We start from the raw sequence: 72,089 nt of genomic DNA, 5'->3' as shown, positions 1-72,089 counted from the left end.
TCTTCATTATGACAAAAGTATGGCACACCTGAAGCCATCTTGATTGAAATAAACTGGTAACACTTAAAACATTTAATTTAAAAAGGAACACAATGAGGGGGTTCATTTTGCCATAGGAATTATGATTAATGCTGAAGAAAGAAAATGAGGGCACATTTTGAGTGACTTCTCAAATCCTCTTTTATTTCATTAAAAAATTCTGACATGCAGACTGAAACATGCACTTTTAATACCAGGAGCAGACTTCCATGGTGAACAGTAGTTTTACTACAGTGATCTAATGAGCAACTATAGTGCTAACATTCAGAATTTATGGCAAATGTGTGACATATCTGAATACCTTCATGATGGAATCAAAGTAAAAAACTGAAAGCATTTCCTACTGAGGAGACTGCAGTACATGAGGAAATTAGGAAACTTCATAACAAATAAATCTCCCAAGATGGCCACCGGAGACAAAAGAGCCCAAATGTAGCCCAAAATCACCCAGATGTAGCCCAAATATAGCCCAATGACAGAAGTGTGCAAAACACTTATTATTTTGTGTTTTTGCAGTGTTATATTGTGCAGACTTGTCAGGTATTGGAGTGCTTTACATGAGCATTGGTTACATCTCACAAGAACAAATTCATTTTGGTTGTAGACATGGGGAGACTAAGTGATTTGACCAGAATCACAGAATGTCGAGCTGAAGCAGAAAGTTCAACCTGGTTCCCCAGTTGCAAAGTCTGCAGTTCTGGAAGTAACACCACATCCGCTCCCCTAAGTGCAACATTTAATCAAGTGGTCAACTGGATAAAAAAACATAAAGATAACAAATAATTTAAAAGTGCTTTGTCGCTCTTTGAAAACTCAGAAAATATGTCCTTATTTTAGTCTTTTAGAGCACTAACCATAATTTTGATGCCAATAAGACCCTCTCATATATGTAATTTCTAAAGGAAATGCTCTAGGTATTACAGTTTTGATTACATCAAGATGATGTTAGGCGTTCCACACTTTTGTAATAAATATTGAATGTTAGCAATCTAGTTGTTCATTAGGATACTGTTGATAGGCAGAGGCCAGGGGCACGGACTCTGAAAATTGAAGGCAGGTAGGAGGGTGCAAAGGCAACAATTTAACCACACTGAGCAGGCAGGAAGGGCCGTGGAAGCACAACATACTATGGAGGGCAGTGGAAAGGGGGGCAGGGGAACAAGCCAACAATACAGGACTTGCAAGAGAGGCTGTGGCAATGTAATAGACCATTGTGGGCAGAAGGAAGAGGCAATGGTAGTGCAACCATACATGCCAACAGACCCGATTCAGCCAGGAAACGTCCAATGTTTTTAAGCTCAAATGGGCTTTATTTGATCTGTCTCCTGTCTACAATCTCCTCTTTTTCGATGTAACTCAAAGGGGAAAATCAATACCCCAGTTTTTTTTCAAAATCTCCCTCTTACCAAGTTCAAAATGTTCGCAAGTATGGTACATTGGATCATGGAAGGAAATGGGATAGGGACATGGACTTGGATAACAGAGGACAGGAGGGACATGGAGAGGTGCACCAAACTGACCCTGCAGGGCAGGCATCAGGGTTTGCAGCAGCACAATACACCACACAGGGCATGCAGGACGGGAGTGCAGCACAACAATCCATAGAAAGCAAGAGGGAGGGGACAGGACCATGCACATGGACAACAGAGAACAGAGGGGCAAGAGGCAATGGTAGCTAGCTGACCATAATGGACAGACAGGAGAGAAAGCTGCAGCATAACAGACCATAAAGGGCAGGAGGGATGGATCAGGGGCATTACAATGGAACAGACAAGCCAGGAGGGAGGGAGTAGGGGTCTGCACATGTAAACAGAGGGCTGGGGGCAAGGGGGCAGGGCAGGAGCAGCAAGATAGCCATGGAGGTCAGGCAGGATGGGCACTAGAAGCGGACACACCATGAAGAGCAACAGTGAGACTGTGATGGCATACACACAGACCATGGAGGGAAGGTGGGAGGGGGTCAGGGGCAGCTAACTGACCACACAGGGAAGGTGGGAGGGGCCATGGCAGCACAGAAGACCATGCATGGCAAGTGGGAGGGTTAGTGGTAGCACAATGGCTATGATGGGCAAGAAGGAGGGTGCAGGCGCATGCACAAAGGACGATGGAGGATAGAAGGGAGGGTCAGAACCTGTGCACAGACAAGAAAGTTCAGGGGAAGGGGCCTCACAACAGACCACACGGGGCAGGCAGGAGGAGCAGTTGCAGCACAACAGACAAGGGAGGGCAGAAGGGTGTGGCAGTACAATGGACCATGTAGGACAGGAGGAAGAGGATAGGGGCATGGCATGTGGACAGGCAGGGTGGAGGTGGCAGGGACAGGTTACAGTCATCTGACAATGCTAGGCAGGTGGGAGGGGAGTGGCAGCTCAACAGAACACTCAGAGTAGATAGGAGTGGCAGGTCCATGTGACATGGTGGGCTAAAAGGATGGAGCAGGGGCATGCACAAAGACATCGGAGGGCAGGGGGAAGGAGAATAGGGGCAGCAAGCTAAGCACAGAGTTTAAGCAGGAGGTTAATGATGGGGCATAGAAGTGGGCAATGGAGGGCAGGAGGAGTGGACTGGTAAATTGAGGCCAGTGGCAGCACATCAGACCATGCATGGCAGGAGGGAGGAGGCTAGTCCATGGATTCACACAACAGAGGATAGGGAGGAGGGGGATGGGGAAGCTAACTGTTCAGAGAAGGCGGGTATTAGGAACTTTATTGTTTTTAAAACATTGTGTCTGTGCGAACTACTTAAAATATGAACAAGTATGCAGCATAATCTCACTTTTATTCAGGAAGAAGAGGACGTTTGTGACTGTGACTCCGGGCTCACTTGGCAGAAACACCCCCTGACCCTCCACCCCCTATCGCAAAATGTAATGCCCGTGAAAAGGGTAGGTGAACACAGTGTTATATAGAACATAGTCCTGAGAGCACAATTGAAAATGTAAACTAGATATAGTGTATGGTATAAACTATGCACCAAAAAGTGTGATATAAGATGAACCGGGCGTGAAATATAATATGCAATACATTGTGCGCAATGACAGATTCATTGGAGAGCGCGAGATAGCACAGGCACTAGCGCGTTCTATGCGATATGCGCCTTGGAGTGTAATATGCACAGGGCAGTGTTGTGTGACCTAACTAGTCTCTAAAGTTGTAATATAAAATATGTGCTGGGGAGTGTAACGTTGCATATGCACTGTGACAAAGATATGGATCCCAGATTGTAATATGTATGGCATAGCACTGTGCGTTATAACATAGGCATCGAGGAAGGCACGTTAGATGGGGCAATATAACCCGTGCGAAGACAAGTGTGGCATGACATATTCACGGGGTGGTGTTACAGTGCACATGGGCTAGAGAGTGTCATAGCATATGCACTAGCTAGTGGAATACAACACAGAGGTGTGTGGCACTCGGCAGGGAATGGTGGGTGTAACACAGCATTGGGCTCTGTCAGGAGCACGCTGTGACTCTCAAGTGATGTTCGTCCCCTTTCCAGAGAGTAAAATAAAAAGTATTACACATCCGGCAGTGGATGTGTGTCTTATTAACCGTGAGGGGGGTTTCTTGCATAGTTTTGGTCGAATTTTTGTTGAATCCTCTTTGAATAGCTTGGTGTGCATGTGTATTAAATGTGCCCGTCAATAGCTACCCATGTTTGTATGACTAAACGACAAGGGTGTCTACCGGGATTAGGCACGGTAGGGCATCAGACATGTCAGAGCTTCACTAGTGGTGTAAATACATTCCACGTGGATTCATTGCATGCATAGTCGCCTTTTAATGAATATCACGCAAATCGTCATGGTGATAGGTACGTACGGTTTGTCCAGCATGTCCTAGGTGTGTCTATAAATATATATTTTTTAAAAATAATAAAAAACAGTAGCCGGCCCTAGGGATTGGGGTCAAAAAAATATAATTAGGAGACAGGCCCTGGGGGATGGGGTCATCAGGGCCAATAAATTAGAATAAGAAGGGGAACCACACAGCCCCCCTTCTTAAAAAATTAAAATAAATAAAAGACTGGCATCGTGCCGGAGGCCATGCCCCCTCCATGCAGCACTCTGCAAACGCGCCCCCAACAGGCATCTCCAGTATGCGCCAGGGAGCTGCGCTGCAGACAGGTGTTCTGAGGCCAAGCCCCTTTTTACACCTCTCTGCAACGCAGCTCTGTGGCGCTTGCTGGAGGTACCTAGTGGTCTAGTTTGACCCTAGGGACCCTTAGGATTCAAGGGGACTTAATCTCTCAACTTAGAACAGCCACAGGGCGCGTTTACACAGTGGTGAAGGGAGGGGACGGGGCCTGAGGTGACGTGTGCAAACACGCACTCTGGCACTTTTTAAATTGGAGATATAATTTCCCTTCAATACTGAGGGCCCCTGGGGGCTAACTAGCCCACCAAGTGCTTCCAGTAAGCGCCACTGAGCTGCATTGCAGAGAGGTGGTCCAGGCCGTGCCACTTTTTACACCTCTCTGCAACGCAGCTCTGTGGCACTTACTGGAGGTACCTAGTGGGCTAGTTGGACCCTAGGGACCCTCAGGATTCAAATGAACTTAATCTCCCAACTAAAAACGGACACAGGGCGTGTTTACACAGTGGTGAAGGGAGAGGACGGGGCCTGAGTTAACATGTGTAAAAACGCCCTGTGGCCTGTTTTAAGAGGTAGTTTTAATCCCCATGCCCTATTATATACTAGGGGCTTAAAGAGGAGGTCATGCTAATCACAGGGGGACCCCAATGCATAATGTTCCCTAGTGTATGTAGGTGTTTTCACTGTATTCTAAGTGTCTTTTAACATAGCACTGGCTCTAGGACTGGTTAGTCGGACTCAGTTACCACCAGTATCCGTCTGAAAAAGTTGAGGGTACAGGATGATTTTGCAACAAGGCTTCTTTCTGCTCTTCTTTTTGTTCTTTCTGCACGTTACCCTTCTTCCTGCACTTATCTTCGTATTTGAGGACTTCTGTTGCTTCTTTCTGCACTTCTTTTGTTTCTTTCTGTGCATTTTTTCTTCTTTCTTCACATGTCCTATCTCTGTAGGTATAGTTAGAAATTAGCATTTAAAAAACCTTTGAAATTCACAGAAAAAGCCATAGGTTTCAGGCACGTTATAGTTAGGAATTAGCATTTAAAAAACCTCAGAAATTCACTGAAAAAAACATAGGTTTCAGGGGTGTTATAGTTAGCTGGACTTTTCACTTGTACAAAACCATTGAAATTCCCCCGTTATAGTTAGTTCAGCTAACTATAACTCGCGCGCCCGCAAAGATTGCGGTCGCGTGAGTTATAGTTGCCTGCACTAACTATAACGGGGGAATTTCATTGGTTTTTTATCAGTAAAATTTCCGCTAACTATAACATGTCTGAAACCTATGGTTTTTTCAGTGAATATATATATATATATATATATATATATATATATATATATATATATATAATCTTTCCACCTCCTCAGATTACCGGGACACAGAAGCGGCGGTGAAATGCAGGGTCCGAGGCCATCCTGTCATATATATATATATATATTCACTTAAAAAACCATAGGTTTCACACATGTTATAGTTAGGTGGATATTTCACTCGTAAAAAACCAATGAAATTCCCCCGTTATAGTTAGTTGAGATAACTATAACTCGCGCGCCCGCAATCCTCTGCTCATGACGTCACATATTACATCATTCATGACATGGTCAGTGGCATCACTCATGACATCACTGATGACATCATCCTTGTGATAGAGTGGCGGTCGCGCGAGTTATAGTTATCTCAACTAACTATAACGGGGGAATTTCATTGTTTTTTTACGAGTGAAATATCCACCTAACTATAACATGTGTGAAACCTATGGTTTTTTAAGTGAATTTGCAAGGTTTTTTAAATGCTAATTCCTAACTATAACGTGTGTGAAACCTATGGTTTTTTCAGTGAATTTGTATGTTTTTTTAAATGCTAAGTTATGTATGTATTATTATTTTTTTATATATTTATTTTTCAATAAACTACGTATTAAATTTTTTTTTTTTTGTTTTATGGTTTTTCACCGTGCGCGCACGGTGTGCGCACCCCCGTGATTTAAAAAAAAAAAAATGTTAATGTTTTTTTCTGCCTTCGGGGTCCTTCAGGGACCCCCTGACCAAGGCTAGGGGATCAGGAACTCTCTACCCTGCCCCCTTTTCACGTTCGCCGCCTTACTTTTCCACTCTCGCACTGAAAACAAACAAAATGGCGGCCGACACTTCCTGATTTCGACCGATTCGAACGTTGACTGACATGTAACAACCAATCAGAATTACGCTCGCGCACGTTAGGGTGCGCGCACGGTGCGCGCACGGTGCGTGGCTATAGATATGTATGTGCTTTTTAATGCAATTTTCTCTGGAACTACTGAACAGATTGACTCCATATTATGCAAAAGGCACATCCCTGACCTGAGGACTACCTCTCTGCCAAATTTCAAGTAATTCTGTTCAGCTGTTCGGGCTGTACCTTCGACTAAAGGTCCTATGGGAAAATGCATGGGGAAAACGCGTTTTGGGACACCCGTTTTTTCTCGGCCCCCGCTTGACGAATCCCCCCGAGACTTTCAGGGTAGGAGCTGAGCGGAGCGCCCCATTAGTTTTGAAAAATTCGCGAAGATTCGTCAACCGACGCCAAAGTTATTCAAAATAGAATTTTCAGATTTCCTATGGAAACACGGTCCTAACTATAACTATCTACTGGCGACCGCCAGTAGATAATATATATACATATATATATATTCACTGAAAAAACCATAGGTTTCACACACGTTATAGTTAGGAATTAGCATTTAAAAAACCTTGCAAATTCACTGAAAAAACCATAGGTTTCACACATCTTATAGTTAGCTGGGCATTTCCCTCGTAAAAAACCAATGAAATTCCCCCGTTATAGTTAGTGCAGGCAACTATAACTCACGCGACCGCAATCCTCTGCTGATGACGTCAGATATTACATCACTGTATTTAGACACTTATTTACCCATGTCTTCTTCCATTCATCTTTAGCTATACATATATTACATATTTTTTTTTTTCAGAAAGACACATATGTCATCATTGATGTAATATCTGACGTCATCAGCAGAGGATTGCGGTCGCGTGAGTTATAGTTGCCTGCACTAACTATAACGGAGGAATTTCATTGGTTTTTTACGAGGGAAATGCCCAGCTAACTATAACATGTGTGAAACCTATGGTTTTTTCAGTGAATATATATATATATATATTTATCGCTACCAAGTTGCACCAAAAGCCAAGGCACTCGTAGGCGGGTGCTGTAACGCGGTGGTGCCCCGCGTTCAAAATCAGCGCTACCAACAAAGTCCACACTTTCGGACAAAGTACAGCACTCAGGGAGTATTCCGTAGGTTTGTTTATTCAGCAACAAACAAAAGACAGACGCGTTTCAGGTTATCCTTCTTCAGTGTCTAGTTGCGCTAGCCGCGCGAGAGCATTTTGAAATCAAAAGGCCATTGACGTCACTTCCCCCACCGGTATAGCTAATGCAATATTCATCTATCACATGGCGTCCATCTTAACAGGGTGAAGTTAACGTACAAAGTTATATGGATAAACACTCCTTCCTGTTTATCGCTCGACATTCAAGAGTAAAATCATCAACATCAAGACTACACAATTGTTACAAATCCAGCTATAAAAGCATGAATGCAATCAAGATGTAATTAACTAAACATATTATAAATGTCGCTTCACAGTTGTGTGTCATAAAAAGCTACATATGTTCATAAAATTAAGCCGTGGATCGGCGTACATATTGTAGCAAAAAACCTCATATCATTCAATTGATCTAAAATGGATATATTTATGGATTAAATAATTCATTAAACAATCAAAGCCGTGTATCGGCCTAAGCATATTATGCATGATTGAAAATATCCAATAGAATCTATAAGACTAAACACTCACTACTGTTAGAAAGAGTCATAACATGCTCAGTAGAAACACATATTGATGACAAGAATTGTTCTTACATCTTTTGATCCCTGAGCTTCCTGAATAACAAAGAAGGAAAACGAGAAAAGAAGAAGAAGAAAAAGAAGAAATTATGTATCGGAATCTCCCTGATTACCTCCCCAAATGCACAGCTAATTCCTCTCCGCTGTTCAGCCCAAAGGGTGTTTTAGTGTGTAAGTCAATTATGTAGCGGGATTCAAGTCTCCGCAAGCGTTGCACTCTATCCCCACCCCTTGGATTAGTAAATACACAGTCCAATCCAAAGTACTGTAACAGTTCCCTGTTGCTGTTATGTTTGAGGGCGAAATGTCTGGCTACTGGGTAGTTGCTGTCATTATTCATAATCGCACGCTGGTGTTCCAAGATGCGCATTTTTACACTATGAATAGTGCTGCCAATGTACTTAAGTCCACAGGGACACAAGAGGCAGTAAACTACATGAGTGGTGGTACAAGTGATAAATTTATCTATGGGTTTGGTCTTTTTATCCCATCAATAGTGTAGCTCAGGGTTCTTTTGCTGTTACAACAAGCTTTACATTTCCCGCATGGGAAAAAACCTTTCATGTCTTTCAGAACACCTTTAGAGTGACTTACAGGTGGTAGGTAGCTCTGAACCAGTTTATCCCTCAAAGACCGTGATTTACGGAAATTAATCAATGGCACTGCCGGGATATCTTTACCCATTACGGAATCAGTTTGCAAAATGTGCCAATTCCTTTTCATTATTCTCCTCAAAGTATTGGCATCATCTGAGAAGGTTGTTATCATCCGAAGTTTGCTACCTTCTAAGTTTGTACTTTTTTTACTTTTTTTACTGTGAGTCTGGGTGTCATTCCGGATCAACAGATCCTTCCTCTGGATATTGTTAACTTTCACCAATGCTGCGTTAAGAACTTTCTGACTATAGCCCCTAGTTAAAAATCTTGTCATACAATTTCAGGCAGCAGACACAAAATCAGCCTCTCTGGAACAATTTCGTTTCAGCCGGAGAAGTTCCCCATAGGGTATACTGTTTATCAGCTTGGGGGGGTGATTGCTACTGCCATGTAGGATTGAATTACCGGCAGTTGGTTTCCGATATAATTCGGTTCCAAGGTTGCCATCCCTCACCTGTACCTTCAGGTCTAGATAGTTGACTTCCGTGGTGCTAATTTCATATGTGAACCCAAGATTAAGGTTATTATTATTGAGTTCAGAAATGAAATCCTTTGCCTGTTTAATTGAACCTCTCCAAACTATAAAAAGATCGTCGATGTAACGGTGCCACACAACTATGTGTTCGGCCCATTTTTGTCTTTCGTCACTAAGGGCCACCTGCTCCTCCCACCAGCCTACAAAAAGATTCGCATAGCTGGGGGCGAAGCAGGTGCCCATAGCTGTTCCAGAGATTTGTTTAAACAATTGACCCTGAAATAGGAAAATGTTGTTGTGGAGACAGAATTCAATGAATTCAAGCAGCATGATACTGTGTTCTGCGAATTTTAGGGGCCTTTTATTTAGGAAGTATCGCATTGCCATTATACCCTGGTGGTGATCAATACAGGTGTATAGGCTAGTAATATCCATGGCAATTAGTTTAAAGGTAGGTTCCCAGCGAATGTCCATCAGATGAAAAATAAAATCTTTAGTGTCCTTGACATATGACTTGAGTTGTATGACAAATGGATGAAGAAAACTGTCTATATAAATGGACATTTTCTCTGCCAAACTGCCCTTTGAAGAGACTATCGGTCTCCCAGGTGGATCAACTTTGTCTTTGTGGATTTTCGGTAATTGGTAGAACGTAGGTGTGACTGGTTCATTGTTGCGTAGAAAGAGAAATTCATTAATATCAAGCAACCCTAGATTATGCCATTTAGAAATCAAGGCATGATACTGGGTGATGCTAGTTTGGTACAGTTCTTTGTTAGTTTTTTCATAGAACCTGATGTCATTCAGCTGTCGGTAAGATTCTCGACAATATTGTTCTCTTGTAAGTAACACTACGTTGCCACCTTTGTCCGAAGGTTTACAGATTATATTTTCATCCATAGCCAAATTCTTAAGGATCATTTCTTGTTCATGGGTTAAGTTCCTCTGTTGTTTCGGTGTGCAGGAAGAAGTCTTGATTCTGAATTTCTGAAGATCATGAAGTACTGCATCGGAAAACGATGTGTCTGCTGCCTCAAATTGTATGACAAGATTTTTAACTAGGGGCTATAGTCAGGAAGTTCTTAACGCAGCATTGGTGAAAGTTAACAATATCCAGAGGAAGGATCTGTTGATCCGGAATGACACCCAGACTCACAGTAAAAAAAGTAAAAAAAAGTACAAACTTAGAAGGTAGCAAACTTCGGATGATAACAACCTTCTCAGATGATGCCAATACTTTGAGGAGAATAATGAAAAGGAATTGGCACATTTTGCAAACTGATTCCGTAATGGGTAAAGATATCCCGGCAGTGCCATTGATTACTTTGCGTAAATCACGGTCTTTGAGGGATAAACTGGTTCAGAGCTACCTACCACCTGTAAGTCACTCTAAAGGTGTTCCGAAAGACATGAAAGGTTTTTTCCCATTCGGGAAATGTGAAGCTTGTTGTAACAGCAAAAGAACCCTGAGCTACACTATTGATGGGATAAAAAGACCCAAACCCATAGATAAATTTATCACTTGTACCACCACTCATGTAGTTTACTGCCTCTTGTGTCCCTGTGGACTTAAGTACATTGGCAGCACTATTCATAGTGTAAAAATGTGCATCTTGGAACACCAGCGTGCGATTATGAATAATGACAGCAACTACCCAGTAGGCAGACATTTCGCCCTCAAACATAACAGCAATAGGGAACTGTTACAGTACTTTGGATTGGACTGTGTATTTACTAATCCAAGGGGTGGGGATAGAGTGCAACGCTTGAGGAGACTTGAATCCCGCTACATAATTGACTTACACACTAAAACACCCTTTGGGCTGAACAGCGGAGAGGAATTAGCTGTGCATTTGGGGAGGTAATCAGGGAGATTCCGATACATAATTTCTTCTTTTTCTTCTTCTTCTTCTTTTCTCGTTTTCCTTCTTTGTTATTCAGGAAGCTCAGGGATCAAAAGATGTAAGAACAATTCTTGTCATCAATATGTGTTTCTACTGAGCATGTTATGACTCTTTCTAACAGTAGTGAGTGTTTAGTCTTATAGATTCTATTGGATATTTTCAATCATGCATAATATGCTTAGGCCGATACACGGCTTTGATTGTTTAATGAATTATTTAATCCATAAATATATCCATTTTAGATCAATTGAATGATATGAGGTTTTTTGCTACAATATGTACGCCGATCCACGGCTTAATTTTATGAACATATGTAGCTTTTTATGACACACAACTGTGAAGCGACATTTATAATATGTTTAGTTAATTACATCTTGATTGCATTCATGCTTTTATAGCTGGATTTGTAACAATTGTGTAGTCTTGATGTTGATGATTTTACTCTTGAATGTCGAGCGATAAACAGGAAGGAGTGTTTATCCATATAACTTTGTACGTTAACTTCACCCTGTTAAGATGGCCGCCATGTGATAGATGAATATTGCATTAGCTATACCGGTGGGGGAAGTGACGTCAATGGCCTTTTGATTTCAAAATGCTCTCGCACGGCTAGCGCAACTAGACACTGAAGAAGGATAACCTGAAACGCGTCTGTCTTTTGTTTGTTGCTGAATAAACAAACCTACGGAATACTCCCTGAGTGCTGTACTTTGTCCGAAAGTGTGGACTTTGTTGGTAGCGCTGATATATATATATATATATATATATATTCACTGAAAAAACCATAGGTTTCACACGTGTTATAGTTAACTGGACATTTCACTCGTAAAAAATCATTGAAATTCCCCCGTTATAGTTAGTTCAGCTAACTATAACTCGCGCGCCCGCAATCCACTGCTGATGACGTCACATATTACATCACTCATGACATGGTCAGTGACATCACTCATGACATCACTGATGACATCTCAAATGACATCACTGATGACATCATTGATGACATCATCCATTGAGTATGTCTTTCTGATCAATTTTAATATGTTTAAAATATAATAGAGGGAAAGGCCTGTTGAAGAATAAGTGGGTGTACAAGTGTGTAAATGGATGATTTTCTGTGGTGCGTAACTGACTCTATAAGTGAGTCATTAAATGTATCTTACTGCAGACTAGTGACTAAACTGTGTAAATGTTTGTATGTGTCTGTATGTTGGGGTATAAGTGGCGGCATGGTTTTGTGAATACCTATATAAGTGTCTATATAAGTTATTGATTATATGGGTTCCTGATTGTTTGTGCGGGTAGGGTCTGTGTGACTCTATGCATAGATGTGTGAGTGGGTGATTCTATGGGTGCATGGTTTTAAGAGTGCATCTGTGATGGATTGTATGGTTGAGTGAGTGTATGTATGGGTGTGTTAGGGATTGAATGTATATCTCAGTGGTACATTTGTGACTCACTACATATGTGAAAGGCAGTATATATGTGTGTAAGAGTATATAAGTGGGTAGATGTGAGAGTGTGTGATTGTGAGAGTGACTGTATGGATGAGTGTGTGCTTGTATCAATGATTCTATAAGAGCGTAAGAATGTGGTACTATTTTTATGAGTAAGTGAACTTGAGTGTGTATAACCGCATAGGTGAGTAAATGGGAGTGTGATTATTTGCATGACTGACTAGGTGTGAGAGTACCTCTATGAATGATTGGTAGTGTGTGAGTGTCTATATAGGTATATAAGTGCATATGATAGTTTTGTATGTTGTGACTGTAAGTATGAGTGACTGTACAGGTGAATGAGTGGAGGTGTATGTAGACTTAAGAGTTAATAAGTGGGTATGTAGTCATTGGTATTGCATTATGTTTTGAGAATGTAACTCTTAAATTTTGTTTCAGTGTATCAAAGGTCATATTAGGGTGTGAGAAGATGCAGTAATTTATCACATGGATGACGTCATCAGTGATGTCATTTGAGATGTCATCAGTGATGTCATGAGTGATGTCACTGACCATGTCATGAGTGATGTAATATGTGACGTCATCAGCAGTGGATTGCGGGTGCGCGAGTTATAGTTAGCTGAACTAACTATAACGGGGGAATTTCAATGATTTTGTACGAGTGAAATGTCCAGCTAACTATAACATGTGTGAAACCTATGGTTGTTTCAGTGAATTTGCAAGGTCTTTTAAATGCTAATTCCTAACTATAACGTGTGTGAAACCTATGGTTTTTTCAGTGACTTTCAAAGGTTTTTTAAATGCTAATTTTTGAATTTTTTATTATAATATTTAATATATTTCTTTTACAACAAGTTACCTATGTATATATTTATAGATTATCTGTATCCTTTAATTTGGAATGGCTCAGCTTTTTTTTTCTATTTGCATAAAGTTAAACAGCAAAGTTAATATCTTCTATTAACTTATATACATTTTAATTCATTCTTTTTTTATTTTTTTTATTTTACCGTGCGCGCTCGGTGCGCGCACCCAGCACGCATGCATACGTTTTTCGTGTACGCATGCGTACGTTATCTATGTACGCATGCGTACATCATAGTGCGCGCTCGGTGCGTGCACTAAGTACGCATGCGTACGTTTTTCGTGTACACATGCGTACGTTATCTACTTACGCATTCGTACGTCATAGTGCGCGCTCGGTGCCTGCACTAAGTACGCATGCGTACGTAGATAACGTACGTATGCGTACATTGTCCATGTACGCATGCGTACGTCGTGTGTGCTCTGCGCGGTATGTACACGCATGCGCGCGTACTACGCGCGCTGAGTTCGTGCATGCGTGCGTAGTACGTTCGCGCATGCGCGCGTGCTATGTATACATGCTACGTTCATGCGCACGCGCTTTGTATGTGCGCTACGTACGCGCGTAATACGTTCGCGCATGCGTACTTGCTCCACCGTGAGCGCACCGAGCGCGCACCTCAAGTCATGTGATTAAAAAACAACACTTTTCATTGGTTCATACTAGTTTCAGTTTTATATTCTTCCAATACCACACCCACTCCCCTCATGGCAAGTCATGTGATCAAGAAACAACACTTTTCATTGGTTCAAAGTAGTTTCAGTTCCAGATTCTTCCAACACCACACCCACTCCCCTCATTATTACTTCTGATTCACTTGGAGAAGGAGCTAATCTGTTTTTGGGATACAATGGCAGAGCAGCAGCCATCTTCTGAGACTGAACAGGATACTCTTGTGAGACAGAGTCAGAGGAAGCAGAAAGACTCCTTCATATGGCAGTTTTTCACTTTTCCAGAAGGCCAAAAGAAGGTGAATGCACCAAAAGTCACCTGCATTCTTTGTCAACGAACCTTACCACGTGGAAATGCTAATAAGAAATACTCTTTTAGTATTCACACAATGTTAAGGAACGTTGAAAAAGTGCATCCAGCGACTTTTACTCGAGCTGTTAGTGAAAACCCACCAGCAGCTCATCCGAATACATCCGCAACAGCTCAGCCGAGCACACCATTGGCAGCTCAGCCGAGCACTTCTTTTGCGGTGGTGCCTTCTCCTACTTCTACACCTCTGGATATACGCCCTTCTTTTGCAAGGCTGTATACACGGTGCTTGGACTGTCATGCTGTCATTTCTATTGGTGAGACCAGTATTGATCTCATTGAGAGGAAATTAGAGCAGCACTCATGCACCAGGCTATAGTTTTTTTCATTTTTTCGTTTTTCACTTCCTCTGTCCCTACATTAACACAAGGGCTCTTTTTATAGCCACCTAAAATCTAAACACAAAAACTTGTTTTTTAAATCTATTTGTCAATTTTTTTTTTAGGGTGCGCGCACCCTATGATTTTTTTAAAAAAAATATTCGTTTTTTTCACCCTTTGTGATCCTTCAGGGACTCCCTGACAAAGACTAGGGGCTCAGGAAGTCTCTACCATGCCCCCTTTCCATGTTCTCCACCTTAGTTTTAAATTTAAACACATTTTTAAATGTTTTTTTTATTGCAAGTAAAATGGATTACATTTCCTAAATTTTCTTTCAAGATCTGAAAAAAAGTATTAATATTCAACAATACATTTTCTTAAGCAGTAGATATTTTTTCAGATTTATCAAAGCAATTTTTTGCCCTTTTTTTGCTGTTATCAGAATGTATTGAATTTCACTGAAAATAGTGAAATCAATTGTTTTCATCATTTAACAGCGGGCAAAAAAAAAACAATCTGAAAGATTGTTTAAAAAAAGCCCTGAATCTCTTCTCAATAAAACAGACCTTGATAGAAATGTCACAAATATATTAAAAATACCTTCTAAGAACAATAACTATTTGCAATAAATAACGTCTGTAAATCTTGCTGCTTAAGCACGTACACCAAAATAATATCTGTCAAACAAGTCCGCAATTGTTACCTTTACCTTTCCTTGAGGCCAAATGGTAATTTTAAAATCCTTTGTAAGTGAAATATCCAATGTTAATCCTATAAAATTGAAATAATGGCTTCTTCAGATGCTGGAATTTGTATCTAAAATTTTGGTTTTAGAAAAATTAAGTAACAATTTGGTAAATCATAAGGCAAACGTTGCTTGAAAATCAATTGAGAATCATTACACAGTGTCCATCCTTTTTCACATTTAAGATAAACTGTGTAATGACCAGAAGTTATAGAAGGTCCATCATGAAAAATAATTGCAACTGCAACAAAAGTTTTACCTGATATTGATAATTGATTTCCTACAAACTTCTTTAGTAAAGTTTCCATTTTAGTTCCATCTGCTCTACAACGTTGCATCATTAAAATTACAGACTGTCCATATTTATGTAAAAATAATGTTGATAACATGTCTGATTTACATTGAGAACATTCCATGTTGTGATTTGCATCTTTAACTAATTTGCTAAAAGTCACTGTTTTACACTCTGGTAATGTTACATAGATGACCCTTTCAGAATCAACATTACTGCTGCATGTGTTCATACAGTTTTCACAACAATGTACCCATTTATAAGAGACACCTAATATATTTTCGATTTCTACCCCTTCATCTTCCAGTACCATAAGCACATACATCAAGAATTCCTGTGCATCTTGCTGGACATCTTGTGTAAACTGTGTACATCCAGAACATTCATCTAAAAGATTTCTAACATCAGAAGCACTTTATATATTAGTTTTATCATTACTCAGCTTCTCATAAAGGAGACTCAGCAGAGAACAGAATCTTTTTTCATGATTTACTATTATCTGCTCTTGCAAAATTTGAAGATAAAATAGAACATTGAGCATTACATTTGCGTAGCAGTTGACACCAGAGCTATTTTCAAAATGACAACCAACAACCTCTTCAACACTGTCATTTTTCTTTTTGCTTGCAGTCACATCACTCTCTTTTTGTTTTCTCTTCTGTACATCCTCATTACAGATATTCTCAAATCTCCTTTTCCAACAAACAACACGTTTTTCAAACACAGGATACTGACCTAAATGAGGAGCATAGCTTCTTCTTAATCTATTATACTCCTTTACACAGTTTGCATCAGCACTTACTTTTGAGTCATCAAAGTCTATCATGAATAAACCAGATATTTTTTTCACGCGTGACAAAGCAACATATGCCATACCTTCTTTAAACACAGTAGATCCAATGTTTACAAATGCACTATCTACAGTTAATCCTTGAGATTTGTGAATAGTTACTGCATATGCTTGAGAAAACGGAAACTGCTTCCTACGTACATATAAGTCTTTCACAAGCAAGAAACGAACTGAGCAACGACAAATGTCTTTAACCTCTTCAATCTGATCAAATTTTATTTTTAAAAATTCAATTCCAACTTTTTTCTGGTAATTAACAAAACCCACAACTTTACCCATAGCTCCGTTCACTAAACCTTTCTCTACATCCAAATTACATCTTAAAATTACTCGACAGTTCATACATACATAAAGATTCTTTTCTAAACCGGCTGTTTTCAAAATGTTTTTCTCTAGAGAATCCAATTTACTTGTCAATTTGTTTGTCAATATAATAGTTATTCCTTCATGTTGTATTTTATCCACAGCTTCCAGTTTGACAATCTCTTCATTTTCCAATTTCAGAAGTTCTTGATTGAATATAGAGCATTCATGTAGTGTTGGCATTAAGCAGATTACAGTATTTTTTCCAGCAATGTTCTTGTATATTTTCTCTGGAACTATTTGTTCTGTTGGAAACACATTACATAGCAATCGACTCTGTAAAGCTTTTCTGCCATGTTCTGTGAGTAGTCCAATTCTGATATCTTTGAGAATACTTGCATAATCCTCATCATTCGCTTGCCGCATATTGGTAATGAGTTCTTTATACTCAAAGTACGTCCAACTATTCACATTACCTATACTTCCTAATGACTTTTTCGTGTCTTCATGTGTAAGGGTTTGAAATACTGGTTGTCCTTTAACTGGAGTAAGCTGCAGAAGATCTCCAAAAACTATAACATGTTTTCCTCCAAATAGCACGTCATAGTTTGTCTTTAGAATTTGCTGCATTCTTAAATGCACAAAGGCAAGCATTAAGTTTGATACCATGCTTACCTCATCAATGATGAGAACTTTCATTTTTTTCAATACTCTTGCAACTTCAAAACATGCTTCTCCTGTTAGCTTGTGGTATTGTATTTTGTTCTCGTGCTCTACTGGTAACATTAGCAAACGATGGAGGGTAATTCCTTTTATGTTATATGCTGCTAACCCAGTTGGAGCAGTAACAAAACAAGACAAAGTTGAATCTGTTTTTTGCTGTAGGTAGCTTCTAATTACTTTAATCAAGAAACTTTTTCCAGTTCCGGCTTGTCCACTCACATACATTCTGATTGGTTGAAATGATGTGCATGAGCACTCTTTATTTTCATGTAGTAATCCGTGATCAATTTTTTTTCTGACTTCCTCATAAATTTGTTGTTGTTCATCATTCAGTTGTTGTTCCATATTTGGTAAGTTTATTAAATCTTCCTGAGCTTAATTCATAGCTGTTTCGACTTCAGGCATGGCTATTGCAGCTTCATTTTCTATGATTGGTTGTCCTAGAGGATCTTGACTGAACGTCCCAGAACTTTTACTGTCTTGAGAACTGTCTCTAGCTACTATAGCTTTAATTGTTGCTTCTTGTTCAATTTCTTCATTTAACATTTGAACATAAGTTGAGAAAGTACTGCATTCTATGCTATCTTTGCAAGTATTAAAGGAATCTTCATAGCTCTGAAAATCTCCAAGTAGTTCGTCCTCTGAACGCCATGGTTTAAACAGCTGTAAAAGTGCCAAGTAGTAAAATTCCTTTTTGTCAGTAGTGTCACAACTCAGCTTCCGGTGATTAATCAAACTTCCTTTTGTTTGTTTTACCAAACATCCTTCCTCACCTGTGACTTTATATTTTCCATTGTTGATGTCTTCTGTGGTATTCCGTTTATAAATGTAGTTCTGCAGCACTTCATATAGACACATGTTCTCAAGATGATGACTTCTTTGTGGGTAATATGTGTCCAACATGTTTGTTCTTAAAATGTCTGTACTGTCAGGTTCGTTCTCTGCTAAATATTCAATTTCTCGAACAGATTTCAGTACCCAATTTCTCATTCCTGCAAGGCCTGAACTTACCCAAATTATTCTTCTGGATTTGGAGTACAGACTTGCAGATGATAACCTATCTGAGCATTCGTAGGATCCAATTTCTCGATGCGATAACATCTTTAAACTGAAACTGTATAGCTTTTTACTGACAGTCTTCTCGTGAGAAATCTCTTCCCACATTTCTTTCAATTCTGTTTTCTCAGATTTAGTGATGTAAGATGTGACATATCGAGCAACAGCAATAGAATTGTCAGCTACATACTGTATATCCCTATTAGCATTCCACATGGATAAAATGACTGGGTTGTAGTCATTTATATATTTTGACTCTTCTTTTCTTCTTAGGTTGTAGGTATTCTTAGGCGATTTTCTTGTAATAGTATGTCGCACAGCTGACATAAAACTGTTTACTCTTCCTTTTGAAAGAACAGGTCGTGGAAATCCAAATTGACATTTTGTGTAGAATTTATCTTTACTCTTGTACTTTCGTCGACAGTATTTTCCACACCGATGTCTTTGGAAACGTAAAACTTGCTCTTTTAAGTTTTTTTCTTCTGTGCTTTTAGGTATAGCACATGTTGCATATTCTTCAATGAATGATAAAACTGCATCATCAGAATCTGTTCCAAATTTTGGGGCATCCTTGATCCACAACAACATATGAATATGAGGAGCACCTCTTGCTTGGTACACTTTTCTCCAAAAGAAATCCACAACTTCTCCAAGAGGTGGATTTTTTTTATTGCAGATGAAGGACATCATAGCCTCAAATCTATGATTGAAATATCTGCAAACATTAACCGGATCCAATGAGCACAATTCTCCTGCTGTCTTGTATTGGATGTTTTCAATATTTGAATTTGCCTCTCTAAGAAAATCTAGTAAATCATCCCAAGCGTACTCAGCACAGCTTAGGGTAAGGAACCATGTAGGAGTTCCTAAATTCCGTAACATACATTTCAATTCTCCATGGCGTCGGTACCAATATTCATTAGTTCCTCACTGACAAGCCATCAAATTTATCAATTGAGATTCCAAATGATCATCTCGCTGTTGCACTTTGTTCATAAAATCCTTTGCAGACACATTATGTAGATGTACTCCAGTTTTTAAAATGTGATTTACTGCATAAGATAGTGCAGACAAGTCACTTTCAAATAAAAGATGGAACAAATATGGAATACTTTGACGAAATCTTGGATCTTCTGCATATAATCTTGTAGTCCGATACTCAGAAGCAGGAATCTGTACTGGACGTTCATCATATCGTCCACCTTTTCCTGTAGGAAACAGCTGGGGAAAACAACAAGCTTCCAAGCTCTCCTCCCATACACTCACGGGACTCCCTTGTGCTTTTTTCATCTGAAACAGATCAACAGTATTTCCCATAACTTCTTTAGAATGAAGAGGGTGTATGCTGAAATGTTCATACATTTCTTCTTCTTTTGACTTATCCACTTTTTCAATTTGCCAAGCTGGTATTCCTGAGTCTGCTAGTAAAACTTCTTCATCTTCATCCATATAAATTGTTTCATACCATTTATTATTTCTTTTCAAATATAAATTTGCTCTTTGTACTTTTCGTACATCTGCCAGCTGCTGCCAAATTTTCTTATTCTTTGTTGGTACTCCATTAACCAGAATAACTAATGGTTCAGTTTCCAATCTATCTGCATCAATTGTTTCCATATTTTTTTTCAAATCCAATGGCAAATAGACAACTCTTCCTTTTAAACCTCTTTGTAAATCCGAAGGAGGTAATTTACCTGTTTTTGGCTCCATACGCACTATGGTCTGAAACGGATGGACACATTGAATGAGTGTAGACTCATAAGTATTTAAATCAGAAAGTTCTGCAGGAATATCAACCAATTCTAAATTATTATGTACAGCTCTGGCTGGCATTCTATTTTCTTCTAACTTGTTATAACAGTATTTACAAATACGCTGATCTTCACCCAAATCAAATTTATTTTGCAGAAATATATATGTTGCAAAATCCTTTCACTTATAATTATCTTCATTTTCACTTTTTTTATACAGATCAACATTCCTTGTTTGAATTTTGTAATGGCTTCTCCGGCAACAAATACAAGTAATATTTGGTCTTTCATTAGAGATGATAGCAAATTTTGTCATTTTATCTTCAAAATTTTTACTAACAGTGAGTTCTACATTCTCTTCCACTTTTTCCTCAATAACTGTGTCATTTCCTGCACTTTCTTCCTCCGGACCAAAGTAACAAAACTGAATATCATCAGTAAACTTCACTACATCTGATACAGATCCACGGAACAGAGCACTATTCACCTCATTTAACTTTAGTGCTGGACTTTTAGCAAAATACAATGTTCTCACAAACTTTCTCATTTCAGTATGATGAACAGCCAGCATCCTAAAATGGTGAAAAACACTTTGGCAAACTTTCCTAGATAGACAAGCAAGAGACTGTCCTTGCAAACCAGTATTCTCTCTCACTCTGCATGGGTCTAGTCTTTGAAGCACCTTAATCTTCTGTTTAACACTCTTTTTACTATATTCTCTTAGGAAGTCACGTAATTTATCAATAGATTCCTGTCGCACAGTGCAAATACTACTACAATTCCAAGTGTACACTGGGGCTTTAGGACGTCTCCCCATAACCTCATCAGCTAACACTTCTTCCTCATTTCTTGGAACCATTTTCTCCTTTTCCATTACACAACCATCTTTAACTTCATAAGCTCGACCATTGGTGTCAACTGCATGCAACAAACTATTACTTTGAAGATAACTCTCTTCATTGAAAAATGGCTCAGTACTTGAACTATGCTTCCATTCTCCTAAGAACACTTTAAAAAAGTTATTATTTTTCACTACTCTTTTCCTTTTGCTTTGTGACTTCATTGCTTTTACTAATTTTTCTAATCTACGCATCCTGTTCAAAATTAAAATGAATAGTTTTCGTTTTATTTCCAAAGCCTTAGCAACAATTTTTTCAATATAATTTCTTTTTTTAATAAAATTTGGTTTTCTTCTTATATTTTTTCACATCCTTTAGCAAATTTAACATCACTCTTCTCTGAAACATTTTTCTACGAATGTTTTTAAAATCTATTTTTCGTGTTAAGTCACTCTTTCTTACTTCTGATTCAACATTGTCCTTTTGTATTTTCTGTCGACTCTGTTGTTGTTTTGTACTTGAAACACTATTTGCAGTGTATATATTCTTAACATTTTTTCTTTGTTTGAAGATATTTTTAAAAAAATCCTTAGTCTGCTTACCAGAAGACTTTTTCTTTTTTCCAACATGAGGTTTTTCAACTATTTTTTTTGGTCCAGTTTTCTTCAAATATAGATGTTGTTGCTGTTCTTTTCTCTTTCTTGACTTTATAGGCATCTTTAATTAATTTCACTGTTGTTCAGCAATACCTGAAAGAAACTAAAAAAAAAATACCTTTATGTAATTTTAATACATTACGATTTTTTTTCAGAGCTTTTCAAATCCTATGACATGACCTGTCCCTTTCCTACAACTGCAAGTCTGACAGAACAAGAGCAACACATATTAAATCTGTAACATCAATTCCTTTGTGCACACAGACTCATGGTGTGATTCTAGGCAAAAAACGATTTTATTTTGGCAATTTCAAAGCACATTTACTACTGTGGAAGAGTAAGTGATAATTACTATGGCAGCCTGACACATTTTCCTTATATTTTAGAGAGGCAGAAAAGAGTACATGTCCTAACTGCTACTTGAGACCATCAGCATGTCTTACAGGGTGAGTGATTAGAGTAGAGCAAATGAAATGAGCCTTGGTGACGTTGAATGTGTTAGCATTACACACTGCTATCTGAAATACCACACAGTGCTGAATAGTAAGCATGAGAGTGCAGGAGAAGCACCTGTCTGTGTGCTAAGAGCGTGCTTCTAGAGACCATGTATTGTCAGGTGCAACACAGATCTGCATGGACGCTTGCACAACTGCATGAAGACTGCAGAGATGTATGTAAGAGTACATGTGTGGTAAAGGTTAATTGGAGTTTTGAACATGTAGGATCTATCTCACCCATTGCGGGAGTGGAAGGAAAATGTACCATGCTAATTTCGAATGTGTTAGCATTTGCCTCTCATTTGTTAGAAAGTGATTTCTAGTAAATGCTAACCATCACAGTTCTAGAAAACAAGCTCCCCCTTTCCTGCGAGTGCAAGTCTAACAGAGCTAGAGCAACACAAATTAAATCTCTGAGAAGAATTCCTGTGTGCACACAGACTAATGGTGTGATTCTAGGCACAAAACAGTATTCCTGGGTGATACCAGTACGCCTTAACTTATGGTGAAGACATACTCCATAATATCTGACATGTTCAAGGCAGTTAAATATCTTCCTTAACATAAAATGTAAAACTCAACTTTTAAAGTGGTAGGAAAATGTACCATGCTATTTTCAAATGTGTTTGCATTTGCCTCTCATTTCTGAGAAAGTGATTTCTGCTGAATGCTAACCATCACAGTTCTTGAAAGCAAGCTGCCCCTTTCCTGCGAGTGCAAGTCTAACAGAGCAAGAGCATCACAAATTAAATCTCTGAGAAGAATTCCTGTGTACACACAGACTCATGGTGTGATTCTAGGCACAAAATAGTATTCCTGGGTGATACCAGTACACCTTGACTTATGGTGAAGACATACTCCATAATATCTGACATGTCCAAGGCAGTTAAATATCTTCCTTAACATAAAATGTAAAACACAACTTTTAAAGTGATAGGAAAATGTACCATGCTATTTTCAAATGTGTTTGCATTTGCCTCTCATTTCTGAGAAAGTGATTTCTGCTGAATGCTAACCATCACAGTTCTTGAAAACAAGCTACCCCTTTCCTGCGACTGCAAGTCTAACAGAGCAAGAGCAACACAAATTAAATCTCTGTGAAAAATTCCTCTGTACAGACAGACTCATGGTGTGATTCTAGGCACAAAACAGTATTCCTGGGTGATACCAGTACACCTTAACTTATGGTGAAGACATACTCCATAATATCTGACATGTCCAAGGCAGTTAAATATCTTCCTTAACATAAAATGTAAAACACAACTTTTAAAGAGGTAGGAAAATGTACCATGCTCTTTTCAAATGTGTTTGCATTTGCCTCTCATTTGTGAGAAAGTGATTTCTGCTGAATGCTAACCATCACAGTTCTTGAAAACAAGCTGCCCCTTTCCTGCTAGTGCAAGTCAAACAGAGCAACAGCAACACAAATTAAATCTCTGTGAAAAATTCCTGTGGACAGACAGACTCATGGTGTGAGTCTAGGCGCAAAACTGTTTTTTTGGTTGATACCAGTACACCTTAACTTATGGTGAAGACATACTCCATAATATCTGACATGTTCAAGGCAGTTAAATATCTTCCCTAACATAAAATGTAGAACACAACTTTATAAGAAGAATCACATTTCTATTATTTATATCCAACTACACCACATACATCCCCTCTCAAATTCATAACTCACCTTTAAAAGTAGTTAGTTGAGAAAGAAATGTGCCACTCACACAGCAGATTATCAGAGCCAGAATCTCTGAACTGTACACCTCTCTGCAGAACCAGTAAAGGGCAATGTTTCCCTCTCTTTTTTCACACATATACATGTTAACTTCAAATTACAGTGTTTCCCACATTTTTTCAAATGGAATCACACATTTCTATTGGTTGCAAATTTCAACCCTTTTCCAAATGATCTCTTCCCCCAACATGACTTCTGCCTGCTACCATAGCAACAGGTCATGGAACACTGGTGTGAGCAGAGAGGTCAGAAGTTCAGCACACAATGTTTCAAATCCAAAGAGCAAGAGTGCTTGACTTTTCAAACCTAACAGCAAATCCAAACTAATGTTCTGTGGGAACACATTTTTCTGAACCAATACAAAACATGTTTTTAAAAATTTAAACATACAGCCTAGTTTTTAGTGTTGAATGGTCTGAAACAGCCAATGATTTCTTTTTATTTTGAAAAAAGTATGTAAGCCTCCATTTTACATCTATCTTTCTTTTCATATTGCCATTCTACTGAAAGACACCTTCTGAGTGCATCCATATCTCCTTGGAAGATGTTAACAGTGTGGATTATAGGTCACAGCTATGTCTTCTGGAGTGAAAAGTTTGCAGAAAAAAGAGGTATTGTGAAAGATCTTGCTTTGCCAAATGTAGACATTAAATGGATTGGTCAGAGAGGGTTAAAATGGCACCAATTAATGCCTTTGGTGAAAACCTTTCTACATCTCCCACAGTCTAACCTTATTATTGTGCACTGTGGTGGAAATGACCTAGGCACTTTAACCGGGGTAGGTCTGGAAATGCTTATTAAGGACACCTTTGTGCAATTGATGTCACTTTTTCCACAAACTGCCTTTGTATATTCTAATATATGCCAAAGGCAAAAGTGGAACTGGTCCAACCAACATTGTCCGCAGATTGACAAAGCAAGAAAGCACGTCAAGAAGTCTGTTTCTGCTTTCCTCAGAGACTATGGTATGGGTTCTATATACCACAACAACTTGCGTTACAACATGTAAGGCATTTATAGAGGAGACGGTGTACATTTCAATGATGAAGGGAATAGAGTCTTCCTCTTGAACTGTAGACTCTGCATCGGTACTTACTTGTAGGTACCAAAAAACACTCAATAAACACAACGGCTCTTTTTAGAGCCACCTAATATCTAAACACATAGGTGCCGATTACGATCCTGGAAAATAATTCCCCGTACGACTCGTATCCGGTCTTTTTACCGTACGAATCGTACAAGTGCCGTACAAACTGCCAAGTACGATTTGCATGGGAAAAAGTCCATACGAATCGCATTGGGAATTATTCCCCACATGTCCTCGGGTCAATCAATCAATCAATCAAAGACATTTATAGAGCGCACTACTCACCCGTAGGGTCTCAAGGCGCTGGGGGGAGGGGGGTACCGCTACTGCTCGAACAGCCAGGTCTTCAGCTTCTTCCTGAAGGAGAAGTGGTCTTGGGTCAGGCGCAGGTCGGTCGGGAGGGAGTTCCAGGTCTTGGCGGCCAGGTAGGAGAAGGACCTTCCTCCTGTAGTCGCTCTTCGGATGCGGGGGACGGCGGCGAGGGCATGGTTGACTGATCGGAGGTGGCGTTTGGGAGCGTAGAAGTTGATTCGGTTGTTGAGGTAGCTCGGGCCTTGGTCGTGTAGGGCTTTGTGTGCGTGGGTGAGGAGGCGGAAGGTGATTCTTTTGTTGACGGGGAGCCAGTGTAGGTCTCTCAGATGTCCGGAGATGTGGCTGGTTTGTGGGATGTCGAGGATGAGTCTGGCTGAGGCGTTCTGGATCCGCTGGAGTCTCTTCTGGAGCTTGGCGGTGGTACCGGCGTAGAGGGCGTTGCCGTAGTCCAGTCGGCTAGTGACGAGGGCCTGGGTGACGGTCTTCCTGGTCTCGGTGGGGATCCACCAGAAGATCTTCCGTAGCATGCGTAGGATGTTGAAGCACGCCGAGGAGACGTTGTTGACTTGCCTGGTCATGGAGAGGGAGGAGTCCAGGATGAAGCCCTGGTTGCGTGCGTGGTCTGTCGGTTTGGGTGCGGTGCCCAGGGCGGGAGGCCACCAGGAGTCTTCCCAGGCGGAGGGTGAAGAGCCCAGGATGAGGACCTCCGTCTTGTCTGAGTTCAGTTTCAGGCGGCTGGTCGTCATCCACTCGGCTACCTCTTTCATCCCTTCGTGCAGGTTTGCTCTGGCAGCGGCGGGGTCGTCGGTCAGGGACAGGATCAGCTGGGTGTCATCGGCGTAGGAGATTATGCTGAGGTTGTGTTGGCGTGCGATGGCCGCGAGGGGGCTCATGTAGACGTTGAAGAGGGTGGGGCTCAGCGAGGATCCTTGAGGGACGCCGCAGATGACTTTGGTGGCCTCTGACTTGTACGGTGGTAGGCGGACTCTCTGTGTTCTTCCGTCGAGGAAGGAGATGATCCATTCCAGAGCCTTCTCCTGGATTCCGACGTTGCTGAGGCGCTGTACTAGGGTGCGGTGGCAGACAGTGTCGAATGCCGCGGAGAGGTCTAGGAGGATGAGGGCCGCTGTTTCTCCATTGTCCATCAGGGCTCGGATGTCATCGGTGGCGGTGATGAGGGCGGTCTCGGTGCTGTGGTTGGCTCGGAAGCCAGACTGTGAGGGGTCGAGGGATCCATTCGTCTCAAGGAAGGCGGCCAGCTGCTTGTTGACGGTCTTCTCGATGACTTTGGCTGGAAACGGGAGGAGCGAGATGGGGCGGTAATTCTTGAGTTCGGTGGGGTCCGCTGTGGGTTTCTTGAGTAGAGCGCTGAGTTCGGCGTGCTTCCAGCTCTCAGGGAAGGTGGCGGTGTCGAAGGATGTGTTGATGATGTCTCGCAGGTGGGGTGCGATGACAGCGTCGGCCTTGTTGAAGACGTGGTGAGGGCAGGGGTCGGTCGGCGATCCGGAGTGGATGGAGTTCATCGTGCGGATGGTGTCTTCGGTGCTGATCGGAGTCCAGGCGTGGAGGGTGGTGGTGGGGGGTGGTTGTTCGGTCGTGGTGTGCGTTGGTTGGTTGTTGAAGCTGTTGTGTATGTCCGCGATCTTGTTGTGGAAGTATGAGGCGAGGGAGTTGCAGAGGTCTTGCGATGGGGTGATATCGTTGTTTCCTGCGCTGGGGTTGGATAGCTCTTTCACGATGTTGAAGAGTTCCTTGCAGTTGTGTGCGTTGTTGTCCAGCCGGTCCTTGAATGCAGTTTTCTTGGCGGCGCGGATCAGCTGGTGGTGCTTCCGGGTGGCAAGCTTGAAGGTGGTCCTGTTGTCCGGTGTTGGTTCCCTTCTCCAGACTTTCTCGAGGGCTCGGCAGTTCTTCTTGGAGCTCTTGAGTTCGTCGGTGAACCATGGGGCTTTCTTGCTGCCGGGTCTGCTGGGCGGGGTCCTCAGCGGGGCGAGCTCGTCCGCGCAGTTGCTGATCCACTTCGTGAGGTTGTCGGCGGCCTGGCTGGGGTTCGCTGAGCTGGCAGGAGGGTGCTGGCTCAGGGAGGTGGCGAGCTGGTCGGCTGTGATCTTGTTCCAGCTTCTGCGGGCAGCCTGTTGCTGGTGGTGGTGGGTCGTCGTTCTTTTGAAGGTGAAGTGGACGCAGCTGTGGTCCGTCCATCGAAGCTCTGTGGCGTGGCTGAAGTCGATGTCTGTGCTGGATGAGAAGATTGCGTCGAGTGTGTGTCCGGCGAGGTGGGTGGGGGTGGACACCAGCTGCTTGAGTCCAAGATTGGCGAGGTTGTCGAGCAGGGTGCTGGTGTTGCGGTCGTTGTTGTTCTCCAGGTGGAAGTTGAGGTCCCCCAGGAGGATGTAGTCAGCGGAGGGGAGGGCATGCGGGCTGATGAAGTCGGCGATGTCCTCGCTGAATTGGGTGCGTGGTCCCGGAGGTCGGTAGATCAGGGTGCCTCTGAGGGTGGTCTTCGGGTCGGTGTGGATTTGGAAATGCAGGTGTTCGGTGGTGGTCAGCGTGTTGTCGGTGCTGGTCGTGAGACGGATGGTGTTCCTGTGGATGATGGCGATGCCTCCTCCCATCTGGTTGGCGGTGCGATCCCTCCGGGTGATCTTGTAGCCCTCTGGGATGGCGATGGCGATGTTGGGAGCTGAAGAGGCGTTCATCCAGGTCTCCGTGAGGAAGGCAACGTCTGGAGCTGTGGTGTCGAGGAGGTTCCAGAGTTCGATGGCGTGTCTGTGGACGGAGCGGGTGTTGAGCAGGATGCACTTGAGGTGGGTGCTGCTGGTGTTCGACTTGGCGGGTGCTGGTGCGAGGCAGGTCTGGATGCAGGTGAACTTGCAGGCGTGGCAGCTGAAGGGTCCGTGGGTGCATCGTGGTGTGGCTCGGTAGCATCCTGGGAATCGGCCGGTGTTGAGTGCGATGAGGGTGGCGGCGGTGTACGTCAGGCGAGTCGGCCGGGGTCCTCGTGGGCCAGCACTGGGCGCGGTCCAGGCGTGGACGGGCGCAGACGGGCTTACCTTTGGCGCGCCTTCGGCGCACAATCGGCACGCCCGCTGCGCGTGACCGCTGCGCGTTCGCACGGTCGCCATATATGGCGAAGTGCGCGGGGGGGCGGAGCAGCTGGGAGGCGGGAGCGGGGAGGGTACAGAAGGGAAAAAGGGGCGGGGTTAGCGGCGGTGGCGGGAAGCGGGGAGCGGGGAGGGAAGGCGAAGGCTAGTCGCAGGCAGAAAACACGAGATACAGAAGGCAAACATACAACTATACAAACAATTCTAAGCAATCAGACAGCAGGGGCACAGGGATAAGAAAACACGAGATACAGAAGGCAAAAATACAATTATACAAACAATTCTAAGCAAACAGACAGCAGGGGCACAGGGAGAGAAGCGGACCACGCCGCTCGAAGGAGGGGGCGTGGCCACGCGGCGGCAGCCGGGCAACGAGGCACAAATGCGGGGAGGCACACGCAGCAGCTGGTGGCCGTGCGGCGCGGGGGTGTCCCAGAACTAGAACAGAAAATGTGTCCGACACATCCTCGGACGATTTACCGTACAAATGTGAAAAGTGAAGTCCGACCGCGCTAGTACGATCCATCCTGTGCGTCCGATGTTACAACCGGATGGAAAAAACACCGTCCGCACCGAACTCCCATAGCAACCATGGAGACATGTGCCCGCATACGCGCCCAACACTCCCCCCAGCCCTCCTATGTACGAGTCGAATCCCCACCCGTGTATGTACACCCGTGTATGTATGAGACGTACCCCCACCCGTGAATGTAGAACCGTGTATGTACACCCGTGTATGTACACCCGTGTATGTACGAGACGTACCCCCACCCGTGAATGTACACCCGTGTATGTACACCCGTGTATGTTCACCCGTGTATGTACGAGACGTACCCCCACCTGTGTATGTACACCCCCGTACGTACGGCCTGTACCCCCACCCGCGTATGTATGGAGCGTACCCCCATCCCAACCGTGTATGTACGACCCGTACCCTCACCCGCGTACGTATGGAGCGTACCCCCACCCCAACAGTGTATGTACGACCCGTACCCTCACCCGCGTATGTATGCAGCGTACCCCCACCCCAACAGTGTATGTACGGACCGTACCGCCACCCCAACCGTGTATGTACGGCTCGTACCCACACCCACGTAAGTATGGAGCGTACCCCCACCCCAACAGTGTATGTATGACCCGTACCCTCACCCGCGTACATATGGAGCGTACCCCCACCCCAACCGTGTATGTACGGCCTGTACCCACACCCGCGTATGTATGGAGCATACCCCCACCCCAACCGTGTATGTACGGCCCGTACCCTCACCCGCGTATACATGGAGCATACCCCCACCCCAACCGTGTATGTATGGACCATACCCTCACCCGCGTATGCATGGAGCGTACCCGCACCCCAACCGTGTATGTACGGCCCGTACCCTCACCCGCGTATGCATGGAGCGTACCCCCACCCCAACCGTGTATGTACGGACCGTACCCCCACCCCAACCGTGTATGTACGACCCGTACCCTCACCTGCGTACGTATGGAGCGTACCCCCACCCCAACTGTGTATGTACGGCCCGTACCCTCACCCGCGTATGCATGGAGCGTACCCCCACCCCAACCGTGTATGTACGGACCGTACCCCCACCCCAACCGTGTATGTACGACCCGTACCCTCACCCGCGTATGCATGGAGCGTACCCCCACCCCAACCGTGTATGTACGACCCGTACCCTCACCCATGTACGTATGGAGCGTACCCCCACCCCAACAGTGTATGTACGACCCGTACCCTAACCCGCGTATGCATGGAGCGTACCCCCACCCCAACTGTGTATGTACGACCCGTACCCCCACCCCAACCATGTATGTACGACCCGTACCCTCACCCGCGTACGTATGGAATGTACCCCCACCCCAACATTCTAAGTACGGAGCGCACCCCAGGCCCCAACACAAGCACCTTCACCCAACATCGCGCATGTACGAGTCGTACCAAGCCAGACACAAGGACAGCACTGTACAACAAAATTGCCGAAGTACACACCGTACACACGCTAAAAACGCACGTACACAACCAGGACAAAGCAAAACAACACAAGAATACACTATTCGAATGGCACAAAGCCACAAAACATGTCCAACAAGCACAAATACAACACATTCACTGACCTGCAACTGCCAAAATCCCAAACAGAGGCCCAAAACACAACCACTCCTTATAACACACCCACCCAAAGTTCAAACACAGCCACACCCACCAATGGACCAATAAAAAGGGCCCACAGACACAAACCATGAGCCTTTGCAACAGACTCACTGCTGCCAGACCCCACAGACAACCTACAGCACCATACTTGAACCTTTACTACACCTTACACTTGCACACCTTCACACACCCACCTTCACAAACACCCCCTCATCACATTCACACACACACCTGCACAACCACACCCACACAACCACAACCATCCACACCCACACCCCCCCACAACCATCCACACCCACACCCCTCACCATGCCCACTAACAAGAATCCAAAGTTCACTAGCCGATAGTTGGAGGTCCTTGTCGACGAAATCCTCAGAGTCGAGCCACACCTCTTTGGAACATTGGTCAGACAGACCAGCATTTCCGAAAAAACAGCCATGTGGCAGAGGATTGTCGATGCTGTGAATGCTGTTGCGTCCACCAGAAGGACCAGGCATGACTGCCAAGCCAGGTGGTACGATCTGCGGAGGAGGGTCCGAGCCAAAATGACCGACGACCACAGCCAGGCCAACATCACTGGAGGAGGGCCGCCCTGCAGACGCGTACAATACCATCCCTGGGAGGAGAGGGTGATGGCCATATTGCCGGTGGTGGCAGTGGACGGAGTAGATGGACTCCGAGAGCCGGGTGAGTACACAAACAACTCACCTCACATGGGGGGAACGTCATCCACAACCAAACTCACAATCATGCACGCAACCACCCCAAGCTATCGCATGACTCAACCACACTCCATGAACACGCACATGCCACTAGCGCCACCATGCCCAAAGCACCCAGCTGGACAATGCCAAGTCACAGGCCACAGAAAACCCCAACACAAGACACGGTAAGCCGGATGGCGGGAGTGTGGGCCCCAAAAATCACATAGTGCAACTCAGAAGCAGACAACAATGCCCTCTCACCCATATGGCCTAGGTCACAGCCAGACAAACAGTGTGTCCCCACACAGGAATGACTTGCCAGCAAATGGCGGACGCCTTGCATTAAGACATGGGGGTGAAGGCACGTTTTTGCACATGACAGCAGCTAAGGAACAGCCAACACTGTGAAAGAGTGGCAGCACACACCACCACAGCAGCAGCGCAGACACAGACACTACACCCAATGGGTGCCTGGAGATCAGAAACAAACTCACATCAACAAGCCAAGGGCCATTCAAAGATCTGCAAAAAGTGTGTGCCTAGGAAGCTGGGCTGAGGTGACAGAGGGTGACACACAGAGGGAGGGAGAGGGGGAGAGAGAGGGAGGGAGACACAGGGAGACGGACAGAGGGAGGAGGCTGACACAGGGAGGGAGGGAGAGGGGGACAGAGAGGGAGTGAGAAAGGGACACACAGGGAGACCAATTCAGCCTTGTGGGGTGTGGGAATGTCTGCTCGTCAGCAGATGGACTGCGTGCATGTAGACAAGAGTGGGCAGTGCCTGAATCCCCCTCTCTTCTCCATGGCAAAACACTGGGCCATGTCTCAACCTGTGCACGAGCACAACGGCAGCTACCTGCATCAAATAAGTGTGTGGAAAAACTCCATGTGCCCACGTACAGTGCAACACGGAAGGCGCCAATGCATGGCTCGCCACACCTGCTCACTCCACTGCTGACTGCAGTCACAATTGACGCAGCAAGTAAGACTGTGCCACACATAGGTAAAGTCTCAAAAGCTGTGGCCAAGGGACATACCCATGCACAAGTGCACTGTGAGTGGAATGCAAGACATATCCAAATTCCCAGAGGAAATGTGCCAACTTAGAAACGAATGAAACGGATGTTGCATGGAACAAAATTAACATTGTCTCTCTCACACACAGGTCAACATCGTGGATCACCCCCCAACACTGGGGGGGAAGACTCACAGGACCCGGCTCTGCGGGATGACGGACCCACCGGCAGCGACGACTCTCACCACTCTGTGGACGACCCCGACCAACCTGGCCCCTCTGGTGTCCAACCACCTGCAGCACCTGCGTCAGGTACAACTGGGCCAACCACCACCCCCACTCCTGCCACATCCCAGGAGACACCCAGGATCCCTGCCCCACCACCACAATGCAGCCAGGCTGACCAGGAGGGACACGGTGTACCGGGCACCCAGGAGCAGGCAGGCGACAACGCTAATGCCACCCCTCAGGGGTCCCGGAGACCCGATGTGCCCACAAGGGCAGGCCAGGTGCAAGTGGGCAGGGGTGGTGGGAGTGGAGGACAGCGGAGACACGAGCCTGACCAGTTGGCTGCGGAACCGGTATATTCCCATGTCAGAAACATCCTGGACACATACCGGCAGGACACCACGGGCATGGCCCAGGTTGTGTCCACCCTCGAGGAGATCAAGACCCAGCAGGCCCAGCAACATGCGGAGCAACATGCCTGTCTACTGCGACACCAAGGGCGGATGGAGGACAGACAGGCTGAGCTCATGACGGTGTTCACGGGAATTCACCGTACACTCCGTCGGATAGCCGACAACATGGGCAACCCTCCCTGTGCCACCAGGCGTAGAACATCACCACCCACAGGGAGGGATCAGGAGGAGGAGGAGACATCCGACGGAGCATCCCAAACATCGTCACGGCCTGCTTCTGAGGGTTCCCACAGGAGGGCGGGTCATCCACGGAAAAGACCGTGAGGGTCGGCGCAACAGCACCATCTCCCAGGACACCTGGCCCGGCACCTGGCCCACTGGACCAACAGCAGCACATCAGCAAAAGACATTCTCTGCCACATGGACTTGCTGGTCACTGTCTGACCAATGTTGACAAAGACTGTGGCATGGACTCTGAGGATTTCCAATGGCAAGGACACCAACTCTAATTACAAAAAGGAGGGAAAAACAGGGGCGTTTTCCACTCCAGGGGAGTGGGAGGTCCAGACAGGTAAGGTGCCCCAACAGTAAGACTACCAACAAGAGTGTTACCTGTTGTTCCTCAATGAAAGGAGAAGGCTGGAAGTGAATCAACAAGAGAGCTAGAGTGGACTACTTGAGTGCTATGTGCAAAGTGGGTAATCCTTTTGTTGGATATTAATGCCCTCACACACCCTTTCAGGTGTCATGCTTCATCATATGGGCTGCTCCTCGTCGGGCCGGCGGTGCAATGCCTAACCGGCTCCCTAAAAGGGGCACTTTATCGGAGTTCTTTTAATCCAACAGCCGTTTGGTGAAGTGCGGGTATGGGGGCCTAATGATTGTAGATATGGACAAGTGATTTAAAACAGGGTCGAGAGTACCAGTATAGGAATTCAATTTTATTCTAAAGGTCTCCTTCCCTGATTAAAAAAGTGTATGGGCACTCGGTAGAATTTAATGTTTCTAATTGGAGTGCTTAAAATTGGTGGTCAACATGTTTCTCGCCAAGAGCTTGTGCGCTCGCGATTCTTCAGGACCTATAAAACTATCTACAAAAAACAAAGGGGGGGGACTATACAGAATATTAGTCTCCTAATCACAACAGATAATGTGAAGGAATCATTTAGCTAGAATACCTGTCATGGTCTGGTGCTACCTGTAAAAAAGGGAGGACGGTAGGTTAAACAGATCATAGTAAAATCAAATTTGACCACAGGTAATTGATAAATGAAAAACAAACAAAAAAGCTGTCAAGGTGATTCATCTCCATCATTTTTAAAAAGGATCAGTGGTGACTACTGATGCATGAGCGTCAGAAAATGCTCAATTTAAGTAGTGTCCCAACAAAGTGAACTAAAGTGACTAATCACCTATGTGGAACAAGTAAAATATAAACAGTGGCAGCAAAAGTCATAGGACTCACCCTATTCAGTAGGACTGCGGACCACAACAGTACTTGGTGGGCTCTGCATGAACCGAAGCACCTCTAAAAGTAGGTCTAAACCAAAAAGGTAGTAGACTTATTGGTGTAAAGCAGGGGAAGGAGAGTCACAAAACACAACATTTGGAAAGACATGAGAGCACGTGGAGCAACAATAATGCGGAGGGCTTAATGATGTTAAGCAGGGGAGGGGAAGTCAAGAGTCCCCACCAAATAAATAGACTTAAAAACACATGGAGCAAAAATCATGCAGAAAGAATCACCACGTCACCAGACTATGATCAAAAGAGTGTCTAGTGGATAACGGGGTGAAGACACTTTGACAAAGCTGTCATCCAGAGTGGCTAAAGGAGTCTCTATTAGGATCTATTGTAGGTGGCTGAGGTCTAATGTGTATCAGCGCTATCTCACGTGCTTGCCTCAATCGTGTTGTTCCTTTCTGGGTAACAAAAGTGGATAGAGAATAGAAGGTCAGGATTAGAAATTAAAATGTTTAAAAAATCTAACCAGACCTCCGATAGTTAACCCGTAGTGGAGAACATGGCATTTGAACGCAGCAACAGTCACTGAATAGCGTTAGCGGTGGTCGGGCTCAACCATGACGTTGTGCCACGAGTACGTGTAGAGGTGTTAGAAAAAGAAAGAAAAGGGTTATTGTACTCACGTCTGCCCCACTCACGCTGCGTTAATAGACCTACCCGAGCCACCGAGTCTGGGAGGTAGCGTCCAGGATATTACACAGGGATTATAAACATCCGGTCCGGTCACGTGAACATATCACGTGATCGTAACTAACCCACGGACATGAATTGGTTTATCCGTGTGCAAACAGAAAATATCTGTAAGTTGAGTGTGAAAACTGCAATGTTAAATGAGCCGCTCGCAGGATATCAAGAAATAATAATAATAAGTTTCTTACACTGTGGCAACAAAGGACTGAAAAAACTGTGGCGGCCATCTTGGATTGGGAGACGAAGTATGTAAGTATAGAGTTAAAATGTGACTCTCAAAGGTGGCATAGGTTTAAAAGAGAAGATGTAATAGAAACCTCGATAGGAGGTGGCCAGGGAGAGGGTTGGTACCACGGTGCCTTGAAATTTTAGAGTTTAACTGACCCCCATGGAATATCGTCATTGAGCCCAATGACGTTAGAAGACAGATGGTGTATCCATCTCTGTTCTTTTTTTAAAAGATTGTGTTGCGATAAATGAGGGTTGGCTTCTAGAATAAGCCACTTAACAGAATCTGGTGAGTGTCGCTTCTCTAGAAAGTGGGCACTGAGCTTGGTGTTCTGCTTGTGGCACCGAAAATTGCTGCGGACACCAACTCCCCTAGTGAACTTTGGATTCCACACACCCGGAAAGCCCCTCATGTCATACCCCCCCACGTACCCCAACAAAAATAAAAAGTTACACAATAAAGAGATGATGCCTACATTTTGCATTATTACCTTACATGTGTCTTGTAAAGTCTAACCATGCCTGAGTTCTTCAACCATCCACACCCTGGGGCCTGAGTCTGGCACAGGACACACATGGGTCACAATGTATTAGGCAACACAGACATGGAGCACCATACACACCCGTGATGGGCCCAACCAGCTGAGGAGGTGGCCGCACCACAGTGCCGACAGACATATTGAGTACAGCGACAGCCATGCGCAGAGGTCAGGGATCATGTGGAGTGTCCTGGGGGGCACCCAGGTATGTGTGGACAGGTGGCAGAACCATGTCCTGCAAGCTAGAGTCAGGTGAATGCAGAGAATGGTGGCCTGGCCAACGTTGGATGCATGGGGATGGCACATGTCACAATACCCACACAGTCATGGACATCATGCACAATACACAGTCTTATCCCACACAAACAGCTTGCATCTTGCTACTCGACACATAGACACATAGCCACTATCACGGAAAACCATGCCAGACATGCCGTATGCACCATGGCAACACACCAGCATTGACTGAGAATAGGCACCTTGGAGGCATAGGGACACCTTTGTTATTCATGTATTCGGGAATGCAGAGGCAACTCGGAGTACACATACACAGGTCATGTGGAGGAACATGTGGGTCCAACACTGGAACCCCCCTTCTGCAGCACAAATGCGTGATAGCTATGGAACTAGCACACAAGTGTCGGCTAACAGCTAACAGCTAAACACCCCCTGCTGCTCACGGAGAGGCTGCCATACACCATTGATCCTCTGATGTGGAAGTCCCACACCATGTCAAGCCAATGCAAACCGTATGTGTCCGAGGGCAGTGTTACACACATTGATGCCATCATCACAATCCACTATCCCATCACAGATGACTGTCAACAAGTCTGACCATCTATTCAGGTGTACCCAGCTACATGTCATGTGTCTCATTGTGATGCGACATGTCTGCAGAGGAACCAAACATCGACAGGGGCAGTGTGCACACATCGTAAACAACTGCCACACCCAATACACCCCTGATGCATCCCTTACCCTAAGGAGACTTCCAAACTTGTCGTGCGTGTAACGCTGAGTCAGCACACGATGACATGTCCATGAGGAATAGCAGTGCCACAACAATGCAACCAGCAGACGGCATGCGCAAGTACCTGGGGATGAGAGACACACAAGAAATCAGCCACAAAAAGCACAGCCACTTGCATGTGCATGTACTCGACACATGTAAGGATGACAACATGCTAGGTCACAATTATGACTGGGGAAATACACTCATCACTGGCACCATCACTCCAGTGACACATCCACACACACCTCTAACTCACGTGGCATACATGCAGATGGACACACACATCGCAACACATGCCACACGGGGACCAATGCGTGCACACTCAGACACTGGTACTCACCACTAGCAAAGAAGTCGCGTATGAGCCGACTCCGAATGTCCTCTTGTGAAACCACATCCTCCACATCACTAGCCCCATTGCCAAGCCCTTCGTCCTCCACGGGTGGATGGTCCTGATCATCTTGATCCAGGATGAGTGGCACAGCTTTCTCAACTGCCATGTTGTGCAGCATGCAGCAGACCATGAAGATTTTGCAGACCTTCGCCGGGGCATATGGGAGGGCGCCGCCGGTCTTGTGGAGGCATCTGAATCGGCTCTTCAGGAGGCCAAATGTCCTCTCTATCACTCGCCTTGTCCGGCCATGGGCGGTGTTGTAGCGGAGCTGTGCCGGCGTGCTGGGGTTGCGGAGAGGTGTGATCAGCCATGGCATGTTGGGATAGCCAGCGTCCCCTACATGGAAACCACATGGACAGGAGAAGCGGTCGTGCTGGAAGTCTACGCAAAATACAGGACAGACAGAGTGTACCCACCAACAACACATGCTCGTTCGTTGCGCAGCTGCGTCATCATTTCAGGCACCCTGCTACACCTCATGATGTAGGCATCGTGTGCTGATCCTGGAAAACGAGCACAGACATGTGAAATCACCATGTTGGACAGACACACCACAAGGGCATTGATGGAGTGGTAGTGCTTGCGATTCCTGTACGCTACCTCCTGTGCCTGTGGTGGTACCAAAGCCTCATGTGTCCCATCTATGGACCCAATGACATGGGGCATCCCTCCAAGGGCATAGAATCCACGCTTGACCCCAGTCAACAGTTCAGGAGTTGGGAAATGGATGAACTCATCCAGGTGAAGCAACATGGCCTCTAAGAAATCATGCAGCACACGGCTGAACATGCTCTGGGACATGCCACCAACATGAGCTATGGTATATTGAAAGGTACCCGTGGCAAGAAAATGTAGGGCTGCCATTACCTTCAGCTTGGGTGTCAGTGCCGTAGGATACCTGTGCAGCGGTTGCAGGTGTGGTGCCAGCCTTGCCGTCAACCCCTCAATCAACGGTTGGGGGAAGCGGTAGCAGCGTATACAGTCATTCTCCCGCATGTCAGCCAAGTCCGGAATTGGTCGGGGAAGAGGCGGCGCTCTGCAGTAATTTGGAAGTGACAAGGAAGAGTGAGTGCACTACAACAACAATTTATTTGTACTGAGCACATGTTAATCTGTCAATACACATATGCTACATACGGAGTCAGGTATGTGCCACATGCCCTGGACACGTATGGCTGCCAGGTGACACTCCTACCAAGACCCAGCTACACACGGAGATTGTGAACCTCCACATGCCATGGCATGGGATTAGCTGTGTCCCAGTGTAAGTGAACAGCCAGACGCAACACAGGAGTGACATACATCAACACATCAGCAGAAGTAGGATGTCAATTTCAGAGACTGGTAGCGGAACACTAGAGCCACAGGTCACATGACATTACACTAGGACAGCCCACACACCTTGCCAATAAGGTGTACATGTAATGACTCACCACACATACATTGAGAGGATACAGACATGTCCTTGTTACGCCACTCCATGTCCCATGCATACATACGCACCTCACATCCGATACCACATGTGGCCTGGTGTGCGTAACAGTGTGCCATGTCCATCTACACACAGACACATGTTGGTTGCTGCAACAGCTGATGCCTTTGAGGGAACACCAACATCAAGCTAATGGGAACACAACACACATACATGACATAGACACATCGTGCACCGTGGGTAGTCACATGTCTGGTGTGGTAACCCCTGTAGCGGGCATCAGGGGACACTTGCGTGTGTTGTTGACTGTGCCATGCCAGTGACGCTCATCCCAAGTGTGCAGTACGACATGCACACATGTCAAAGGAGTTAAGGGCATGCCTGGCACATATTGCACCGTCACACATAACATCTGCACACATCTCATCATACATCTATTGCCTTCTCGACTCAGGAGTAATGTGCCACATCACAGCCTTTCACACCTGTGCCCCACACATGTAGTACTGCCCAGACAATGCCTTGATGTGCATCCATGGACAAGTATGTCAGCTCTATTCCTTCCTGTGTGCTGCCTGTCATTCGCTCAGAGGGCCTGTGTACGTTCCCTATCACTATGGGAGTGCTGCCGTATGCGTACCCATAGTGATAGTGAGCGTACGCACGCGTGTACGGTCCGTATCACTATGGGTACACATACGCGAGCACACCCATAGTGATAGTGAGCGTACAGGCGTGTGTACGGTCCGTATCACTATGGGTGTGCTCCCGTATGCGTACCCATAGTGATAGTGAGCGTACAGGCGTGTGTACGGTCCGTATCACTATGGGTACGCATACGCGAGCACACCCATAGTGATAGTGAGCGTACAGGCATGTGTACGGTCCGTATCACTATGGGTGTGCTCGCGTATGCGTACCCATAGTGATAGTGAGCGTACAGGCGTGTGTACGGTCCGTATCACTATGGGTACGCATACGCGAGCACACCCATAGTGATAGTGAGCGTACAGGCGTGTGTACGGTCCGTATCACTATGGTGTGCTCGCGTATGCGTACCCATAGTGATACGGACCGTACACACGCCTGTACGGGCCGTTGCTATGCATTTGGGGTGCCCCAGGGCCCCGGAACGCACCGTACCTGTGTGTGAAACTCCAAATTACATAGGGGACACATGAGGGACAAGTATAAAGGCCTACATGCATGCTGGTTGTCATGGAGACCAAGTTTAAAGTATGATTTTTTTTCTGCAGGTGCACACCAGAAGTCAGTTTGAATGAATCTACTTTGTTGCAATGTGGTTCTGGAGTTGACATCATGCTCAAGAAAAAAAACGATAAAAACCCACTGACTGTGCTAGGTTTGAAGGGATTGGAGGAAACATGGGATGCAAATGTGAGTGACCAATCACTCTGTACTCCTGTGCATGAAACAGGCCAGCAAGGAAGATATAAGGCAGCCAGGTCCCATGAGGGAGCACTTGCCTGCACATCATTGGATTCTACGACCCAACTGCTGCTCCTGATTCCCTGGAACCATATCAAGGTCTGTGGAGAGGGCACAGCCTTTCACCCTGGAGGAGAACCTGGCATTGCTGGATGTGATCCTCCCACAGTACCCCCTGCTGTATGGGCGACCAGGGTATCAGGTGAGTGCAGAGTCTACTAGCACAGACTGTGTCCCTTTTTTGTGACTGTGACTTCTGGCATTGTGTCCAGGTGTGACACACATGCAATGTACTGTAGGGGGGGTCCCAGGGGGGGGAATGCCTGATGTCTCCCAGCCAGAGCATGCTGTGGTGCATGTCTGCCGTCCTCACTTGCATTGTGTTTACTGTGACAATCACTGCATGGTGCATGCCACATTCTGCCTGTCTTATCCTCCTGGGAATGTAGCCTCTACAGTCCTCATGTGATTATGTGGTCAGCCCAGTGTGACAGGTGACTGTACCCACAGATGTGTGTTAGTTCTGTGTACCTGTGCTGAGAGTGTCCACATGATGTGTTCGTACCCTGGACATCGGTGTGTGTGTAAGTCCCCTGTCATGTGGGTGGGTGCATATGTGGAGTGTAGCACCCGGGCTGCATGAGGGATGGAGATACCCTGCCCATCTGATGTGAGCAGGGAGCAGTGCTGTGTGTCTGACGTGCAGAGCCAGCCCCACACCTGTGAGCCCCCCCCCGTCTAGTGGCACATGTGCAGAGTGAGGTTTGTCGCTGCATTTTGCAATGGCAGGTGAATGTCCTGTGCCTGTGTGTGTCTGTGTACTCTGCTGAGGTAGCGTCAGTGGCCTGTGGCATGTGACTGCTTAGAGGTGCTGCACATAATCCTGGTGTAGCTTGTGATGCACAGTGTGAGCCTGGATCATTGATTGTGTCGTTGCCCTCATTCCACCTGTGTACTTTCAATGGCACGTACTGCTTTTGCCCTTCCCCAGAGGATCATGTCCCTATGACAAAGGTGCAATGCGTTGGATGCATACTATGCCTTGTTGTAAACAGCAAATTTGTTCTAATATGTGTCTCTGTGACATGTGCCAGGTGTATTGATGTAGTGTCACTTGTTCATCCTCACAGGTAGGCGCCTCTGCCGATCTGGATGAACGCCGTCAGTGCCGTGAGGAGGACGGAGGGTCGCAAGCGGCGCCTGGCCCAGGTGAGAAAACGCTGGCAGGATATCCGGTGCTGGACGCGAAGGATCGCATGGGTCCTGCTGGGGGACTCACCTGAGACCCATAAGAACCGCGGGTGCCGCCGTCTGACCCACATCCACAAGCGTGTGCTGGCGGTGGTCTTTCCAGACTTGGACAGGCGCTTACAGGAGAAGCAGCAGCAGGAAGGGGGTAGGTACATGTGTGTTAGTTGTGTGTCACCAGCATTTGTAAGTGCACAGTTGCATGGATACACTGCCAGGGTTTAAAGGTGCTGTGCAGATCCGGTTACCCACAGTATAGCGGTGCTCTCTTGCCTCCCTTCCCCTCCTTGCAATGTGTTCCCTGGTCTGTGTGTAGTCACTCCTTCACAAGGTTATCTAGGCTGGCACTTTATCCACGTGAACAATGCCTGTAGCATCATGTGTGGGGGTGGTGTGTAACAGGTTTTGGGACCTTGCCTGTGCCCTGTCCAGTTCAGTACTTGTGGGTTCCATGTCAGTTGGCACTGATGCTGAGTCCAGACATGGGAGTTAGTCTCTCAAGTGTCATGCCTTACAGCACGCATGTCCTATGTTGTGGCCTGTGACATGATGTGCATGAGTGTGCGATACGCATGGTGCAGGGATGGTGGCGTGTGTTGCAGTCATTCCCATTCAGGACCATGGAGTTGTGTGGCCACTACTGTCCCCTGGGGCATATTTTCCTAGGTGTCATGTGTGTCATCACAAAATGTGGACACTCTCAGTGTCTACAGCATAGGTTGTGCTCTGTGCCATTGTCCCCTGGCACCATGTATATTGATGTAAAATGTAGTACAAGTGTCCACTGTACAGCCTGACCTGATTTTCCTTGTTCATTCTCACGGTGGCCAGTGCCTGTGTATCTTGTTACAATCATCTGATGATGACCATTTGTACATGATTATTTGGACAGGCGCACCTTGGGTATTTTGTGTCCAATCTTGCATTTATCCAGCCCATGTGTATTTCACCCAGACTAAGAGATGTAAGTGCTTCCTGTGTCTCAACAAATTGTCTCATGTAGGGGGTGGTTGGTGCGGGCAAAGCCTACATGTCAAAACCTGATATCTCCTTGCTAGGTCTGGCCAGTGTGTGATGTTTGTCTGGACATACACTCAAGGTGCAGTGAGCCAGTCATGGTGGGCATGTTTTCAGTATTACCTATGCAGCATGTACCTCAAGTTCATGGATATGGTCCCTGCTCATCCCTATTTTCGGCAACGCTGTGTGGTGCAGATGCAGTGCTGGATTGTCCCCAGAGCCTGGCTCCTCTGTCAAAATCCATTTCATGTCATTTGCTATTGTGTCATGCTCTCCATCGTTTTTCAGTGGCATGGTGGGTCAACCAACTGTGTGTTGCATGCCCTACATATGTACCTTGTTTTGTAGATGTTACTCATCTTTCTTTTCAGGCTATGCACTGTATCCTATGTAGATTGGACTCATGTGACATATGTATACAGGTGTATGATTAATTGCTGTCTCTTCACCTTGCCCACAGCATCGTCGGGGGACACGGAGGGAGACATCAGCACAGACGGAGCGGAGGGACCGAGCACCAGTGCCAGCGGTGACATCTTGGCTGGCACATCGAGTGGAACTGAGGCGGAGGAGAGTGAGGCCGAGGACCTGTCCAGTGCCACCACAGAATATGAAGCTGACGGGTCCGAGGATGAGTTCTCCGAGTGGGCGGAGGCTGCACAAGTAGCTGACAGTGGCACAACATCTCTCCCCACCCCCTCCATTGCCATCAGCCGCCTCCCACTTGCTCGTGTCCCTTCCCAGCGTGCCCGGTCACCACATGTCTCCTTCCTGCCAGGCACCGCACCCCCTGCCCCTGTCTCCACTGCTGCCGCCAATGCCGAGTCTGTGGACATCCAGCGGCAGTTGCAGGTTGGTCAGGCTGCGATGCTTAATGTCCTCCATGGCCACAGCCAAGTGCTGAACAACATGGAGGCATACTTGGAGGGCATTTTCTCATTGCAGGCTGACCAAAGCAACTTGCTGAGGTCCATTGACTCGACACTGACTGCAGCAGTGGGTCTCCTGCAGCGCTTCGTCCAACCCCCTACCCCTGACCCATCCACACTTCCCACTCCCATGCCTGTCCCACGTACACCCAGATGTCAGCATGCACCCACCACAACAGACACAGGCACCACACCAGCAGGGAAGGTCAAACGCACACCTCCTGGCACGCACACACAGGGTGAAGTAGGCACACCCACTGGGTCGGGGGGCAAACGTAAGACACACAGCCAGAGTGGGAGTCCGCATTCCACCAAATCCACTCCCTCCAAATCCCCTCCCCTCAGCTCTCCTGGCCACATATCCAGCAAAGACTCCTTCATGGCCGCTCTGTCCCTGAGCCCCACAGTGACACCACCCCGCAAGCGGTCAAGGGAGTCCCCGGTCAGGGTGGTTGAGTCCCCCCCCTGTCCACACCCTCCCCCAGTGGCGCTGCGACCCATCCCTCTGACCCACCCCCCCTCCTTGGGGCCTGTGGTTCCTTCGGGTGCAGGGGAGTCACTGGAGGACCTTGCTAAGGTGTGCAGCGCCATCCTGGCCTCCGCCTTTGGCGCTGCCCCACCCCCTGTGGTGGAGTCCTCCGTCCCTGCACCCACGACGCCTACCCTTCGCCCTCATGTCCCTGCGGTGCCTGGTCCTTCCCCCCCACATGATGCCCCCCCCCCTCTGGAAGACGAAGGAGTCTGACTGTGCAGGCAAGCTAGGGGACACGCGTCCCACTGTGTCCCCCACCTGGATTTGAACTTTGGATTGTCCTATGGGCATTGTACATTTTGAACTTTCAAGGGACATACAGATTTTTGGATGCTGAATAAAGCAATTTCTTTTTCCTTAGTACACTACTGTCTGTCTGGTATTGCTGTTGGTGGACCTGCTCCATTATTGTGGGTGGTGATAATGTGTTGGGTGTGTGGGAATTGTAGTCTTGTCCTGGTCATAGGGTGGATCCTGGTATCTGTGTGCCATCACAAGCTGTTGGCTACATAACTTTGTTCATGTAAGCAGTTACTGCATGGTGACATTGTCCCAAGGTGTGTTCCTTCCTCTGTGTAACCTGACATCTTCCCTGCAGGCTGTTTCCAATATGTGGTGCGGAGCTGTGTCTACATCAGCTGGGTGTGCGACGGACTCTGTCAACTTTGCACATGCATGCTGAGCGATGTCTCCACCTGCATCATCCGTGGCATCCTTGGTGGTCACTGTACTTGTGTATGTAGACTGTTGACATGACTTCATGTGGACATGTTCTCTTTTAGGCGCTATGCATGTGTGTACTCCCAGCCTCGCACACATGTGGTACATGTGCTGCAGGGTCTTTGTGCACCTGACTGACATTTGTGGGCATTGTATCTGTGGGTACTCCACCCTTTGCGTTCCATGGGCACTGCTGGGAGGACTCTACACCCACCCCTCCTGCGTCTGGTCACTGCTGGGAGGACTCTGCACACACCCCTCCTGTGTCTGGGCACTGCTGGGAGGACTCTACACCCACCCCTCCTGTGTCTGGGCACTGCAGGGAGTGATAGGCACCCACCCCTCCTGCGTCTGGGCACTGCTGGGAGGACTCTACACCCACCCCTCCTGTGTCTGGGCACTGCTGTGAGTGTTAGGCACCCACCCCTCCTGTGTCTGGGCACTGCTGGGAGGACTCTGCACCCACCCCTCTTATGACTGGGCACTGCTGGGAGGACTCTGCACACACCCCTCCTGTGTCTGGGCACTGCTGGGAGGACTCTGCACACACCCCTCCTGTGTCTGGGCACTGCTGTGAGTGTTAGGCACCTACCCCTCCTGTGTCTGGGCACTGCTGGGAGGACTCTGCACACACCCCTCCTGTGTCTGGGCACTGCTGGGAGGACTCTACACCCACCCCTCCTGCGTCTGGGCACTGCTATGAGTGTTAGGCACCCACTCCTCCTGTGTCTGGGCACTGCTGGGAGGACTCTGCACACACCCCTCCTGTGTCTGGGCACTGCTGGGAGGACTCTGCACACACCCCTCCTGTGTCTGGGCACTGCTGTGAGTGTTAGCCACCCACCCTTCCTGTGTCTGGGCACTGCTGGGAGGACTCTGCACCCACCCCTCTTATGACTGGGCACTGCTGGGAGGACTCTGCACACACCCCTCCTGTGTCTGGGCACTGCTGGGAGGACTCTGCACACACCCCTCCTGTGTCTGGGCACTGCTGGGAGTGTTAGGCACCCACCCCTCCTGTGTCTGGGCACTGCTGGGAGGACTCTGCACCCACCCCTCTTATGACTGGGCACTGCTGGGAGGACTCTGCACACACCCCTCCTGTGTCTGGGCACTGCTGGGAGGACTCTGCACACACCCCTCCTGTGTCTGGGCACTGCTGGGAGGACTCTACACCCACCCCTCCTGCGTCTGGGCACTGCTGTGAGTGTTAGGCACCCACCCCTCCTGTGTCTGGGCACTGCTGGGAGGCCTCTGCACACACCCCTCCTGTGTCTGGGCACTGCTGGGAGGACTTTGCACACACCCCTCTTATTTCAGGATATGTATGCTTAGAACATACACGGGTGTGGGTTCGCTCCATGCATACGTGGGTGGGGGTACGGTCCGTACATACACGGTTGGGGTGGGGGTACGCTCCATACATACGCGGGTGAGGGTACAGGTCGTACATACACGGTTGGGGTGGGGGTACGCTCCATGCATACGGGGTGGGGGTACGGGTCGTACATACACTGTTGGCATGGGGGGTACGCTCCATGCATACGGGGTGGGGGTAGGGTCCATACGTACACTGTTGGCATGGGTGGTACGCTCCATGCATACATGGGTGAGGGTACGGGTCGTACATACACGGTTGGGGTGGGGGTACGCTCCATGCATACGGGGGTGAGGGTACAGGTCGTACATACACGGTTGGGGTGGGGGTACGCTCCATGCATACGGGGTGGGGGTACGGTCCATACGTACACTGTTGGCATGGGTGGTACGCTCCATGCATAAGCGGGTGAGGGTACAGGTCATACATACACGGTTGGGGTGGGGGTACGCTCCATGCATACGCGGGTGAGCGTACGGGTCGTACATACACGGTTGGGGTGGTGGTACGCTCCATGCATACGGGGTGGGGGTATGGTCTGTACGTACACTGTTGGCATGGGGGGTATGCTCCATGCATACGGGGTGGGGGTAGGGTCCGTACGTACACTGTTGGCATGGGTGGTACGCTCCATGCATACGCGGGTGAGGGTACGGGTCGTACATACACAGTTGGGGTGGGGGTACGCTCCATGCATACGGGGTGGGGGTACAGTCCATACGTACACTGTTGGCATGGGGGTACGCTCCATGCATACGCGGGTGAGGGTATGGGTCGTACATACACGGTTGGGGTGGGGGTACGCTCCATGCATACGGGGTGGGGGTACGGTCCATACGTACACTGTTGGCATGGGGGTACGCTCCATGCATACGGGGTGGGGGTACGGGTCGTACATCCACTGTTGGCATGGGTGGTACGCTCCATGCATACGTGGGTGAGGGTACGGGTCGTACATACACTGTTGGGGTGGGGGTACGCTCCATACGTATGCGGGTGATGGTACGGGTCGTACATACACGGTTGGGGTGGGGGTACGCTCCATGCATACGCGGGTGAGGGTACGGGTCGTACATACACTGTTGGGGGGGGTACGCTCCATGCATACAGGGGTGGGGGTACGGTCCGTACATATCCATACCCACGCTGTGGAATGCTTGTGCAGGCCGTACCCAGGCCTTTGCCACGTGGGTACAGCCGTCCCGCCATTGTTGGGGTGACGTAGGTGTGGGCGTGGTACGACTCGTACCCATGCTCTTAAGGCGTGGGTACGGGACGTACCTGTATTGTTGTGTTACCGGTTTGCGTCGTCAACCACTTCCGTTGTGGCGGACGCTGGCTTTGCTGGACACGCCCCCACCCCCTCGTAGTGACCAGGGCCTGGGGGTCAGGTATGTCCAGGGCATGTGTGCTGTGTGACTTTGGTGGGGGTTTTGTGGCCTGCCCCTGCTCCTGCACCCCCCCTTTCCCCCCTCCCTTAGTTGTTCTGACCTTCTGCGGCGTCTGCGTCGTAACCTGTAGAGGAGGTCGACTGCTATGAGGGCCGGGATGACACGTAGGTTCGGGTCCATGTCTGTCCGTCGCGTGCAGGTACTCCTTGTTCGCGTCGTCCTGATTTCCCGGCAGTTTTTGGCTGCCAGAAAATATTCTCCGTGCGGGATGACGTCGGTGCGAATCGTACTTCCTGGTTCGTGAATGGCAGGCTGCATGCGTCCCGACGTCACGTCGGTGCTTTCCCGGATCACATTTGTATGTATATTTTCGTCGGTCGGTGTTTTGTACGATTCATACGGAAATAGTATTTCCGTGCGAATCGTACTTCCATGTTTGTATCTTGTTACGACCGGGTACGCGTCGGACGGGGAATATGCTCCGTCCGACGGTTTGTACCCGGTTTTCACAGGATCGTAATCGGCACCTCAATCTTCTTCTTTACATCTTTTTTTAAAAAAAAATGTTTGCCGTGCGCGCTCGGTGCGCGAACCTCGCGAATTATAAAAAAAAAATTTAATCTTTTTTTTTGCCCTTCGGGGTCCCACTGTGACCCCCTGACAAACGCTAGGGGGTCAGGAACTCCCTACCCTGCCCCCTTTTCACGTTCTCCACCTTTCCTTTTCAGTGTGACAGACAAAATGGCGGCCGACACTTCCTGATTTCGACCGATTCGAATGTTTACAGACATGTAACAACCAATCAGAATTTCGCTCGCGCACGTTAGGGTGCGCGCACGGTACGCTTACGGTGCGCGCACGGTACGCGCGTATAGATATTTATATGCTTTTAAATGCTATTTTCTCAGGAACTAATAAACAGATTGACACCAGACCTGCAAAAGGCACTTCCCTGACCTGAGGACTACTTCTCTGCCAAATTTCAAGTAATTCTGTTCAGCCGTAAGGACTGTATGCATGGGGAAAACTCGTTTTGGGATCCCCCTTTTTTCTCGGCCCCCGCTTGACGAATCACCCCGAGACTTTCAGGGAAGGAGCTGAGCGGAGCGCCCCATTAGTTTTGAAATTTTCCGAGGATTCGTCAACCGGCGCCAAAGTTATTCAAAATAGAATTTTGAGATTTCCTATGGAAACACGGTCCTAACTATAACTATCTACTGGCGACCGCCAGTAGATAATATATATATATATATATATATATATATATATATATATATATATATATATATATATATATATATATATATATATATATATATACACAAACACATACATACATACATACATACATACATATACATATAGATAGTTATGGTTAGGACCTAGGGCCAGATGTAGGTAATCCACAAATACCGAATTCTTAATACCGAATTTTACCGATTCGGTACTAAGAAATCGGTATTTCTTATGTAGGTAATGAATCGGTAAAAAATACCGATTCCTTAATATTCCTTATTACCGAATTGGTAATACCGATTCGGTAATAATGTAATGTAATGTAATGTAAGATCTATTTCTATAGCGCTACTACCACTCCAGGGAGTATCTTGGGGCTCACCCAACTCAGGTGTACGAGTTGGGGGGGAATACCGCCCCAGTCATTCCTATGGGCTTGGAGGCCCATAGGAATTAATCTAAAGCCATTCAGTATTAGCGATTCTGTATTTTTTTTTTTTAAATACATTTTTTTATTGAGCAGAGCAGTGAACCAAACAAAATAACATAACATTGGTCGTCAGGGAGCAACAGCACTCATATTTCCAAATTTAACGCACATATATCATATATACATTTAAACCTACGTCAAAAAGAGAAAAACAAGAGTCCGGAACACACTATAATCATAAACATCAAGAAAGCAATTAATTACACCCTCCACATCTAAAACTACCCTAAAGTGATTTGTGCCAGGTAATCGTCAAGTAAATCAGTTGGTTCATCAGTAGCTTTTTGTCATTTACAAAATCTTGGCATCATTACTTCTAAAGTGCAAACGTGCTAAAGTGCTAAAATTCCTGAAATACAGCCAAATTGTCAAAGAACTTCCAAACCACTGCAAACCTTGTTGTTGCACCAACCCATTTAGCATATGCTTCCTCAAATCTCCTTGCTCTTGCCATTTTGTTTACCCATTTTTGGTGAGATGGAGTCTCTTCTGACCTCCAATTTTGAAGGATTAGTGAGCGTGCTACTTTAGAACAGATTGATATATACGTCTCTTCAGCTCTTATCAAATCTGGCTTAGCTTTGGAGAGTCCAAAGAGAGCCACTTCTGTCTCGGGGTTGATCTTTTTTTTAATTGACTGGCTCATTGCTAAAAAAATGTCTTTCCAAAAGGTCTCAAGCTTCGGGCATGTATAAAATATGTGAACCCAGTCTCCCTCGCCTTGGGAGAGACATCGCAAGCATTCATTATCTACTTCCGGATGACATTTATTTAGCTATTTCGGAGTATATTAGGCCAGCCATCGTGACAAAAAGGCCGTCCTTTTAAAATTAGCCGCTCTCAGGGCCCTGCTTCCTAATTGGGCTATAGCCTGCCATTCCTGATGAGAGAGGGAACAATTTGTCTCCCAAGTTATTTTCCCCAAAAGTTCATTAACCAAGGGGAGTGCCTTGTGCTTCATGAGTAAGGAATACCAATTTCCCACTCCCTTCAATTTTACTTTATATAAAGCATTAGCCAGGGAAGTTGGAGCCTCGCTTAACGGGAATATATATTTTTTAATAAAGTTTGTAATCTGCATATATTCCAAGAACCCTGGCTTAATTCGGTTTCCTGCCTTACATAGTACTCCTTAAACAACAACTGGAGTCGGATAGAATAGTCACAAACAGTCTTATAACAAGACTTTTTCGGTAGTTTAGATATTTTTAAGAATACTGGGATTTGTGTGCCGGCCTCAACAATCATTTAAAAAAAAAAATATGTGTCCATCTGGTCATTAGGTTCCACTAGGCATGCTGTAAGATCTAATAACGCAGCCTCATAGTATTTACAGATATTTGGTAGGGCTAAGCCCCCCTGATTTGTCTCTAATTGTAGTATGGGCAATTTAACCCTGGACGTCTTCTTGTTCCAAACAAATTTCCTAAACATAGAGTCGATTTCCTTAAAATATTTATCATCAATTTTTAAGGGTACATTGACAAACAAAAATATTAATAATGGAAGGACTGACATTTTTAGGAGTGCTATACTTCCAATCAATGTCAAAGGCAGGAGGGACCATTTGTATAATAAAGTTTTAATTTTGATTCGCCCAGTTATATAATTCAAATTGAATAATTGATCTAAATGGGATGAGACGCTAATACCCAAGTATCTAATTGGCTCGTCTTTTAGGGCCTGAGTTCTTAAAATCGTGGGTAAGCAGTCACCATTTGAGTTAAATAATAACATCTCCGTTTTCTTTTGATTTATTTTATAGCCTCTTATTTGTTCAAATTTGCTAAATTCTAAAAGGGCTTCTTCAACGATCTGTTTTTCCGGGCAAAGGTACATAATAATGTCGTCTGCAAATAATTTAAATTTAGGCATCCCTTTGCATGGAGCTCGGATTAAGGGAATTACCACAAATTCTTACAGCAAGGGGGTCAATGAAAAAAGTAAACAAAAGAGGCGACACGGACACCCTTGTCTAGTTAGCGATTCGGTATTACCGAATCGGTAACACCGGGAGGTATTTCAAGGGTGCCAGGGTGTCCAAAGGACACCCTGTTGCACCCCTGAAATGTGCCTGTGTGCACTTGTGGCACACGTACCACTGTGTGCCACATGGCACTTAAAAAAAAATTCTAAAGTGAATTTTTAAAGGAATTCATTAATTACCACCAACTTGAACTTGGTGGTAATTATCAAATTCTTAAAGCACATAAGCACTCTTTTATGTGCTTTCTACATTGCATTTACTGAATCGGTAAATGCCGATTCGGTAAATACAGATTCGGTAAATACCGATTCGGTATGTACCAAATCATCACCTACATTAGGAATGGCTAAATACCGGTCGGTAACCCGAAAATTTACCGAATTTCGGGGTTACCGACCGCTATTTAGCCACCTACATCTGGCCCCTAGTTTCCATAGACAAAGCAGTTTTTGTTTTCCCAATAACTTTGACGCCAGACGACGAATCTTCGCGAAATTTTCAAAACTTGAGGGGCACTCCAGTCAGCTCATATCCTGAAAGTTTCGGAGTGATTCGGCAAGTGGGGGCCAAGAAAAAATGGGGGACCCAAAACATGTTTTCTCCATGTTAATTCGCATAGGAAACTTTACACACTGCTACAGCTCGAACTGCTGAATGGAATTACACCAAATTTGGCAAAAAGGTAGCTCTTGTTTCAGAAAAAAACCTTTTTTAGGTCGAGCCTGCAAGACCTGTAGTAAACACAATATGGAGGGTCATTTCTCTTGCCGCTTGCCATTCGTTAACTCTGGGATTGCTCTCCCTATCTGGCGTATTGTTGGCTGGCATCTGATACCTCACTTCCGTTTTTTTAGGAAGCAGCACCGACCAACTACAGTTAGGTTACGCTGCTGGCTGTTATCTTTTCATTTAGGGACTACTTGTTTCATATGTACGCGCCGCCGCCTATAGCGCCTCAGCCGGCGCATTGTCTCAGTGCCTGTGACTTACACTCACAACCGTTCTCTGGACCCCGGGCCCACCTCGCAGCACTCGAGGCAGGGCATTACATGCTGCTGCACTTCCACACAGCTCGCGCACAGGGAGGTGGCATTGTAATGTGTGCTTCACTGCACACGGAGCACTTGACAGCACATTTCTGTCGGCAATGACTCTGCGTGTGTGTTCTGCTTGGAAGTGTTTTCACCCCAGTGGAGGTACTGAGAACCAGTGTTGTTTCCAACACAGCATTGCAGGTCCGTAATGTTGTAAATGACGTAACTCCATGCTTCTGTCTTAGTCAACCCCTGAAGCATGAAGGGCTGAACTGTCCCTGCCCGGATTTCATCTGTGAAGTGAGAAGCGAGTGTTTAACTCCTGGAGTCACAGGCTTGGTTACTCAATCACCTGATACACCAACACGATGATGATGGATTCAGACTGACTTTGTTGAAACAAAAGCCAGGACCTGACTTTGTAAACCTCGAACCTGCGCGTGGATCGTAGATAACAGAGTATGAAGCCTGCAAGAGTGTGCGACACCTCCATCTGACAGAAAAATGACCTCCAGATTGCCGGCCAACAGGCACCAGTCTCTGCGCAGCGAATTTACCAACCCAGTCACTCACCCCAAGAATGTGGAATAAGCCTCATGGGACACTCCACTTGGAGACAATCATCTAAACTCAGAAACCTTCTGATCTAAAGAGATGCCTTTCTCTTCTTTAAGCTAGTCATCAGTCCCTCACTTCCACCGATAATGACATCAATTACCTGGACGAGCAGGCGTGCAAGGCACTATATTAGACACGTGAATGCATGGAGGGAGGGACAGACAGACAGACAGACAGACCATGGAAATGGATAATATTTAACCCTGGGCGTAGTTCGCGAAGTAGCACTTCGCGAAGCTACGCAAAGTGCAGTTCGCACTACGCGAGCTACGCGTAGCACTTCGCGATCTGCGTAGTACCTTGTTCGCACTGTGCCAGATGTCGTTTTCAATGATTGCACAGTGCGGACAAGCAACCGGCAATGTGCAATCATTGAAAATGGCATCTTGCACAGTGCGAGCTGTAGTTTTCTGCTGCTCGAGTAGGTTTTTACTCGAGCGGCAGCTTTCTCAACGCGAACTGGTAGTTTCTCATCGCGAGCGGTCGCGAGCATACGCGACCACTCGCAATGAGTAACCTGACCTCCTCGCGTTGGGAATCTCGCCGGGAGGTTTATTTTCCATGCTCGCGATCGCCAACTTGATGTTGCTGATCGCGAACAAGGAAAAAGTCTCGCCGGGATGTCATTTTGCTTGCACGCGGTCGCCAACTTGACGTTGAGGACCGCGAGCAAGCAACAAATGACCGCAGCACTACGCAACACTACGCTACGCGTGTTCGCACTGTGCTACGTGCAGTTCGCGTAGTGCGAAGTAGCGCGAACTTCGCAAACTACGCGAGCATAGCGTAGTGCTTTGCCCAGGCTTAGTAATATTCAAGGGCTTATGGGAAAACATGTTGTCACTAGACTTACACATGGGAAATGCTGCGTAGCACTTTACTAATTTAGGAAAGAGTGTTTTCCATAATCTATAAATAAAATGTTGATTTAAGTAGTAGCTATTGAAATTATGTGTACAATGGATCGATCCCCGCATTTTCATGGTTTATGTGGCGTCTATGGGAATTTCCATTGATTCACTGGATCGGATATTGACCAATCAACGATGGTTGATCACGCTTTTGCCCAGTGGCATTGGATGGGATATTGGCCAATCAATGACAATATTCCCTCTTTGGTCCAGTGATTGTTGATGTGGAAGGAGGTTCCAGTATAGTGGTTAGGGCTGAGATCCGGACTAAGTCCTTTGGGTCAGATTCCGGCTTTCACCTTGACTCACCGTGTGTCACCCCAAGCAACGCCTAGTCGTGCACACCTCACATACATCAGGGTTATTGCTTGGTGGCAGCCTGCTGCGGTGGCGTAATTCAAAATGATGCGAGCCCACCCCTGCAGAACGTGTTCTTGGGGTTGGGGGTTGGGCAGAGGCGGATGTGACTCCCATATGTCACAGATATTCATAAACCTAAGACTGAATGCGGACCCCCTGAAGGGTGTCCACCCCCTTGTACTGAGGGGGGTTTAGGGGCCTGTGATTCGCTCCTGGTTCGCTGTTGTTGCTAGTGGGAAGCACTGTCCTTTCTCAAGCCATACTCCACGTAAGACTAGGACAGTTATTCGCCACTTGTGCGTTTTTACTTATGAGGACTCAAAAAGATAGCTCACCCTAAACCCTAAAGCACTACCCCTAGCATGACACCCTACACTACAAAAAACACCACTGCAATACCCTAAAACACTATACCCAGCATGACCCCCTACACTACCCAAACACCACTGCACTACCCTAAACTTTAAAACACAACCCCCAGCATGAGCCCCTACATTACCCAAACATCACTGCATTTCCCTACAACACGACCCCTACACTACACAAACATCAATGCACTACCCTAAACTCTAAAACACTACCCCCAGCACGACCCCTATATTACACAAACAGAACTGCACTTCCCTAAACCCTAAAACACTACCAACAGCACGATCCCCCTACCCTACCCAAACACCACTGCACGGCACTGCCCTAAACCCAAAAACACTACCCCCAGCATGACCCCCTATACTTTCCAAACACCACTGCACTACCCTAAACCCCAAACCTACCCCAGCATGACCCCCTACACTACACAAACACTACTGCACTACCCAAAACCCTAAAGCTACCCCCAACATGACCACATACACTACACAAACACCACTTCACAACCCTAAAGCCTAAAACACTACCCCCAGCATGACCCCCCTACACTACCCAAACACCACTGCACTACCCTAAACCCTAAAACATGACACCTACACTACACAAACAACACTGCACTACCCTAAACCCTAAAACACTACCCCCAGCACCACCCCTACACTTCACAAACACCACTTCACTACCCCAAACCCGATAACACTACTCCCAGCATGACCCATCTACACTACCCAAACACCAATACACTATCCTAAACCCTAAAACACGACCCCCTACACTACACAAACACCACTGCACTGCCATAAAACACTAGCCACAGCACGATCCCTTACACTACCCAAACACCGCTGCACTGGCCTAAACCTTAAAACATTTCCACAGCACGATCCCCCTACAGTACTCAAACACCACTGCACAGTCCTAAAACCTAAAACCCTACCCCCAGCACCACCCCCTACACTACCCAAACACCACTGCACTATCCTAAACCCTAAATCTACCCCTAGTACAACCTGCTACACTTCACAAACACCACTGCACTACCCTAAACCCTAAAACACTACCCCAGCACATACCCCTACACTACACAAACACCACTACACTACCCTTAACCCTAAAACACTACCCCCAGCATGACCCTCTACACTACACAAATACCACTGCACTACCCTAAACCCTAAAACAATACCCCCAGCGTGACCCCCTACACTACCCAAACACCACTACACTACCCTAAACCCGAAAACACTACCCCCAGCGCGACCCCCTACACTTCACAAACACCACTGCACTACCCTAAACGCTAAGTCTACCCAAAGCATGACCCCCTACACTACCCAAACAGCACTGCACTATCCTAAAAGCTAAAACCCTACCCCCAGCACGACCCCCTACACTACCCAAACACCACTGCACTATCCTAAACCCTAAATCTAGCCCTAGTACAACCCGCTACACTTCACAAACACCACTGCACTACCCTAAACCCTAAAACACTACCCCAGCACATACCCCTACACTACACAAACACCACTACACTACCCTTAACCCTAAAACACTACCCCCAGCATGGCCCTCTACACTACACAAATACCACTGCACTACCCTAAACCCTAAAACAATACCCCCAGCGTGACCCCCTACACTACCCAAACACCACTACACTACCCTAAACCCTAAAACACTACCCCCAGCGTGACCCCCTACACTTCACAAACACCACTGCACTACCCTAAACGCTAAGTCTACCCAAAGCATGACCCCCTACACTACCCAAACAGCACTGCACTATCCTAAAAGCTAAAACCCTACCCCCAGCACAACCTCCTACAATACCCAAACACCACTGCACTGCCCTAAACCCTAAAACACTACCCCCGACATAACTCCCTACACTGCACAAACACCACTGCACTACCCTAAACCCTAAAACACTACCCCTAGCATGAACCCCTTCACTACACAAACGCCACAGCACTGCCTTAAACTCCAAAACACTACCTTCAGCACAACCCCTATACTACACAAGCACCACTTTACTACCCTAAACCCTACATCTACCCCCAGCGTGACCCCTACACTATACAAACATCACTGCACTACAGTAAACCCTAAAAAACTACCCCAAGCACGACCCCCTACACTATCCAAACACCACTGTACTGCCCTAAACACTAAAACACTACCCCCAGTATGACCTCCTTCTCTACACAAACACCACTGCACAGCCCTAAACCCTAAAACCCTACCCCTAGCATGACCCTCTACACTACACAAAGACCACTGCCCTACCCTAAACCCAAAAACACTACCCCCAGCACAACCCCCTACACTTCCCAAACACCACTGCACTACCCTTAACCCTAAAACACTACCCCCAGCACGCCCCCTACACTACACAAACACGACTGCACTACTCTAAACCCTTAAACACTACCCCCTACACTACACAAACACCGCTGCACTACCCTAAACCCTAAACACTACCCCAGCACGTCCCCCTACACTACACAGACACCAGTGCACTACCCTAAACCCTAAAATGACCTGACAGCTGACTACTGGCAGATCAGACTAGCTGATGATGCAAAGCCAAAGACAGCATTTTCTACCCCTTGTGGGCACTATCAATTTGTGGTAATGCCCTTTGGTTTGAAGAATGCACCTGCCACTTCCCAAAGGTTGGTGAATCAAGTCCTTACAGGCCTGGAAGACTATAGTGCAGCATATCTAGATGATATTGCTGTCTTTAGCTCCACTTGGGAGGATCGCCAGGTCCACCTGAGGAATGTTTTGGAGGCCCTGCAAAGAGCAGGCCTAACTATCAAGGCTACTTAGTACCAGATAGGGCAGAGTCAGGTTGTGTACCTGGGCCACCTTGTAGGTGGAGGCCAGGTTCAACCATTGCAGAGAAAAATCCAGACCATAATGGACTGGGTTGCTCCCACGAACCAGACTCAGGTGAGAGCCTTCTTAAGCCTGACTGGGTACTATAGAATATTTCTCAAGGGGTATGGATCAATAGTGACACCCCTGAATGACTTAACCTCTAAGAAAATGCCCAAAAGGTTCAATGGACAGCTAGTTGTCAAAAGGCAGTTTTGCTTCCATTTTGCAAAGTCCTGACTACTCCAAAAAGTTAATTGTCTAAGCAGATGCATCTGAGTTGGGGGTAGGGGCTATACTGTCACAGTTGAATGATGAAGGTCAGGATCAACCAGTAGCTTTCATAAGCAGAACGTTGACCCCCAGAGAGAAACGTTGGTCAACCATTGAGAGGGAGGCCTTTGCTGTTGTTTGGGCTCTGAAGAAGTTGAGGCTATACTTATTTGGTACTCACTTCATTGTTCAGACAGACCATAAGCCCCTCTTAAGGCTAAAACAGATGAAGGGTGAAAATCCCAAATTGCTCAGGTGGTCTATTTCCCTACAGGGGATGGACTATATAGTGGAACATAGACCTGGGAGTAACCATGCCAATGCAGATGGACTCTCCAGATATGTGCCTGGGTAAGATGGTGCATGCACCCCTTACTGTGATGTAGGTTACCTATATCACTATATATATATACACCCATATAAACCTATAAGTAACTCCTATGGCAGGCCTTATTAATCCTGAAGGCAGAGTGTTTGGTTCTTATGTGAGAGGGTGCCCCTGCATGAGCAGAGCCCCTCTGCAGCATTCGGAGACCCTTCTCTGATGCTGTTTGTAGTGCAGCCTGACCAAATACTCTTAAGGGCATTATAACCAAACGGTAAATGCTAACTTTGGACTGGCTGCACGAAAACATGTCGTGTTTAGTGTCAAACACCTTGGAATCATATCTCCACACCAGTAACTGGTGTGGGAGTATGATCCCACCCTTCTAGAGGGAGAGACATGACAGCACTGGTATACCCGGTAGAAACTTAATAGAGGGGGGGGGGCGCTAGGTAGCGGCCGGACCAAGATGGCCGCGCTGATGTGAGGCTCTGGCTGCCTGACCCTATTCTCCGCTAATTAAACGCGCAAGGACCCCTCGCCCACGATCGCACTGCATGTGAAAGCGAGCTCCTCAAGTAGATGAAGACTCGCTGAAAGTTTGGAATTGCTATGCAAACTCGCGCTGGAGATATTCGGGCTGGACGCGGCTCAGGAGAGAAGTGCCTCTCTCTGATGGAAGAGCTCTGCGGCGACGGACGCTACCCGAGCACCGGTGCAGCCATGCGGCGCTAGGCCTGAGGCTGAGCTGAGTACGGCGAGGCACTCCTGGTCGGATTGCTCAGCTGCAGTAGAGAGAGGAGACGACATGCGCTCGGCATTCTGACGCTGGCGGCCTACCCGCGACAAGTGCACATACATTTTCTCTACCCCTACGGGACGGAGCTCATTGAGACCTGCTGGGGAACCCGAGGACGTGGATCCGGCGCATGGGGTGCTTGGAGGGCCCCCGCTGCACTGCTGTGACCAGGTATGAGAAAACGTGGGCTCGGAAAGACGGCGGGGCGCTAACCGCCCGAGCGATAGTTTGGAAACTGCGAATGCCTAAGACCACAACGGAGGGCCCAGGAAAACGGGCAGGGTGACGGGTACTCATCTCAACGCCTTGGGACGGCTCCGGCGGGCTGTGACGCGCAGACTGAGCCCCACCTGGATAATTGAGGTGAACCAAAGCGTGACATATAAGAGGCGCTGACTGGCCTGCGGTCTGCATGGGGTCAGCCTGAGCGGTGACTCGAGGTCCTTATCAAATGACTGTGGTGCTGTGTTGCGCATAAGTACCCCCTGAACACAGTGAGGGGACCCCCCCAAGCACAATAAAAAAAAATTTAAAAACCACAGGAAAGCAGTAAACATAACCTACCGGCGTGGTGGAGTGCAGCTTGCGCCGGTGACGGAGCTTTAGAGCACCCGCGGAGGCGCTTCACTGATGTGGTGACGATTGGGGAGCCCTGCTGAACAGGACATTTGAGAGTCTGACACCATGGGGAAAGCGGAAGCACGCCAGTCAAAACTCCCTTTCGAGCAGAAAAAGTCGACTACTCGCTCCGCTGCCGAGGATGCGGGCGAGCCTGCCCCGGGGCCGGCGACCCTCCCTGAGGCCACCCCTAGTGAGGAACAAAAAACCATGCTCATTGCAATGCAGCAGAGCCTAAACGCCCTCTCAGGGAAAATGGACACCATGAACACCCGGCTTGATTTTTTGGTGTTGAAAGTGGACAAACACGATGAACAGATCAAAGAGGCGGAAAAGAGAATTTCTGCCACGGAGGACAACTCCACTGCCATGGCCCAACAAATGGCATAAATGGATAAACTACTGAAGGTGATTGCAGCTAAAGGCGAGGACTTGGAGGCACGCAGTCGGCGAAATAACATCCGCTTGGTAGGAATTCTGGAGTCCACGGCCACAGGGCGAATGGAGGACTATGTGGAGCGACTACTCACCTCTTCGCTGGGAGCGGACTACTTCTCAGCGCATTTGATAGTCGAGAGGGCGCACAGGTCTCTGGGGCCGCGGCCTCCGGCGGGTGCACCACCAAAACCCATAGTGGCAAGACTGCTTAATTACCAGGACCGCGATATGGCCCTGCGGAGAACACGGGACATTCCGAAGCTGCAATACGAAGGGAACCCGTTCTCCATTTATTCAGATTTTACTTTGGCTGTCCAGGAAGCGAGACGGAAATATCTTCCGGTGAAGCAGAAATTGCGCCAAGCGAATATCGAGTATGCCCTGTTATATCCAGCCAAACTGTGGATACAACATCAAGACCGCACGATTATTTGCACCAACCCACAACAGCCGGAGGAGTTCCTCAGGACATTGCGACGATCATCCCCAGCACACGGAAACAATGCTATGCGACCGAGGTCTCATTCACCTATGGAAGATGACTGAAAACTATGTACCATCACCAATGATGGCTAAGACCAGAAACAGTGTTTAAATGCTTCGCGTTATAATGGCGCTAAGGGAAAGGGCATCCCCCGAAGCACCTTGGGGCAGAGACGACATTAAGCAGACTGGGCGATGGCGGCTCCGTACGCTGAGCCACTCAACAACCGCCTGAAAAGAAGATGTCCTGAGCCTGCAATGTCATCAACAGATGAGTACCTTGCCCTGTGTTTGGGAAGTCTCTTTGAAATGTTGATTGGGGGGCCCTCCTGCGCTGCGTAGGTCGCGATGTTTAAGTTTATGCAGTTTTGACCTGATTGTGCGATTAAACTGGGCTTGAAGGGGTCTTCTTCATAGGGTCGGGCACCCTCCACTCTGACCCTCCTCCATCCCAGCTACACTGGGGAGGGATCAGAGAGTTCTACTGTACGGTGGGACAAGAGGGTTTAAGAGGCACACTAGTGCCCCACTAAGGGAGGTCCCCTATGCCCATAGATTGAAGGCTTGAAAGGGCCCTGAGTCCAAATTGCTCTACTATTGTTTGTATTTTATTGTTTAGTTATTTGTTTAATTTTTTGGTTGGGGGGTGAGGGGGGAGGGTTCTGGGATGCTGGCACATTTGGAGTACTGATGTGGGAGGGACAGCTGCGGGAGGGCTTCACGGAGGAAAGAGAGCTGGACACGGTATGAGTAGACTTGGATACACTTTTGGGACATTGCAACACTGCATGACGACAGCTTACGCCATACTACACTGCACGCCTCAGAGGACTAGTACACCATGCTATAGGCTAATACGAGTGCTCATTCCAAACACTGCTATATGAACATGGAAGGGAATCGACAGAATAGGCTGAAACTCCTGTCATGGAACGTGAGGGGGCTGCGGGATCCCAGGAAGAAAAGGCAGATACTCTCTTACCTTGACCAGCATGACATCAGCATAGTGGCACTACAGGAGACACACACTGACCCTAGATGTTCCCCTACTTTTGGTAGCAAATGGGCTTCTGATAGGATATTTTCTGCTTACTCCACGTACGCGCGAGGCACGGCTATTCTGGTTAGGAGAGGGACCCCTTTTAAGTGCGGAGGAGCGCGGAGCGATGGAGAGGGTAGATTCTGCATGATGTGGGGCACCCTAGGTGCACACTCAGTAGTTATTATTAGTTATTATGGTCCCAACATTGACAGCCCTGACACCTTAAATGTACTATGGGGTCAGATAATGGAAGTGGGGGCCACTCATATACTCTGGCCGGGAGACTTTAACACGGTCTGCTACCCTGTAAAGGATCGGTCTTCACACCTGCCCCACCATTATACGCAAAGCCAGGGCGCATTAAAGGGGTTGCTTGAGAACGGTGGGTTAGTTGATTTGTGGAGATACAGGCATTCAGAGAGTCGGGAAGGGACCTTTCACTCAACAATACATGAGTCTTGGTCGAGACTGGACTACTGGCTCGGGTCCAGGGGGATGTGCCCTTGGGTGCAGGCTGTTGACCACCTAGCTCGTACCCTGTCCGACCATGCCCCGGTGTGCCTTGCTGTTGACATCCCAAACTTGAATGCCAGCCCCAGGTGCTGGAGGCTTGCCCCTGATGCGCTGCTTGATGAGGTATTTAAGACAGAACTGGGAGAGGCAATAGCAGACTTCTTCGAACGGAATAGGAGGTCGGTCGAACATATGGACACACTGTGGGAAGCGTTTAAAGTAACCATACGAGGGATAAGCATGGCCAAGAGCTTCGGAGTACTAAGAGACAACCGCCGATGGCTCCAACGGCTGGAGGCAGTACTTAAAGACCTTGAGGCGGATATTTGGCGGAGTGGAGCCGGGGAGGGTAGGGCAAAGATGAGGGAGCTAATGACTGAATACACGGAAACGGCAGACAGAGAGGCGAAGTTTAGAGGGAAATACGCCCAGGCACGACGTTACGGAGAGGGAGGGAGGCCTGGGAAAGCCTTGGCGCAAGACATCAGACTGCCCCGATATGCTAACTACATACTGGAGGTGGAGGACGGAGAGGGTAATTGCCAGAAAGATAGTGCCCGGATACTGCAGACCTTCACTGACTTTTATGCGGAGCTTTACAGCTCAAAAGGGACCAATGCTGAGGATTTCCCTCACTTTTTTGGGGACATCACGCTGGGGTACCTGGAGGACAATCAAAGAGAGTTCTTATGTGTCCCCTTTACGAGTGATGAATTGAGAGAGGCGGGTCTTCAATTGCGATCCGGGAAGGCGCCTAGGCCGGATGGTCTTCCGAGCGACTTCTAGAAGTTATTCATTGACCAGCTAGCCCCCATTCTGCAGGAGGTATATGCAGAGGCACTGGAGACGCAGGCACTGCCACCCACAATGAGAGAGGCCCTTATCATGTCTATTCTGAAACCAGGGAAGCCGGCTAACAAATGCGACTCTTACCGGCCCTTGTCCCTCATCAATGTGGATAGTAAAATTCTCACAAAAATGATAGCTAATCGGTTGAACCTCCTGAAGGATAAACTAATTCTACCAGATCAGGCGGGATTTATTCCCAGGAGGTCCACGTCCCATAACCTGCGTACCCTCTTCTCGATCGTCCAACAGGTGGCCCCGCAACTGCCGCTGGCGGTTACTTTTTTAGATGCCACAAAGGCTTTCGACTCGGTAGAATGGGAATATCTGCACGCAGTGCTTCGATGTATGGGGTTCCCGGTTGGATTTTCTGCTTTGATCAAGTTGATTTATACTGCCCCGGTGGCCCGCGTGCAGATCAACGGTCACAGGTCTAGGGCGATCCCGCTCTCGCGGGGCACTAGACAGGGGTGCCCACTATCGCCACTATTGTTTGCCCTGGCGATGGAGCCGCTGGCGGCTAGGGTGCGCCAACATTATCAGGAGAAAGCTCTGAGGTGCCTCTTGCGTCCCATCCTGATTTCACTATACGCAGACGACGTCACCCTATACGTGAAAGACCCGATGTATAACCTCAACTCACTCCTGCGAGAATTCGTGCGGTTCGGAGGGATTTCTGGCATACACAGTAACTGGTCGAAATCTCAGATTCTTCCGCGTATTCCAGATGTCACCCTCTTTGCAGTTGACTTCCCCTTGGAATGGTGCGACTCTACCGTTCGGTACTTGGGGGTTAATGTCACCATATATCGGGAGGAGCTGATCCGCGATAATTATGGGCATGCCATAGACGCGCTACGCGACACAATAACAAGGTGGATAGCTATGCCACTGTCCATCGCTGACAGGATCTCCCTGGTTAAGATGACTGTACTGCCTAAGTTTCTTTATTACTTCCTGAACATCCCCTATTACCCGGGCCGACCCTTCTTCTCTACCTTGCGGACAGAGCTCCTACGCCTTGTTTGGGGTGGCAAACAGCCACGGATTAGATGGGAGACGCCATATGCGGTGGGTGGGCTCGAGCTCCCTAACTTTGAATTGTATTACATGTGTGCACAAGCGCATTATGCGCACTACTGGTTTCATGGCCCGAAATATACGGCTCATGTGGCCACGGAGCACTGGCTGACGGACCCGTCCCGCTAGAGGGAGCACTCTTGCAACGGACAGCGCAGCGTGAGCGGGACCCCACAACTGTAGACTGCACGGTGCGTGCATGGAAATGGATTGCACGCAAGCTGCAAGCCCCAATGATTTACTCCCCCCGGACGCCGCTGACGTTTCATCTCCAACTGACCCTCCTGCAGGAGGGTATCTTTAAAAAAATTCCAGCGACAGCGGGGAACTCATACGTGGGGAGACATATACAAAGGCGGGAAGTTCGTTACCCTTCAGCAGCTGTGTGCAGAACCTCCCCCAAATGTTATGGAAACATTCATTTACGCCCGTCTGCGAGAGGGGATACGGGCCTGCACCCCGGAATATTCACAGGAACTGCTGGTGCTCCCTCAGGTGCATGCACTGCTGGGTGCGAAAACTGCGTCTCATTTGGTGTCCATCCTCTACAGTATATGTAGAACTTGGCGCCTCGCAGAGTCCTGCTCGAGCTAAATGGTCTAGCGAACTGGGACAAGAAATCACGGACCGAGAATGGCTCTATTGCTGTACGCAAACGGAGAAGGTATCTGCTAGTGGTAGGTTGCGTATCACGCATTTCAAATTCCTGCAACGATACTATTACACTCCTGCTAGACTGTACAGGTTTGGGTTGCGAGAGGACACCAGGTGCACTAGATGCCGGGCAGATGGTGCTGACATGCTGCATTTGTCCTGCAGTTGCCCGGCCCTTCAGGAATATTGGGAACGGATATTTGGGGCAGTTGGGAAAATGTTAGATACTTCGCTGCTGCCGTCCCCTCTGATGGGCATACTGGGATATACGGAAAGGCTCCCTGTGCTGCATAGGAAATTCGCCTCGGTTTGCTTCCTCCTTGCTAAGTGGAGGGTGGCCTGTAGGTGGGGCAGGGGAAGGTCACCTAAATTCAAAGACTGGCTAGAAACGACGATACTTTGGCAGGATCAGCTTGCCTTATACTCTGACCTTCTTCTGCCTGCCTCCCGACCCGAGACATCTGGGACCCCCTGAAGACGTACTTACTGCTGACCCCGCTGCTACCTGGCGAAGCGGCCTCCTCCTTCCCAACCAGATCGAAGACTAAGTAACATGCAGAGGGAGGGAGAACGACCTTGAGAGTCCCTGGGAACTGACTGCTGATTGGGGATGCTGACAGCCGTTACTGACACCCTGGGATGATGAGACTACACAATGTTCTCATAAACTTACAATGTCCGGACACCTACAGAGGCTAGCTGGGAACTAGGGGATTCGGTGAAGCTGCGCGGCGTACTGCAGGTGCAGGTGTGTTCGATGTGGCTGCATGAAGAGCTGGTCGTGATGTTGAGGTATGCACAGTAATGCTTAAGCACTTAAGACTGAGTTCTATTGTTCCAGATGCTCTCTGACTCGCTGCGATACTTTAATTCTTGAATCACTTTCACCGTGAGGCTAGTTGGTAATGTTTGTACTTAGTCGTTATTTATGGTTCGATTAAAATGTAAAACCCACATATACTTTGACGCGGCCGGCCCTTTTGGGTTGTTAGCAAACCGCTGTGTACCTCTATACTCCTTTTCCTATTATTATACGCTGCCGGCTCGAAGTGGTTGTAGGCATCATGCCGTGTGATGACATTATCTGCTGAATAAAGGTTTTATAAAAAAAAAAAAAAGAAACTTAATAGAGCCTTGGCATCACAAAATGGATGCTGCAGTCAGAGACACGGGTCTGGCCTCCTGCTGCTGACTGAATCTCTGGCATGGGGGGCCTGGACAATAGGTTTCCTGTCACAGGGAGGTGTAACCACCTCCCAGACAGGCTTATGTGTATTGGGCTGGGTGGGAGCACTCTCTGAGTGCTTTGAAGTCCTGCCCTGGGGGCACATTTGGTGTCCCTGTGCATAGTCCAGCTCAAACTGGTTCAGGGGCTTCCAGGCCCTGCTCTGGTGTGAAACTGGACAAAGGAAATGGGTGTAGCCACCCCTCTTTCCAAACCCTCCCATTGTTGGGTCCCCAGAGTATGTCCAACCCCCTACCTTAGTATAAGTATGAGACCCCTGTCCTTAGGACTTTAGATTACCCTGGATGAAACTCTGACGCTGAATCCTGGACCTTCGTCGCTCTGCTCAAGACCAGAGGACTGAAGAAATCTCCCTTGGGGTCAAGGAGTGACTCCCTTGCTTGGCAGGCACCAATGAAGCAATTTGCCGGTCTGCATCATCGAGGCTCCCGCCGGACTCCGAAGTATTTGCAGCCCAGGAAGAGGATTTCCAGACATCTCAGAGGCCGACCCGAGTCCCCAGCAAAGCTGAGACCCACAGCCCTCGTGAGTAGCGTGGAACCAGAACTCCTGGTCACCGTGCATTTCTGCAACTGCATTGACTTCTTGACGTCTCTTGAAGTCGTGCTTGGGCTGACTTGCAGCCCCCACCTCGAGCACTGAATCCACTGAAGATTGTCAGCCTGGTCATTCCGAGTGACCCGCGGGCCGCCATTTTGTGTTTCGTCTCAAGGTCCCTTCGCGATCCCTGGTCCGTTGACTGGTGGGTCCCTGAGGGGTAACTTTGCATTTCCTTGGGCTTTCCTGGTTGCTCCAGACGTGCCCTGACTCCCATCCAAGTGGTGAGTCCCACAGACCTTGCTGGTCTGCACCGAAGCATCTTTCTTGTTTCTGCGTGGGTTGCTGTTGCCAAGGCTTGTCCAATCCGGGCACTGACGCTGCAGCCCTCGACATCCTTTGTGGGACAGCTCGATTCCAGCTCCTGGTTGTCCTCGTCACCTCCTGGTCCTCATGGCTGAAGAGTCAAGCTTCACCTCCTTCACCTGAAATCACCCAACATCAGTGGGCATCTGCTCATTGCCTTCCTGGTCATTGCCAAGTGACCCAGACTCTGTCCCCTCTGCTTTCAGGTTCTTCTCATCTTCGATCCAGGCTTGGATCTCTTCGGACACTTCACATCTTCACGGCAGCAGCACTTCTTCGCCAGCTCCCATTGAAATCGACGACGCGACCTGACACCAAAAGACACCTATGCACCCCGCTTTCCTGGGTGTGGTAACACGAGTACTCCGTTGCTCCCATGGGTGCTAGCCCTAGAACTTCCTAAGTCCAAAAGGGTTTGGTCCTGACTCATTTCTAAGTGTCCCCTAATCTTTAAAAATCTAACCACGACTTTCCCCATAGAAGCTAACGGGAGCTCGCGGCTGTGTTCGCACACTGCACATGGCCCCCGTGGGTCCCCTGTGTCACTACCTTGGGTGGTTCCTTGCGGTCCCAGCGATTCAACAGGCTCTAGGCCTTGTGTAGTTAAGTCGTGGTTCTTATACCACTATTTTAGTATATGGTTTAGCTCGCCCCTAGGGCCTGACGTGTTTTTGTGCTATTTTACTGTGATTATTGAAGTGTAACTTATGTGTTTTGACCTCTAGTTTCATAAATAGACTAGGAGGGTGTGTTTAGTAATAAACACCTGGTGTGGATATCTTTCATTTAGTGACTCATGAGATTCTAGACTGGTAAAACAAGCTGCTTTACATTCCTTCAAGACTTAGCCTGAAGGCTGCTCTCCATAACCACTAGGATAGCTTCAATAAAGGTTGTCCTTAACCTATAAACAATAAGGGGTTGTTTGGACTGATACAAGGTGCCCACTAGAACTAGTGGACAGCATCTATCTGACCAACTTCTCACATTAAATCCTCCATACAGACACTTATACACCCACTCATTCTTCAATACATCTTAGCATATATATAAAACAAATTTAAACTTTATAGAATCACACAGTCACTGGATGACGTCATCAGTGATGTCATCAGCGATGTCATTTGACATGTCATCAGTGATGTCATCAGTGATGTCACTGACCATGTCATGAATGATGCAATATGTGACGTCATCAGCAGTGCATTGCGGGGCGCGAGTTGAATTTAGCTGAACTAACTATAACGCCGGAATTTCAATGGTTTTATACAAGTGAAATGTCCAACCTATGTTTTTTCCAGTGAATATATATATATTGCACACAGAACGTCAAGCCTTTGAGAAAGGAGCTACAGGCTTTGAAACGCGTCAGGCGTAATTGACTGTGAAGCTGCAAGACATCTGCATACAGAATGCGAGTGTGCCAATAAAGGATTTATGCCAGTTTATGTCCGAGTGCGTTTTCTAAACTGAAGGGGCAGTTCGGAACTGGATTTATAAAGCGGCAGCCCTTGCCGCGAAGAACGCATCACCCCATTAGAATTGGGGGCCATGGGGCTCGGTATACAACCTTGCCTCTTTCATGGGACATGGACTTTGGATTTATCTCACACCCGTATGCGGAGTCCCATCTGTGGGTTTTGAATGAAGTCAGCAGCAGAAACGAGTGCACCCATCTAGGTTAATATTATTGGGACATACTACGTTGTTGCAGGGATTCTGCTTTTGCACAGAACTATGCGCAGGAGACCAGGACCTCAGAGAATTGTGGTGTACCAGAAAACTCCCCTCAGAACCCAGAACCCCTTATCCGACTAGCTTAGTATCCCATTCGTTAACCTAGATCTAGCTAGGTGGTCCCAATGTATAGACAAACCAGAACAAGCGACTTAGATATTTCTCAGGAGTGGTGGGAATCCGAAATACCTGTTCGTACTTATTTGTTAGTCCACAACACAATAATACAGACACGGTAAAGTTTAAAGAGTTTATTTTATAAACCTCGCGTCCTAAGATGCAGTACTTTGGCTAACACTAGCAGACTAACAGTACAGATCAGAACCATAAACATTATTACAATACCATATAAAATGAAAGGAGCAATCATACTATTAATGACAGTGGTATACGGCCACACTCCTTTCACTACAATCTAATACATTATTATTATAAGACTATTAGAAGGTCTCTTAGGCTAACAGGGGGGACCCCATACCGTATAGATCAGCTTAGTAGAATCACATCAAAGGATCAGCTCGCACAGCATGCATCAGCTCTTCTGTTCGAATGAATGTAAAACCAAACTGTTCTGCAATATTAAAGACGCTTGTCCTTCAGATATTGGCAGCTGTATGCATGATATGTCTAACAAGTGGTACGATCAATCTAAACACAACACTCTGTACCTTCTAGTGACCCAGACGCGTTCTTTGCATGATGTACAGACCAAGGGCACATTTCATGGTTAAGAATGTGAAACAACAGTTTGTTATCCTGTAAGGCAAAGTCGAGTCAGCATTTCTAAAATGAATAACACATAACAACAGTGTCGTGTGCAGCGCAGCAGAAACGACAAGCTTGCTTGCTAAAAATGATCTTGTTTATGCTAACTTAGTGTTGTAAATAGGGCGTGGCTTAATCCATCTCACACCCCCCATGATCGGAGCACTAACCAATAGGGACACACTTATCAAGAACGCAGAGTTCAAGTGATTTAGAACGGAACCAAGGGCATGAACTATAAGTCCATATAAGGTAAGTATGAAGAAAAAAATGTTGTTAAAAAAAATGATATATATTAAAAAAAATAAGCCAAACTTTCATAGAAAATTAACACTCCTGGATGCACCCCGGAGTGACAATGTCAATCAGTCAATCCATGAAGGTATATGCACCATAAGTTGCAACTGCTTCCAAGAGGAAATCATTGGAGCGTTCCGCAAAAGTATCTGCCATCCAATTGAGCAAGGGAAAGGAACACACATGTTCATCAAGTATCGGAGCATCCAGCACCATGATAGGACAACTGTCAGTCTCCTCAATATAACTCCTTTCAAGGAAATCAATAGCTGCCTCTCTGATATCCCAGTTTCCAAGGACTCCGTGTGCAGCACCCAAAGCCATAAACCCGACACCAGAACAATCAAATTCATGAGCCACTAAGGGACACATTAGTTCATCAAAATCCGGGTCAGGTGACGCCAAGTTTGACAGGCACAAGTCCAGAGCCCATTGGAAGGGACAATCTAGGCAATGAAAGACAGGTTGCACACACGTAAAAAAGCGAAACCGGAAAGACAATCCATACTTGACGCTTAATACCGCCAGTGGTAAGGTGCCGTAGAAATCAAGCATCCGGCTACGAAGATGGAGCAAGCGCAGCATTCTGTCTTGCAACTCCTGGTGTGCAGCCATATGGAAGTGCGCAAATCAACAAGAGGATCCCAGCCACCAAAGCGAGGAGCAAGGGAAACCCTCCGAAGACACTCAAAAAAATAGAATGTAAAAATGCGGGGATCACACCAAAAACAGTCTGGAAAGATGTCACGAGGCCCGAGCCCACAATTTTAAAAAAATGAACAAGGCCAGTCGTAGACGAAGCATTAAAGATAGTTTGAATCAAGGTTCCAAAATGGAGGGGGAGCTCAGTATTTAAAAGAGCTTGTACCTCAGTGCGGGTGTTCGCAACATTAAGAAGAAATGTTTCACGGGACAAAGTCAACGCAACCTCTTTTTTAGACAAAAGAGCCCTTATTCTGCTCATCCTATTGAACTCTGCGTTCAAGGTTGGAATCGCTGGCCAGATGGATATATCGAGTCGGCCTTGCGGGGGTGGGAAAAGGACGTTATTACAGCAAACTACTTTTTGTGAAACAGTCACTATGTAAGGAATACCCACTAGCATCCCACAGCAAGCTTCACTATTTAAAAGCAAATAACTACCGTTGGCAAGCAGCTTAAAAGAAGACGTTATAACTGGCATTGGAATCCCCTTTAGGACACAAGCTAAATTAGGAGTGTGTATATTGCAAGCACCATGTAATTGTATATGTCTACAAACCACAGAGTGATCAGGAGCGGAATTGCATTCTTCACCTTTTAAGTAAACTTCCTTGCCATCCCTCACGCACCTGTAAGTGAACGGGAGTGACCAAACTTCATGCAGAAACGCATCACCAAGTTGTTCATATCTGCCGATGGCATAATGTTTCATGCACGAACTAAACTCGAACAAACTGAACGGTAAGGGACCAATCCGTGAATTAACCACACGGCTGAATTTAACTCTGCTACTGAAAAAGGTAAAGGTTCTAACTTTTTCAATGTGCAGCAATGCATAAATTGCATCTTTCATTGACATGAACTGCTGTTTTTCAGTTAAATTAAACGGAAGGAACAATGATGAAATATTCATGTAATCCCAAGGGACTTACCCTGCCTTTAACGTTTGCAATGTCCATGCAAACTGCATAATTGAACGCAACTGATTTTGACCATGATACAACACAGATACTTCATCTTGCACAATGTCTACGACAGAAGAAACAATATTATCTAAGGTATAAATTCTAGAAGACAACGTATTAATACTATTATCTATCACAGCCAATACTTTTTCCATATTGGCCTGGTCAATAGCACGTAATCTAGAAGCAGCTTCAATTTGCGACAATTTCCAGATTTCATTGTAAATAGCATAAGCCCATCGTTTAGACCTGCCATTTGCAGGCCCCTAATAAAATCATTCAAATCTATTTTGTCATTTAAGCGTGATAAATGAAGCTTAACTGAAGTCAACGTGGAATGTTGCAGCCATGACTGACATAATTTACCTACAGAGTAGGTAGTCACTGTGTGGGAAGATGTAAAACGAGGGTCAACCCTAAGTTGTGTATATCCTGGAGCTAAATCCAGAAACCGTCGTTGACAGGAATCTGAGCTTGTTTGCCATACCAACCAACCCTCAGGATTCAATGTCGAAATATTGAAGGTGCCATTGGAAACAAGCGACTGCAACATAGTAAGGGACAGATCTGAGTGATTTTCCAAACCAGGATAAGCACCCAGATCAGGGATCGAGGGGGAAATTAATTTTTTAGATATTGCCAATCCAAAACAGGTGGTCTGAAAAATAGACGAATTTAAAAATAAAATATGGTTTGGGATAAGACAGGCACGATGTAAAGCTTCAGTTCCTTGTACCTGCCACGGTTTAGTTCCCCAAACCGATTTAAGATCGATAGTAGCTTTCCATACGTCATAACCTCCAATAGCCAATTCATC

This window comes from Triturus cristatus, chromosome 7, assembly GCF_964204655.1.
Source record: "Triturus cristatus chromosome 7, aTriCri1.1, whole genome shotgun sequence".
In the NCBI taxonomy this organism is placed as follows: domain Eukaryota; kingdom Metazoa; phylum Chordata; class Amphibia; order Caudata; family Salamandridae; genus Triturus; species Triturus cristatus.
Note: the sequence above shows the minus strand (reverse complement) of the source record.